Consider the following 70620-nt stretch of genomic DNA (forward strand, 5'->3'; position numbering starts at 1 on the left):
TGATTCTGGGCCTCTTGGGTGGGACTGTGGTGCAGAGCAACATCACACTGCTTGTGATTGGCCCTGGGCAACATGTTTGGAGCTATCAGCCATCCATAGTTTATGGCTGCCTCCACTGAGCCTAGGTACACGTGGGAAGGACCAAGCTGTTCCCCAAAGCTGGCTTTTACCAGCATTGGGCCCTGGGACAAGTCAGCAAACGTCCTGAAGCACCCCAAGATCCACCTCCACCTGCCTCTGCCTGCTGGCTGCCCGTTAGGCTCAATCACTGAGTCTCTGGCTGTATGCTTTAGCAGGACCTAAGCACCAGAGGCTGGGACGAGAGGGATTCTGGAGGGTGGGGCTATTGGTTTCCCCAGACTGATGCCTCATGGAGGGGAGTGCTCCTCTCAAGAAAGATGACGCCTGAGGTATGGGAAAATGACTCAGCATGGGTATCCTGGCAGCTGACCCTTCAGCTCTCTCCCCAGAGCCACAAACACTGAACTCTCCTCACACATCTCTAGTCCACTCTGCCCTCCCTCTGCCAGAGCCCAGGGTGAGTGACTGAACAAAATTTTGTGCATTGACCCTTTAAGAGGGTGCCTATTTCTCTAGATGTCTCTGCTTGGCAGACAGAAACCTTGCTGCTTTTTACAACCAGATGTTATGTGGGCATCTCCTCTGGCTCTGGAGCTTTATGCTGAAGAGCCTGGCTTGGGATTTAGACCCCATGTTACTCAGGGAGATCCCTCCCACAGCTGAGCTCTCTCTCCATGACCTCAGCTGCTGCCTGTGGGAGCCAGCCAACCCTTTCTGTGTCTCTGTCCTTCCTACCAGTCTCAGTGGGACTTTTCTGAAAACCCTTGCTTATAAGGCTCCTCTTCAGCTAGTCTTTAGTTGGTTATTCAGGATGACTGTTCTATAATTTTCCTGTAATTCCGATTTGGTCCTAGAAGGAGGTGAGTGTAGCTTCTACCTATTCCGCCACCATCTTGGATCTTCCTCTGTCATTGTTTTTTCAAATAGGTTTTCAACTTCTTCTCTTTCTTCTCCTTCTAACACCCCTGTGATGCAAATGTTGATACACTTTAGGTTATCTCCAAGGCTCCTTGTACTATCTTCATTTTTTGGATTCTATTTTTTTTTCCTCACTATACTGATTTGGTGGGGTTTTTTTGCTTCCTTACATTCTAAATCACTGATTTGATTCTTGGCTTTATCTATTCTACTGTGCATTCCTTGTATATTATCCTTCATTGCACTTAGTGTATCCTCCATTTGTAGCTGGTTCTTTTTTCACGGTTTTCGTACTCTTTTCCATGCGGTTGAAGTTCTCACTAAGCTCACCGAGCATCCTTAAAGCCAGTGTTTTGGACTCTGTAATCTACTCAGTCTAGTGGATTGCTTGTCTCCGTTTTATTTAGTTCTTTTTCTGGAGTTTTCTTCTGTATTTTTTTTTCTACTTGGGACAGGTTTCTTTGTCTCCTCATTTTGACAACCTGTGGTTTTTTTTTTTTTATATATATTATATAGAGCTACTATGTCTCCCTGGGTTGGTAGAGTGGCCTTATGTAGTAGGTGTTTTGTAGGGTCCAGTGGCACAGCCTCCCTAATCATCCAAGCTGGGCACTCCCAGTGCACCCCGCTCTGTGTGTGAGCTATGTATGCCTTTCTGTTGTAGGTGAGCCTTCATTGCTGTTGGGACATCAATGGCCTCCTGGGCCAATTGGCTACAAGGACTGCCTGTGATCATAGACCATTACGGAAAATCAGCTGTGGGGACCACTCCACAGAGCAGGACTTACTTCAGTGGAGCTCTGGTGCCCACTGAATCCTCCCCTTGAGTTGTGCCACTTGTGGGGTGGTAGGATAGTGCTTCAATGTGGTCTGAAACTGTCCACAGGGTGCACTGGCTCTGGGACCTCCCAGGGGGTGCAGGCCAAGACCAGCTGCCTCCTGTGTTCTGCCTGGGGCCACCTAGCATAAACTACAAAATGATCTGCAGATGGTTGCTGCTACTTGTGCTCAGCTTGGAGGTGCCCAGGCAAGGCTAAGCTGTGAACCAAGGCTGCCTGCTGGTATGGGGTATGCTGCCTGCAAGAGGTATGGGGTATACTGAGGCCCGATGTGGCTTGTTTGAGAGATTATAGGAAAGTCTGAAGCATGAGCCAAGGCAGGTAATTTATGTGGAAAAGCCACCAGGAACAGCATGGGTGGGCCCGCAAATTGGGTGGAGCAGGTTGTCAGGGAATCACCAGGGTGGGGCAAACAGTGTTAGCCAGGTTGATGGAAACTCAGATACGGTGCCCACCCACTGGCTGTGGTGGTGGTGGGTCTCAGGGAAGGAACAATGGCCTCTGGCAGTACTTCTCTGTGAGGAAGCTGCACCCCCACCAGCTTTTGCTCTGATGCTGGACAATTCAGCTCCTTCCCATATGTTCCTGGTGTTTTTTGAGTTGCTACCCCAGTGCTAGAGCTCAGAGGAAGTGAGTCCAAGTAAGTCCTTGTGCAGGCCCTTTAAAAGGAAAGCCTGGGACTCCAGAAGCCCTTCATCTCACTTGGCCACAATCTTGGTTTTTGTAGCCAGAAGTTTCAGCCAGGACTTCTCTTCCTGCCACTGGAACCCTGGGCTGGGGAACCTGGTGTGGGGTTGCGGCTCCTCAGTTCTCAGGGGGAACCCCTGCAACGAAGATATCCCTCTCAATTTCTATCTGCCACACTTGGGTGTGGGACCAGCATGCTCCACGTCTCTGGCCATCCTACCAGTATCATGTGGCTTTTTCTCTAAGTCCGTAGTTGTAGGACTTCTGTTCAGCTAGATTTCAGGAGGTTCTGAATGATGGTTCTGTAGTTTAGTTGTAATTTTGATGTGGTCGTGGAGTACTGCATTTAACTATGCCGCCATCCTGACTGAAAGCCCCGCACATGTAGTTTTTAAAAACCAAGAGGACAGTAGAGGCTTTATGAAGACCAGTCTTCTCTGCCTTCTCCTCACCCCCCGACTCTCACCCTAGAGTGTGTAACCTTCTCCTGGGGTCACCCCCCCAGCTTGAAAAAGCTCTTAGATTCCTTGTATTAGTTAGGAGGCTTTCACCAGTACCTAACAAAACACCTCTCAGTGGCTTAAACAGTAAGAACATTTATTTATTCCAAAGAGTGGTAAGTCTAGAAGTCAGTGGTTTCAGGTGTCCAGCTTCTGAGTCAGCAGAGAGCTGCACCTCCTGGCCTTCCCCTCCTGGTCACAAGATGGCTGTCAGAGCTCCAGGCATCACGTTTTCACCTACGCAGAAAGGAATGGGCAGGGCCAAGAAAACTCTCTGGGTTGTCTCCTTAATCAGTGAGGAAAGTGCTTCCTTGAAGCTGCCTGAAGATGTCCCCTCGTAAGACCCTCGTCAAAATGGGTTGCAGAAGCTCTCCGAACGGCATCTGCTACACCCTATCTTAAGTTCCTAAGACCCACTGATGTCCCATACGACAGATTACACTTTAGGTCACTCGAAAACTACTCCCCTCCATCCCGGCTTCTCCCAACACAGTTTAAAGTACCTCTACTGTCACCTTGTAAATGTTTAGAAATCTTCTTGCCCCTTCACTGCTGTCCCACTGTGTGTTCACAGAGGCTCTTGCCTCCCCACTCCCATTCCTGTTGGCCCTCCTCCCCACGCCCAGCACTGGTGTCTCCCAACTTCTGTATCATTGCTTTCATGTTGTAATGGATGATAATATTAACATTCTACGCTGTAATCAAACCCAGGTCAACACAAAAATCAAATACATCAAAGTTTGCCGTATATAATGCACACTTTTTTGCCCAAATTTTTGAGGGAAAAATAAGGATGCACATTATACATGAGTAGTACTAATCTATATTTATATAAATGTTTTTAATTCTTTTATTTATGCTTATGTGTTAAAAGTATCATTCTAGAAAGCAATAATGATATCTATATGCAAAATAATACCCTGAAATACAGTAATTGTTTTTTTAAAAGATTTTATTTATTTTTTTAGAAAGAGGGGAAGGGAGGGAAAAAGAGAGGAAGAGAAACTTCAGTGTGTGGCTGCCTCTTGCTTGCTCCCTACTGGGGACCTGGTCCACAACCCAGGCATGTGCCCTGACTGGGACTCAAACCAGCAACCCATTGGTTTGCAGGCTGGCGCTCAATCCACTGAACCACACCAGCCAGGGCATGATAATTAGTTTTGTTTCTAAATATAAATAAATAAATAAATAAATAATCAAATTAAAAATTAAAATGAAAGTTTTTTTTCCTGAAAGTTTGTGCTAGAAATAGGTGCACATTATAGACGGTGAAATATGGTAAATGAAAACTGGAAAGGAAAAGACAAAATTACCATTGTTTGAGACAACTATTCCATATATGCCCCATGGGCACCTATCCAGGTATGTACAAGTTTGTAGAAAGTCTAGAAAAGCAGACACTGAGCCCATTACGGTGGTTACCTCTGGGGAGAGGGAAGGAAACGGGACGGCGGTGGGTGGCCAGAAGGGACTCGAGCTTCATCTGCAATGTTCTAGTTTTTTAAAAAGGAAAATGCATTCATGTTTTGCTGGTGTCATTAAACTTTAATTTGAAAAAAATTCCCATTCATTTTTGGCCAATTATGCCAGCTCTGTGTGTTTGGCAGTAGTCGCATGTTTGTGCCCAGGGAGAAAGAACATTTACTTCGTGTGTGTGTCTGAATGAAGTACAGTGATTAGTAAGCAGACTTAGAAAAATTTAGCAAGCAAAAGCAAAACAAGAAAGGGGTGCGGAGGAGAGAACTCATTCACAGCCACAATGCAAACTATAGGGAGGAACCCACAGCTTCCTTATGGAGAACACTGTGATATGTGGCCGAAGGCTATCCAAGATGATCGGAATTAGGTAGGGCTCTACCATATCCACAGGCCAAAAGGCTGAGTGTTGTGTTAACGTCAGTTTTCCCCAGATTGATCTTTAAATTCACGGAACTTGACAGGCAGGCTTTAAAAGTCATGTGGAGGACTTAATGTGCAGTAACAGATTAGATCATTGGAAAGGAAGCTGAATGAAATGGGGCATTTTATTTAACGATATCAAAATGGTCTAAAGCTATAGCAGATAGACAGTCTGGCACAGACAGGAATATATGGACCAAAGAAACAGAACAGGGGCCTCGGGTCTCCCTGACACTGCGATGCAGGGCACGAGGGAGTCTCACTTCTGCTTGGTGGAGAAGGGACGTGCGGGTTGAGCTGTTGTGCTACAGCTTCATGTTTGGAGAAAGGTCTGGTCATAACGCATTTCAGTCATAAAAATAAACTCCACATGCATTAAAGACCCAAGTAAAAACAAAATTATTAAAAAAAAATACAGAATATATTTAAACCTTAGGGGTAAGGAAAGCCTGAAATATAATATTTAAATGAAAGAAATATAGAAAAAGATGGATACTTTTGATTATGTCAAAATTGACAGCTTGTCTAACAAAAGATCCTACAAAGAGTTAAAGGCAACAAGCTGGCAACAATGTTTCCCATATAAAAACAAAAGATTAATATCCAGATTATATTAGGAAATTCCACAAATCAATCGGATAAACAATCTAATTTTTAAATGAGGAAAAATAAACAGGTAATTCATAAAAGAGAAAATACAAATGCCAAACACCTATTAAAATCTTACTAGCTAGTAAACAGGTATATATGAATTTTTTAAATGATGCAATTTTTTCATCCATCAGATTGGCAAATATTTATAACAACTCTTTATGGGATGGGGCTCAGAGTCCTCTCGGACCTTCTGGTTGGAAATTTAAATGGGGCATAAACTGCTGCGGTCACTTTAGTAATATCGTTAAAACTAAAAATGTGAAAAGCTTGAGACCCCAAATTCCACTTCCCAATCACTACGGGGCAGGCCCGTGCGAGGCTGTTCTCTTGCAGCGCCGCTTACAGGGAAGGGAAAAGCAACCACACATCTAAAGATCTTGCTTCTGCAAAAGGAGTGGGCAAGAGCCATTTGTATCAATATGAATATATCTTAAAGTATAAGAAGTGAGAAAAACACGGTATAAGAAGTGAAGTTCCTACCAAGTGGAATGATTCATTCAAAATACCTGCATTAATAGTGTACGTTTCTATGGAAGAAGACACAAAACTGTAGATGAGGTGGAAAACTAAAACTTCAGAGGGTGGCCAAGGTAAACTTTAGCTATAATCATATTGTTCTACTTTTAATAAGGAGAATGCACTCATGCTTCACTTGTTTGATTAGAGTATAATTGGGGAAGATTCTAATTTGTTCCCAGCCAACTATGCCGGCTCTGTGTGTCTGGCTGCGCCCGAATGTTTACGCTCAGGGAGGAAGAACATTTACTTCGCGTGTGTGTCTGCAAATCAGGCACGGTGATTAGTGAATGGGTTGTGATGAAACAGGAAAGAGCGAGAAACAAGCAAACAGGAGGAGGAGGGTCCTATTCTCAGCTGACAGCAAAACCTATAATCAATCTGGGAATACATTTACCAGGAAATGTCAAGACTTGGATCACAGAAAATCGTAAACTGTCCCTGAAGGACATAAAAGATGACCAGAACTGAGAAATACAGCAATGTGCACTGGTAGGAAGACTCTGTATAATAAAGATGCCAATTTTCTTCAGATTTCTCCATAAACTTAATGTGATCCCAATTACAATCCCAGCGGAAATTTTTCGGAAACTTGACAGGCTGATTTGAAAATTCATGTGGTGGGACAGATGTGCAGGGATGACCCGGGCAATTTGCAAAAACAACAAAGAGAGTGGGATTTGTCTCATTTGTTAACAAAGCATATTATCAAGCTCAGGAGTGGACAAACAGATTAGAAGGCCAGAAAGAGCTCTGACATAGGGCTGCATCGGAATTTAGTGTTGGGCCAAGGTAGCAATTTGAGATCAGTGGAGAAATAACAGATTATCTAATAAGTGGTACTGAAAAATATTGCTTATCAATTTTGAAATTTATTAAAATTAAACACCAATATCACAGTGAAAATAAGCTTTACATGCAGTAAAGACTTAAATGTGAAAACTGTAAAATAATGCAAAATATAAATGCAACAAAGAGAACCATGAAAGCTTTAGAAAAAACATAGGAAAAATGGCTGTGATCTTAGTTGACAGAGGGCTTTTTTAAGGCAAGATCAAATTCTAAATTTGACGTAAAAATGAAAAGTTCTATAATAAAAGATACAATTCAGTGAAGAGACAAGGACCAGAATGGTAGAGTTGGGTTCAGTGCATAGAATGGACAGGGAATTAATATCAAGAAAATATAAAGAACTCCCATGAGTCAATTAAAAAAAAAAGACAACCCAAAAGAAAGGTGGACAAAGGACATGCACAGATGATCCCAACAGGAGGGAATATAAATGGCCAGAAACCTGTGAGGAGAGCAGATTATGACCAGTCACTCAGGAAAACATAAATCAAGAAGAACCCGTATTTTTATCCATTAGATCTGTACATTCTAGAAGCTGGTGATGATCTAGGAAAATATGCATTTACATTTACTTACGGAAGGAATTTAAACTGGCACAGCCACTTCAGGAGCCAGCCTGGGCCATGCCTGTTAAATCTGAGAACGCGGACCCCAGGGGGCTGGACTTTGCTCTCGGAACCCACCCCACAGAAACATCTGGGGAGCACATCCCTGGCAGCATGCTTTGCAACAGGGGGCAAACCCCCAGGGCCTGCGGGTGCTTGGAGAAGGGGAACGTGGCGCAGGCCTGTGAGGGGCGCGAACAGCTGCTGCCGGGGCCGGCAAGAGCTCTTTCTTTCTCAACCACCGTCAGTAGTCGACCTCGAAAATATAAGACTGAGTGGGAAGAAAGTAGGGAACAGCACAGTACTCATGATGTGGCATGACTTACTGAAAATGCTTCTGTCAACACTATACGGAGGGCAGGACATAAAACTGAACGGGCCACCTCTGTGGAAGGGGAAGGGGCCAGGATCTCCGGTGGCCAAAGGAAACAAGCTGTATTCGTACTGTTCTACTTTTAATAAGGAGAATGCACCCATGCTTCACTTGTTTGATTAGAGTATAATTGGGGAAGATTCTAATTTGTTCCCAGCCAACTATGCCGGCTCTGTGTGTCTGGCTGCGCCCGAATGTTTACGCTCAGGGAGGAAGAACATTTACTTCGCGTGTGTGTCTGCAAATCAGGCACCGTGATTAGTGAATGGGTTGTGATGAAACAGGAAAGAGCGAGAAACAAACAAACAGGAGGAGGAGGGTCCTATTCTCAGTTGACAGCAAAACCTATAATCAATCTGGGAATACATTTACCAGGAAATGTCAAGACTTGGATCACAGAAAATCGTAAAATGTCCCTGATGGACATAAAAGATGACCAGAACTGAGGAATACAGCAATGTGCACTGGTAGGAAGACTCTGTATAATAAAGATGCCAATTTTCTTCAGACTTCTCCATAAACTTAATGTGATCCCAATTACAATCCCAGCGGAAATTTTTCGGAAACTTGACAGGCTGATTTGAAAATTCATGTGGTGGGACAGACGTGCAGGGATGACCCGGGCAATTTGCAAAAACAACAACGAGGGTGGGATTTGTCTCATTTGTTAACAAAGCATATTATCAAGCTCAGGAGTGGACAAATAGATTAGAAGGCCAGAAAGAGCTCTGACATAGGGCTGCATCGGAATTTAGTGTTGGGCCAAGGTAGCAATTTGAAATCAGTGGAGAAATGATGTATTATTCCATAAATGGTGTTGAAACAATTACTAAATAATCCATTGGTGGTAAGGAGGGATTAAAGTTAGATTCTAAGATTCATGCACATAGAAATTTATTTTTTTGTATAATATAAAGACTTAAATATATACATATATGTAAGCTATAAATTTTAGAAAATAAAATACGGAAAGTGCTTTTGACCTTGATATAGGTCAAAAGGAAGGCTTTCTTGTATAAGACTGTAAAGAAGTCATAAAAGATTGATAAATTTGTATCAAAAAGTAAAATTTATCCAAGACAAAAGGTACAATTAAATGACAAGAATGTAGAAAACATTTGCAATATATAAAGCAAGGGATTAGTATTCAAAAGGCACAAAGAACTCCTAAAAGTCAATAGTAAAAAGACCAAAAAAAGAAACTTTAAAAATAGGCAAAGGGTATGAACAAGCAATCCAGAGGAGGAAATACAAATGGATAGTAAACACACGAAGACTTCAGCCTTGCAGGGAAATTCAGCGAAATACAAGCCAAAGCAAGATGCTCTTTTTCACTCATCAGACTGGCTAAAAATGTAGAACTTGGAGGCGGTCTGGGCACATGGATGCTCGCACACATCGCTGGCAGGAGATTCCATTAGTGTGGCGCTTTGCAGAACATGTTAGCAGTTTCTGTTAGAATTTAAGATGTGTGTACCCTACGACCCATAAATTCCTTTTCTAAGAATCTCTCAGAGAAACACTCGAATGTGTGCCACTGGGCAATGTCCAAGGAAGCTCTTACGACTTTGTCTTCATGGAGTGACACTGGGAACATTTTAATAGTCAATCAGTAGGAAACAAGGAGTCCAGACGTGGCGGAATCGGTCACGGCCGCCCACCGCCAGCTGTGAGGAGCCCTGGACTGTTCGGCAGGCTATCCCAAGAGTCCCGCAGCGTGCACTCAGCTAAGAGCAACACCTCCAGTGCTTACACACCATGTCTGTGTGAGCACACACACAAAAAGCATAAAAGATGTGTTTCAGTGGGAACAGGAAAACATTTTGGGCAAACAGCAAAAGCCTAAAAGCAACTTCTGAATGGGGGAAGGGGCCTGAGGAGGAGGTGTGGCGGGTTAGTAGAAACCTCTTTATCTGTAACCATCTAATTTTATTTAAAAGAAAATACATTCATGTTTTATTTGTGTAATTAAAATTTAATTCAAAAGTTCTAATTCATTTCCAGCCAATTAGCTCTACTTTACATGTGTACTGCGTTCTCACTTGTGTGCCCAGGGACAAAGCACATTTACTCCGAGTGTGTCTGTGAATACAGCATCGTGATGAATAAATTGATTAAAATTTGGAAAGAAAAAAAACAACTTTTTCTGCTCACAAAAGCAACAGAACTGATAAGGTACTCAGGATTAAACCTATTAAGAAGTGTGAAAAACCTTTATGACAAAAGCAACCAGCCTTTATTAAAAGTCATTAAAAACCAACCCAAACAAATAAGACTGATTAAATGGAGACAGACACCATGTTCACAGGTGGGAAGAACTGATATCCTAACGATGCTATTTCTCCCTACAATGCAGTCCCACTCCAAACTCCAACAGGACTTTTTTTCATGTAACTTTGACAATCTGATTCTAAAATGTATGTGAAAAAGTAAATGTGTAATAGGACCAAGGTAATTTTAAAAAAAGAATAAAGGGCCAGGAAGAAAGAGGTACTTACCATATCAGGTAGCCAGATAAAGCTTTGCTCATTAATATCTGGTATTGGCCTAGAAGTAGACAAATAGATCAACAGATTGGAACAGAGTCTAGACATAGGGAACCAGGAGAAAAGATGGCGTAGGCACAGTGAATAGTGCGTACCGATTATCCATTTGGAAAGAGATCAAGTTAGATCCGTGTCACACCTTACATGAAAAACCATTTCAGATAGGTTAAAGACTGAAACACTGTGTCGAAATCTCGGCATTTTTAGATGCAAATACAGAATATCTATATCATTCCCTTGGTGGGGAGGCTTCTGAACCAGAGCACTTCCTGCTCTAATGCCGGGACTGCCGATTCCATCACTGTAGATTGACAGGATGCTTGACTGTCTGGTGGGTCTCCAGCTGGACCGGACTGCCAACCTTCTGCAGGTGCCTGCGGAATATCCTCACCGGGGCCTGGCAGACCCTCTTCCCCTCAAGTCAGCCTGGTCCTGGGAAGGACCACGATACTGACCGAGGGCTGAACCCAGCTCCTGCCACTTGCGCTGTGTGTCAGCAAGGCACTTCCTCCTCTGGCTTCCGCTTCCTCCTCTGTGAAATGGGGTAATGCTCCGTGTCTGGTAGGGGGATGGGAAGTTCATCCAGACGGTGAATGTAAACAGAATGCAGAAATGGCACAGAACTTACACCCAAAAAATAGGAAGACACATCCCTGCCATGAGGCAGGGCGAAACCGGTGCTCATTAGCACTGCAGCGAGCACACAGGTCACAGGAAAGCTCCCAAAAGAACATGCAGATCAAGTTACTCTCTAAAAGGTAAATAATTCAATTTTGCCCCTTCCAGTCAAATCCACATTATTGCCCCAAACTAATTTATCCACCTCAACACTTGATCCCAGCCCTTGGGGAGCTCATTCCAGTAATTGTCTCCATCCTTAATCGCTTCATCACTCAGGCTCACTTCCCTTGGAATATTCATGGGCCAGCATTGCTCTTTCCTTTAAGATTAAAATTAAAATTAAAATTAAAAAGCCCTAGACTTTGCTCCTTTCTCTTTTGTCTCCTTAGTTAACATCCCCGCCCCCCAAACTGCCTTTGGTAAAAGTCCCCAGAGGGCTCTCATGGGCCCTGGGGCTATCCATCTGCACGGCCACCAGGCACTTAGTTCCAGGGCGCCATGTTGACTGCATGGTTGCACACTGGAGGGGCTCACGGGCCGCCCCTTGTCCCCTGACCTCTCTGCACATACCCTGGTCCCCTGACCTCTCTGGAGGAGCTGTCTGCTCCAGCTTTCTTCCGAAAGACCGCTCTGGCCCTTTCTTTACAGTCCCTGAATGTGGGTGCTTCCTGGGTTAGGTTTCTGGCTTCTGCAGTCCTCACAGCCCCAGAATGCTCCAGAAACCTGGTATCAGTTCAGTTCACATTCCGCCCAGGGTCCCTCAGGAGCTGTGAACCGGTCTCTGTCATTTCCCAGCCTGTACTCCGCCTCTGTGCGTTCGGCCACCTCCTCCTCACCTCCATTTGGGTGAGTCTCAGCTCATACCTCAAGACTTGGGAGCTGCCTCACAGGCCCAGGGCCTTTCTAGGCCCTGTTCTCCAGTCTGAGAACAGCACTGCCACATCACCGGCAAGGCGAGCCAGAAACCCAGGTCATCCTGAAAACCTCCTGCCCTCCCCGCTCCTCTTCATCCCACCCAACACCCAGTCTAACCAGAACATGTTGATGTGCCCAGATCCCGGCCACCATGACAGCAACAGCTTCTTAACCGGTTGCCGAGTCTACCCGTGCTGCCTCTAAGTTCCCCCACGGAACAGTCTCAGGCTATCGTGGCATACGAGGGCAGGTCTCACTCGGCTTCCCTTGTGTCTAGGGATGTACTCAGGAGCTCAGCCTCGGCTGCCGAAGCTCCACGGCGCCAGCACCGCCTGCCTCTCTGGTCTCGCCTCACCTCCTTGGCACAGGCTGTTCGGCCTGCCCAGAGTGCTTTTCCCCAACTCACTCTGTCCTATTAACTTCCTTCCCCTTTCTAATGGCCTGGTTCGAGTGTCACCTCCTCAGGGATGCCTCCTGGAGTCGGCCCAGGGCAGGTCCCCTTGTTGTACACCCTCCAGGACTGATCGCCTTTCCTTCAGAGCGCCTGTCAGTGCTGGGAGTTGTACGTTTGTGTGGTTATCTCAGGCATGTGTCTCCCCCTACCCCAGACAAGCGCCATGAGAACAGGGACTTTGTCTCCTTCAGTTCATCCACCCAAGTATCCATCGTGCTAGGCACACTGCCAGGCACACAGTAGGTGCTGGATTAGAAAATGTGGAGTGAGTGAACTTCTGTCACTAAAAAATGTGTATCACATTTGGGAGTTAATGTCTGCCTAGAAAATGCCTCCCGCCCCGACCCCTTACACCTAGAAGTCCTCCCTCCGGACTCTTCAAAGGGCTCTTAGTGATGGATTCACCGCCCCCTCACATCTTGACATTATTCCAGCTTATGGCCCTTGTCACTCCCCTAAAATGCACTTATGAAGGTCACCAAAGGCTTACTAATCATCAAATCCAAAGAAAAAAATTCTGTTTTTATCTTATTGGAATTCTCGGCTGCATTCAACAGTGTTGATTACTTTCTCCTTGAAAGTCTTCACTACCTTGGTTGTCATGGCAACCCACTCTCCTAGTTGTTTGTTGCATCTTTCAGGTCCTTGCTTCTCTTTCTTTCTTATTGCCTGCCCACACCTTGACTGGTTCCTCAAATGTCACTGTAACTCATGATTCTGCCCTGGGTCCTGTCCCATTCTCTCTGGTGAGCTCAACTCATTCTCAGGGTTCCCATTACTCTTCCAATGGCCATGGCTCTGGGCTGGTACTCCAGTCACATCTCTCCCTGACCCCCACATCTGGATCCAAGTGCCTGCTGGGTGCCACCTGGCTGTGACCCTGACCCCGCTGGCTGTATCTGAATCCACAGTTCTGCCCCTCATAGTGGCTCCCCAAGCGGTGTTCCCCACCCCAGGGGCCTCCCCACCATTCACCCTAACACCCAACTTCACCCAGTGGCTAATCTCGCACCCTAATGGCTAGTCATTCGCCAATTATTTCTGTCTTTTTTTCTACTACAAGTTTCTAACCTATTTCTCTCCATCTCCACTGGCCCGGGTCAGGCCTCTCACTTTTCCGGACGTGGCTTCCTCTCTGCCTCTCGTTATTTCTTGTAATGGATGTCTCTGGGTTTGGGCTTCCCAGCACCCCTCACTCTTCCCTAGTGCCTCTTGTTACATTTAGAGAAATTGCCTTCTCCCTAATTTTCCCCATTTTATGTGGTTGGTTGTGGTGGGACCCGGACTGCTTTCTCACACAGACGCCACAGAGGCCCCTCCTCCAGGTTCTCTCTCTCTCTCTCTCCTTTTTAAGATTTTATTTATTTACTTTTAGAGAGAGGGGAAGTAGGGACAGAGAGAGGGGGAGAAACATCAGTGTGTGATACATACCAGTTGCCTCACACCCCCCAACCGGGGACCTGGCCTGAAAGCCAGGCATGTGTCCTGACTGAGAATCAAACCAGTGACCTTTCAGTTCACAGGCTGATGCTCAATCCACTGAGCCACAGCAGCCAGGGCATCCTCCAGGTTCTGCCTTTCATCCTCCAGGTCCTGTTGGGGGGTGGCATGAGGCCTGAGCTCAGCCAGTCAGACAGAGGCTCTCTCTTGACCTTGACTGCTGTCCGAATGTGAAAGTAGAATTAATGGATGTCTAGGAGCCACTGCCAGGTAGTGGAGGTTAAGACATAGCATTTAAGACTGTGCCCCAAGTCCTCACCCACTTCACTGCCCATCACTGCCCCTCTGACCTGCTTCTCTGGGTCTCAGCTTCCTAACCTGTGAAATGGAGCTAAGGTGGCCCACTAAGGGTGGCCCTCCCATCTGAAGGGAGGACGGGGTTGGGATGACCAGAGGAGACAACGGTCATGACCCCACCACATAAACTAGAAAGAGTTATGTCCAAACTGGAATGCAGAGTGTATTTCCTGAGATCCAGATAGCTTCACACCCAGACAGACTCAACCTTGACCTTTTTCCCCCTTGTTCATTGATTACCTGGGAACTGTCACAAAATCTCCGTGGTAAAACAAATTCTGAGCCTCCATTGCAGACATTCGGTTTCCAGCAGAAAGTAATTATTCTGCCCCTACCTAGCTGGCTGCCTGTTGCTAGGTGCCTAAAGGTACGGAGAATGAATAAGACATGGCCCCAGACACAGGCAGGATGAAACTCCTGCTAATTAGAGCTCTAGTTAAGTACCCAGAGGGCAGAGGAAAAGCCTCCAGAAGAACATGAGGATCAGGTGACTTGGTAAAATGTACATAAATCAATTTTGTCCATTTCCGCCAACACAACTAATCCCTTCACCTCTGCACTTAATCCCCGCGCTCCAGGGCCCCTTTCATGACCTGTCCTTGCTCTTCAAACCCAGCTTACGTGGCCCTCCTCCCTTCAGATGGCAGTGTGTGAGAAACAGCGCCTTCCCTGACCCACTGTCCCCCCAAAGGTTTTCCCCTTTGCCCTGCTTTCTTAACCAGATCATTCACCACTCGGGTGGGCTTCTCCCTCCCTCAAAGTTGCCATGGGAAAGGTCCCCAAAGACCAGACCCAGGAGAAGCCCTCACCTCCCTGACTCCTGTGCATCTGACTCACCAGTGTCCACTCTGACCTCTGGAAATGCTCTCTTCCCTGAGTTTTTCATCTTTTCCTCTGGCCCCTCCTCCTCAGTAGGATCTTCTTCCTGTATCCATCCCTAAAAATGCCAGTGACAGCTCCGTGTCTGGCCCTACTCCAGGAACTCTGCACCTTCTCTTTTAAGCGTATCCCTAGTTCTCCATCTATCCTCCTTGGGATAGGCCCACACTTCCTCGGCGAGCGCCAAACTGGTGTATATACTTTCCAACTTGACAACAGCTCTGGTCAAGGTCACCTGTGAACATTTTCCCTCCTTACCACCCTTGTCCTCTGGTCTTGCCTCTGACTTATGCAGACAGGACGACTTCATGTGACAGCTCTGTCACCTTCTCTTCTATCATGTCTCTCCCTATTTCCTTTCAAGCCAGCTTAGAAATGCTCCCTGACCCAAATCGTAACTCTAGCAGATTCTCCCCAGGATCCCAAACTCCCAGGACAGGCGGCCATGCTGCCTGCTTTCCCTTCCCCTCTCATTCTCCTCTGCCCACCTTGTGTTCTATGACGATTCAAGTTCCATGATGATTCAGGGCCCCCCTAATTGCTCCATCCAGTGGGCTCTCAGTCTTTATCTAACTGGTTTTTCTCTTTTGTCTGCCTATTATTCTTTCCTGGAAATGCTCTACATCCCTGGGGTTTCCATGCCAACACAGGCTCCAGGTGCTTTCCCATCTCAAGCTTCCTTTTCTGCCTCATGGGCTCTTTCTTTCTATCCACCCCTTAAACAGGGGAATAGGTCCTCTGCCCTGACCCCCTTTCTCTTCTCCGCTGCCATGTTCTCCTAGGGCCACCTCACCAAAGCTCATGGCTATAATTGCCATTAACCACACCCCAATCTTTTGTTCAAATTTCCTGTTGGCTCCAAACCCTCTACTTACCTCCACCTGGACACCCATGTTCTACTCAACTTGTCCAAAACCGAGTTGAACAGTCTTCCTCCAGCCAGTCCCCAAAGTCTGTTCTTTCCCCTGGGTATTCTCCCAGCTACCCCGTAACCCAAGACAGAAACATAGAAGGCACTCTTGGTCTGCAGGTTCTCCTGATTTTACCTTCTTGCCATCCTCTTGGCCTCCACCCTCATTCAGGCCTTACCCTCTCTACCTGGATCAGGGCAATCCTTTCCTCATTGGCCTTTTTGCACTTCCAAATGTCTTCAAGCAACCAGAATGATCAAGCTAAAACAGAAATCTCACCACAACACCTGCCTGCTCAAAATGCTCCCATGCTTCCCTTGTCAAGAGAAAAAAGACCCCATTCTTCCTTCAGTCGGACAGAGCCGGCACTATGTGATCTGGTCCTGCCTTCTCCGTCCCCGCCTCTTATTTCATGCTTTGGCAAGCCCGAACTATCTACAAGCTCGTCCATGATGCTTCTTACTTTTGTCTCTGCTCTGTACCTGGAAACGACTCATCCAGGTGCCTCTTCTGGGAATGCCCCTGGATGCTCCCACAAAACTTCACACTGGCACCACCCACCCCAGTGGCTCCATGCTTTGCCCACGTCCCAAGCACACTTCCGGCTGTCTTCTTACTACGTATCATTTTAGTATCTGTGTCTTTCTTAGCTCTTTGACTGAGCGGGCACCACATCTTACCTTCCGATTTTAATACCCAGCACCATGCCTGACACCAAGTAGACATTCAATAAATGTTGTATAAATACACAGACCATTTGCCCTTTGTGAAACTGTCATCTCTCCATCTCTTCGACCATCACATTACTTTCCAAAAAGTTTCCACCCATTCACATTTGCCTTAGCGCTGAGTAATAGTGCCCGTTCCACTGTATCCTCATCAGCATCAGCAATGGGTATTCTTAAACTTTTTTTCCTAGTTTGTTGGTAAAAACTTTTATTTCCTTAATGTTCTTCATTGTTGATCTTCAGTTATTAATAAAATTAAATATTTTTTTGAAAAAATTTTAGTCAATTCTATTTCTTCTGTGGACTGTGTAGGTGAATTACATACTTATCTGTTGCATTTTTACTATTAATGTTTTTGCGTGTGTCCTTCCATACATTATGGATCTGCAAATAGTTTACCCTCTCTGCTTTTTGGTTCTGCTGGTGATGTTGTTGACTTTGGAAATATTTAGTTTTGACGTAGTCAGATTGGTTGGTCTTCACTCTCTTGATGTCACTTTGTTGCTTTTCAGCTTAGTGGGTACCCCCCATTCAGACACTTGTTAAATATCTAATTCCTTCCCTCCCTGGTTTTTAGTGGATACATAGCTCCTTACTGGTCTTTTAAAACAGTTTTTGAATCTGGGTACGTGTTCTCAGGTGAGATTGGAAATAAATTATTATTTTTCCTTCAATAGTGAGGGCCCCAATATTGGACAAGGCTTCCCCTTGTGGCTCTGACTCTGAGCTAAGCTACTTCTTGCTGATATGGCATCAGGGCCACGGCCTTCCCAGAGAACACACCGCCTGGACAGGCAACTGCAAGGCTGTGGGAAGGTATGCTTTCAGGAGGCGTTCAAGAGGCAGGAGAAGAAAGCCTTTCTGGAAGCCCTGCCAGGACAGTGTATGAGGAGATGGTTCACTACTTTGCCAGTATTAATGGCTGAATCTAGTTGGTAGCGACCAGTCTTGAGGCTTCTGATTTTGCAAGGAAATATTACTTAGGGATTATAAGAGGAGAGCCCATACCCGTTCCTCACCTGTGTCAACCTACCTGTACAGACTCTGCCAGGACATTTCACCATCGGCAGAAAAACCTCTCCACCAGTTACTGCCAAGTTCATCTTCAACGGTGCTGCAACCATCACCATGATTCCTCCATGCTCTAAGAGGTGGACTTGACCCAGATCCTGGGGCCATCATGCCCCCTGTCCAATTGCTGCCCTAGGTTACCAAGGCATCTGAGGGCGATGCTAGAGCTAGAAAGGAACTCGAGAATTACCTAGTCCAACCACCTCATCTGACAAGTGGGGAAACTGAGATCCAGTGAGGGGAGGGGACTCACAGCCCGCTGTTGTCACAGGGAGGACGCCAGGCTGTGGAGCCTTTTACGGGGTCCTTCTCATGTAGTTTTGGGAGATATTAGTGTCCGTGATATCTGTGTGTAAAATATTAGTCTGCAGACTGGAAAATACTTCCACTTCGGAGATGTCAAGAGGAGACTTGGGAGACAAACCCAAAGGAAAGAATGAGGTACTTAATTCCTTGGGGAGTCTAGACATGGATTGAGCCATCTGTCCATCTACCCCTGCACCCCCACCAGCCAGACAACCAACAGGTTCCGTGCCAGGCCTGGTCAGGCAGGTACTGTGCCTGGTCAAGGGACAAAGGCTACGCCATACCCTCGAGGGCTGTGCAGGGTCTTGATGGCCACGCTAAGAAGTTGGGACCACAGGTAACAGGGAACCACTGAAGGGCTATCTGTCTTCCTCCCTCAGAGATCCTTTCAAGTCTGCCTTGATGTTAAGCTGAGATTCTTGACAGTTCTGCACCCAAGAGATTTAAAGTTGATTCTTTAACACAAAAGGTCTTTTGATTAAACACTTGCTTGTCTTAACACACTTTCTTTTACACAGTATCTCCAAGATCGAAGTAACAAGGGTAAAGTTCACTCATGTTTTACAGAAAATGGCTTTAGAAATGTTAGGCTTCCTGGTCCAGCACCCTGAAGAAGGGTGGGCAGAGCAGAGCAGAGCAAGGCTGCAGGGGCAGTGAGTGAGGATCGGGCCCAGGGCCTAAGCTCCCTGTTTCTCCCCACCCACTCCCACCCCTGGGGCAGCCACTATCAGTGCAGGGGCTGGGCATCGGCAGAGGGCTTACGTTTGGAAGACGTGGTGAGCTATATAAGTGCTGACTTCCCACAAACTGCCAAACTGCCTAAGAAAAGTGGTGAGAGGCTAGAACCACTCAAAGGATTAGTCTTTGGAGAAGGGTCATGTGCAACCCACATCTGACAGCACCCAAACACATCCGGCACTGGTTCCTCATGAGGAAGAGGCTGGACAGGCAGTGATTTCTCTCCAAGAGTGGGGAAAATCCATGAAGGTCCTGAGCAAGCTGGCGGCCAAGCAGAGATGCAAAGCCGGGATTTTGGCCTCTCGGGAAAGAGCTATGCCTTGATATCCTCTCCCTTTTAGGATACTGTCATTTGGGGGCTTGTAAAAAATAAGGAAATTCATGCTGAGACATATGGTCTCTCAAACAATTTCTCCCAGCTAACTCTGCCACAGCCTGAATGACACGGCATTGTAATTATCTGCTTACAGGACTTTCCGCTGCCCTCCCTCCTGCTGAGTTGAGCCCCTCCAGGAGGGACTGGACTCATTCTGCATCAGGCTCAATGCTCCTTACATGAATGAATGAATGGGAAAGCTGGTGATCAGATCACATCTGTGCCCGAGTTCAAGAATGGTTGGTGGTGGGGGGCCACTGAAGAGAGGAAGTAACATTGTGAAGACTTCACCTTGAGCAAGGCTATGGTGCATGTTATGATACCCATGTTACAGGTAAGGAAACTGAGGCTTAGCGGGGCCTAGGCACAAAGGCAAGGGCATAGGGCCCGGGACTCCCAGAGGCCTCTCCTCTCAAGGTTCATTAGTCCTAAACTGTTTCCAAGTTCACCCCGACCCACTGTTTGAGCCCTGATAACCCAAAAGGAGATCAAGGACTTCTCTCTGAAGTCTCTCTAGCTGCTGCTTAGGCAGCTTCTTCCCTTCACCTTGAGCCCACTCCCTAATTGAAGTTTTTCTCAAGATAGGGAATTCTCTGTTAGAAGCCTGGTAGACCAAGTCCTACCCCCACTCTGGCTTTCAGGAAGGCACTGGGAAGGGGGGGCTGTCCTGGGCTGAGATCAGATAAGCCCCTCACGGTCAGAATCAGCTTCCATCACTTGCTGAGGTGAGCACCCCTTAGTTTCCCCTCTTTTCAGAGCAGTGACCTTTTCACTAGTATGGGAGGGGGCGGGACGGTGGGAGTGAGGGGTGAGCTCTGCACTGGGTGCCCGAGGCGAGGTTCCCACAGTCCTCCTCTGGCCTCCTTTCCTGCAGCTATTCCATGGGAGTCAGCTTTCCTTCTCTCATCTTTCTCTGTCCTCCTCCCTCCCCAGCCTGTCTTCTGCCTTCCCCACATCTCCCCATTCCCAAGGACTTAGGAAGGGCAATGACCTTCCTGATGGTCACCCACCACAATACATATATATTTATTTATTTACACATACACACACATCCAGACGATTCCTTGATGTCACGGACTATCCACCTTGTCCACTATGTGGCCCAAAGTCCTGCATTCCTACATGGGAGTCTGATAAGGACCTGCTGATTGAATACTAACAACTCAGGCCCCCTTGGAAGATAAGAGGAGCCCAATCATTACAAAAGAAAGTTGCGTAGCCCTGACACCAGCATTAAACAGAGGGCTAAGTAAAGTGCTTTAGGCAAGCGGATCTCCAGGGTGAGGGAAGAAATCCAGGAAGGCTTCCTGACAGAGGCATAGCAGGGCACACTGGCTAAAGCATAAAGCATATGCAGGCTGCCCTGCAAGGGCACTGCCACCTTCCCAGAGCTTAGTCACCTTCCTCAAATGTATCCAGGAGGATCCTAAGATCCTAGGAAAAAAGATTCCCTGTATATTAGGGCTAGGAAGGTTGTGTTTGCTCCAAAGACTACACTTTACCTATAAGGACACGAAGGCCCAGAGCAGGACACAGACTAGCTCCTAAAGAAGCCCAGACCTAGGCCCCATGGGGTCCAGCAGGTACCATGTCACACTAGGAGCCCAGAGACCAGCAGAACTGGAGAGCATGCTCCTGCTGTGTTCCAGAAGAGGCATCTACTTTTCCTTTTCCTGAAAGGTGTTTCAGGAAGAGAGGGCAGGGTGCTGCCGGTGCTGCCTTGGTAAGGTGGCGAGTGCTGTTGGGCAGAGAATGCTGATTTGGCAGTCACCTTGGGAGGGGTTGGGCTACAGGCTCCCTGCTGGGAAGGGTCAGAGATCTTTCAGAGGGAGGCCTATTTGTGACTTTTAAGCAAGCTTGACCTATGACAGAAAGCTGGTTTCTAAGGGAGAGCAAAATAAGCAATAATCTTGGCTTCATTTATCATCCAGGTGCCTCCACAGGAGAGTAGGGCCACAAAAGCCTTTTTTGTTTGTTTGTTTTGTTTTGTTTTTGGAATTTGCAATTGTCTATTTTCTTAGTCTTCCCACTAGGCTAGAATCATGTGGTCCTGTGGAGTCAGGCCCCGGTCTTGCCCCTGAAATCCCCAGCAAGCATAATACAGGGACTCAATGTTTGCTGAACAAACGTTCCTTTCCACACGTGTGCTCCTCGGCTTAAGACTTTTCTGAACCAAGAAATATATCCTGAAACCCAGAAAAGAATTCAGACAGAAAAGCACTGGAAAATCAGTCAGGAAAACCACTCAGCAGATATAATCAATAAAAGTTTGGTTCTTTGAGAATACCTTTAAAATGGACAAATCTTTTCAAGTTTTTTTTTAATTTATAATCCTTACCTGAGGACATTTTTTAAAAATTGCTTTTAGAGAGAGAAGAGTATCGATTGGTTGCCTCTGTGCCCAGACCCACTATCTCTTGCACCTGGACCGGGGATCAAACCTGCACCCTATGTACATGGTTTGACAGAGAGTCGAACCCACAACCTTTCAGTTACGGGATGACACTCCAACCAAATGAGTCACACGAGCCACAGCTTTGGCAAGTTTTGATCAAGAGAAAACACTGACAAGCAACAGTAGGAATGAAAAAAGGAAAACTGACAATATGGAGATTTAAAAGGGCAGGAGAAAACTACACAGAACTACAGCAAGAAACTAAAAACCTAGGTAAAACAGGCGAACTATGAAATTACCAAAGACCTTTCGCAACTGTTATCTCAGCAAACCCTCACAACAGTTGTGTCTTGGACACATAGTGCTCCTGCTAGGTCTTCTAGAAGACACCGAGAAGTGGACACCTAGCACAGGGCCCTGGCAAGCTATCCTGCTTCGTCTCAAAGGTCACAGCCACAGGAGTACATGCACGTCGACGACACCAACCCACACCTCTGTTGCGCTTCTACCCATTGGTTTAAGCCTAAGGCCCCTGGTTGGACGGCCAGCCTTATTTGTTTTTCCAGTTCAGATGCCATAAGGGGTTTCACTTTATTTTTACTTCAAAAGCAGCACCATAAAAATCCTTGATGATTGGGGTTCCAGCTGTCTTAAGTTGTCAGGGGATCGGTTACTCAAATCTCCTATGGAGGGAAACAGTTTCAGGCGAGAAGCCATGGGAGCTGAGAAACGCAAGTGTCTCATCTCTGAAAACTTTCAGACTCCCTCCTGTTCACCGCCAGGCCCGCCCCCTGCTCCCCCCCCCCACACCCCCCAACCCCACCATCTGCTCTCCAGAGAGCAGATCAAATTTTTGGGCTAAGGTACTCTGGCGCCAAGGACTCAGCCCCTCCATGCTACCCTTGGCCCCCACCAACTCAGAAATCCAACACCACGACCCAAATGGACTACAGCCACATAAAACCACAAAGTAAAGTTTATAAAGCTTTATTAAACATTTCAAACAGCTGTGCAACGAACACACCAGAAGTAAAAGCTCCAGAATGCAGTCCAAATGTTCCACAAGTGTGGCCTTGCGGTCCCATTCCCCAGATGGATTGCATCCAGTTCTGTCCTCTGCCTGGCCCACCTCCCTCCCTGCTCAGGCAAGAGAAAGATGGTGCAGACTGGAGGGACAACCATGCTGATCCCCAGTGGGCAAGGGCCAGGAGAAAGTCTTGTTGCCAACACTTGTTACAGAAGTGCAGAAACAGAAAAAAAGCAAGTGACAGTCACAAAGTCTTCCTGTGTATTCTTCAAAATATACAGTCTCTGTGTGCAGGACTGAAGGAGCTCCAGGCACGAGGACGATGGCCACTGCTCCTCTCTGTCTTGTTTGAACCACCTCGGAGTCCAGTGTGCTGGTCACTCTGCAATACCCATGCTAAATAAACACTGTAGCGGCACCCACTATAGCTAGCTATTGCTAAATCTCAAAATCAGAACACGTTCAATAAAGCTTCTTGAAAAGGAATATACACATGTATTTGTACACGTACACACACACACGTACAGCACACCAAAAAATATCCAAACACCTATCAAGGGGATCGTGGCTGTTACGAAACACACAGTATTCTTCCATTCACTCGGCTGGGGACTGCTAGGTCTAGATCTACACGAACACGCTACACCTCAATCCTGCGGAGCATGCACAGGAGACACAATGAGGCACCCCCGCCCCCTCCTGGGGACAGCTGAGGAAGGCAGGAGAAAGGGCAAAGGAAGTGAGGCTGGGCATGAGCTCAAACCCCCCGGTGAAAGAGTAACGTGTATTTGTTACTTCTTTCTTAAAAATGAAGTTGAAAAAATACTGGAGATTTTGTGAATGAACAGTCAAGACATTTTTCTGTCTAGCCTGCTGACCAGGGAAAGAAGGGCGAAAAAGCGAGGCTCTCGGGCGTCAGCAATCTCTTTAAATTCGAGATAAGTGCAAAAATGAGCGCTGTCTTGGACAGATGCTCCCCCCAAAAAGGAAAGGGGTAGAAGATAACTAAAGGGAGGGACTGAGTAGTTGGGAACATACTGGAAAAGGAGGAGACCCTGATGAGGGGTCACAGAGGTGACAATGAGACTTGGCATTTTATCAGCCCAGGTCATGCTGGGGTGGTTAATCAGGATGGGTGCAGACTCCTCGCAGGAATGAGGCGAGGGGGGTGGCCATCCTGCCAGCTGGGACCAAGATGGGGACAGAACACACAACCACAAGACCACTCACGACTATAGGATTCTACAATAAAAGCACCGGTCAGTGCCATTATTCACATTGTAAGGATAAAACATCACAGGCCAAAAAGGCGCCGTCAGGAATGTGGAACCCGCGGGCTGCGGGATTTGAAACTCCAATGCTTTATGACCTATGTCAATGCCTCCCCTCCCGTCTTCTGCTTCCTTGGAAAGCTAAACAGGCAGGCTGTTAGGTACCCACAACGCTGGGGTCGTGGGCCGATTCTGGAAGCGGGGAATCGGAGCAGTGGTACAGGAAACAATTTCCCCAGCAGCTATAGCAGATGAGGAAGAGGGCTGCCAGGAAAACCAAGGCACAAATTGTGCAAGGTTTCCGCTCCAGGAGGAAGCTGAGCAGGTAGAAGCCCATGAACATGGAGTGGCTGAACCACAGGGCGGGGTTGAGGGGCTTGGGGATGAGGAGGACAGGCAGCAGCCACTGGAGGCAATACATGATCTCTGCCAGGCAGGGCCTTCGCCAAGGCCGCTGGGCACCGCTGCAGGAACCGACCTAATGGGAGCCAGCGGGCGTGGGCGGCTGCCCTCCGCTTTCTTCAACCCTCACTCTCCAGGAGCTGAGCCGCTGTGCTCTCTGGCTGTCAGCCTGGGATCACCAAGGCAGCAGGGATCCTGAAGAGAAAAGTCAACATAACAGACAAACAGACAAAAAACAGACAGACAGACAAAAAAAAAAAAAAAAACAGGAACAGAATGTATACTTATTTGGGAAAATGGATCATGGTTAACAACAATAAATGTGAATGCCCTTGCCTCCCTGCCCACCCGTGGAAGTCTATTCATCTCCGAGTCACCATTTCTGGAAGCCTCCTGGGGTGTCTCCCCTGGGCTGCTTCGGGGCTCTTCCCGCAGGTCCCGAACAGTGGACTGGCTTTGCCTGGGCCCTGCCCAGCAGAGATCATGTATCGCCTCCTGGGGCTGCGGCCCGTCCTCAAGGGGTCCAGACCTCACAATACCGCCCTGTGGTTGCCACCGGAGGGTCACGCCCCACAGGATTAGCACAGGGTTCTCTCTCACAGCAGGTGCTGAGTAGAGTTAAAGCAGTTGGCGGCGCACGCACTGCCGACGGAGGAGATCGCAAGCAATGGATCCTCGCAAGCTTCGGGAAGCTGCAGCGGCGGCGGCGGCATCATCAAATATTTTGTTTTAAGATGGCAGCCTGGGACGAGCTTGCCTTTTTCAAACAGCCTGGCATCATTTTGCCAAAACCAGCCAACTTCTTCGAAAGTCAATATAGAAAAAAAAAAAAATCATGCTACTTCATCCAAACTGACCTCGCTTGGATGATTTACACTCTCCAACTGCTGCTGGCACGGTATAGAGCCTGACCTCTGAGTTTTTAATCAAAATTATTTTCTGTCCACATAGGGACAAATGACAGTTGGCCCCTGTGCCAGGCAGCGTGCTGGAGAGAGGTGCTTTTCAGAGGTGGGCCACTGGTGCGCTGTGACTGCGCTCGCAGACCGCGGTCAGCAAGGTCTAACTGCTGCGCCTGGAAACGGAGCTGCAGTAGCCACAACCCTCTGGTGGCGATAGCAAAACCTCGCTCCAGCCGCCCAGCGCAACGGGTACAAAGAACCTTGCTGGCTGAGGAAGAACTACCGGGGTCTGGGGGGAGGAGAGCAGAAAACAGAGGTTGAAATGACCTGTGCAAAAGCAAACTATCCCAGGGCGCATTTGACCACACCACGGGAGAGCTCATCCTATCCCTTCCGTGCGTACAAAGGCGCCAATCCCTCCCGTAAAGGAAAGATACCTGATAACTACCACTTTCCCGCCTAGAGTTTTGTGCACTGTAGGATTCCTACAATCGCCACCGCCGTAGGTCTGGCAACCGTAAGACCCAAGGATCACAGAAAGATTACACGCTCCCACTCTTGTGAAACAGGGGACCCTGGCTCACAACACATCAAATACTAGAAAAAGAGTCCTGAACAGGGGCCTGTGAAGCTAAAACTCCGGGGAGGGGCATCCTTTTTACTCCGTGGGGTAGATGATCCCTCTCTAAATTAGGATTCCATCTGTGCCGAAGGTGGGTTCTCGTACGGCACGGGACACTGGGCTCGAAGAGAGGAGGTCCGCACCAAGAGACACACACCCCCTACCCTTGCGCTATGTGCTACTAAGAGTTGCAGTTCCCCTCCATTTTACACTAAAATTCAAAAGCGGGGATGGCGGAATCTTCTGGAAAGGGGCTAAAATGAAACTCGGGAGGCGGGGGTCGGTGTGGAAAAAGCAGATGGATTATTTTTTCCTCTCTCGTAGCGAATGAGGAGCGCCTCCGGCTTACCCCCCCTATTAGACCCCTGAAAACGCACATGCGCACTTGGGTGGCGGGCGGATACTTAAGGCGCGGCCACCGCGGCTGCGGCAGTGCGCCCAACAGCGGACTCCGAGAGACCATCGGCCCTCGGCGAACCCTCAGCCTTCGGCACACTCTCGACGCCCCAGTCTCGGAACCATGGCGGCAGTGGCAGTAGCATCGGCTGAACTGCTCATCATCGGCTGGTACATTTTTCGCGTGCTGCTGCAGGTAAATGGGCCCCGGTTCTGGGTGGGAGAGGGGTCCTGATACGCGCCCCCAAACCGGCAAGCCCACGTTGTAATTGCCGCCTCCCCGACCCGTCCTATCCTGATTGCCGCGATCCCTGCCTGCCCGAGTGCCGCGGCCGGCACCACGCGCCCCCACCCGTTCCCTGCGCCCTCCTCCTAGCGCAGACCCTTCTCAGTGCGCCCGCGCCCGGCCGGGAACAAAGAGTTGGGGCGCGGCGGGCGCCAGCCGCCACGGAACGCCGAGGCTCTTAGCGACCAACGTGGTAAGAAAAACCCGCTATACCCAGACTCGACCCCAGGAGGGAGGCGGGGCACGTCTGTTTCGCGAAAACAGACTTTACAACTCGCGGAGCAAAAATTTTCTGCCTTAAAGAATTGCGCATTGCGGGGAAATTGCATTAAAAAAAATAAAGTGATTGCGGGGTTGGGACAAAAAATAAGTTGGAAAAAGGCACTTCTCAAAAACAAATGCAAAGCACTTAGCGAAAACCAACCCACAACAAATTAGAAAAAAAGGAATTCACGGGAAAAAATGAATTTGAGAAAATGCGCATTGCAGGAAAAATAGACAAGAACACTTAGAAAAATTACATTAGATAAGAAGCGCATTGCAGAAAAAAATTAGACAAAGGAGCAAACAAGAAAGTGAATCAGATAAAAGCGCTTTGAGGAAAATAGAAGAAAAGGCTCTTTGCAGAAAAATGGAAGAAAAAAGCGCTTCCTAAAAATCCAATTTCGCTTTATTAAAAAAATCAAATTAAGGCAAAGCGATTTGTTTAAAAAGAAAAAAATCAGAAGAAAGCACTTTGCCATAAAATCATTTACTCTAAAAACACCCTTTGTAGGAAGAATTCCCTGCTAAGGAATTCTTTGCCAAAGGAATTGCATATTTCCTTCAAGGTGTTCCTGGAATGCTGCATTTACTGGGTAGGATTCCCTTTTCGAAATCATCCAGGGACCCAGCCCATTGCAAGAAGTGAGGTATACATAAGTTGTAGGTCCAATCAGCTTGCCGCCATGCAGCCTTCAGCACAGCTGGAAAAGCTCCAGCTGCCCTGACTTGTGGGCAGGCTGCGCCCCTGCCGCCTTTCCCAGTAGGGCAGGCGGGCGGGGCAGTGAGGGGGGGGTGGGGGCGGGCACAGCAGCGCTGCAGATAGGCTGCGGGTGCCGGCCACTAAGGGCAGGTCCTGGGTCTCTCACTACAGGTGTTCAGGTACTCCCTGCAGAAGCTGGCGTACACCGTGTCGAGGACCGGGCGGCAGGTGCTGGGAGAGCGCCGGCGGGCCCCCAACTGAGGCCCCAGCCCCCAGCCCTGGGCGGCCTTGTCACCAGGTGCTCCTGTGCATCTCACCCAGCATGGGAGCCAGTGCTGCCCGGGAATGGGGGGTCCCCTGTGCTCTCTCGCCAGAGGAGCACTTGCCAAGGTCAGTGAGGGGCTGGCAGGCCTCCGGAGAAGCAGTACCGCTATGACGACAATACCAGATCCCTTCCCAGCCCCCTTTGCACCCGTCCCACTGCGGGGCGGGGGAGAGGGAGGAGGGGGGATGGAGGGAGCAGACCTCCGAGATTTGGGCACAGGCATTCTGATCTGGACCAAGCTGGAACAGCGATATCCAGCCCCACAGCCATGGCCATGCCAGCAGGCCCACCACAGAGATCCAGACAACCACGCCGGCCAGCAGAATGGACCTTCCAACACCACCAGCTGAAGCCCTGAATCTCTGAGCAGCAGACAAGGAGCCAACTACATGCCTGTGTGGCGGGACTGGAGGGTGTGGGTGAGGGAGGACGACGGTTAAGAAACAGAGTGGGGCACTCTCACTGTCCCTTGCCTATGGCATGTGCATTCCAGCCCTGCTGCCTTTGCTCCCTCAATTCTCCCTCACTGCCTCCCAAGCCCACCCCACCCTAAAAAAATGTGTCACTCAATTCGGACCTATTCAACCAGTAAAAGAATCCCAACTTTACTAAAACACCTTCTCCGAGCCCCCAGCCTATCACTGATCTTTTCCCTGGTCTCACGCAATTGTGGTCAATATTGTGGTAATTGCTAATTGTAATGATTGTGTAAGTGTGCATTAGTTGTGTTTCCCCAGCTAGATTGTAAGCTCCTGGAGGACAGGGACCACCTCTACAAAAAATAAAAAAGTACCTCCCCCATCTCGCACAGTGTCCTCGGACCCTGCGGGGCGGTGCAGGTGCACCAAAAAGTTCTCTCTTGTGGTTTCTTTTGCGGCTGCGATATATATGTCTTAAGACTGGGTTTAGGTGCCCATTGTGGAGTGAGCAGGATCCTTCAGAGAGGGAGGGCAGGAGGGGGAGGCAACAAGACAGTAACAAATTGGGACCCTCACACAGCCAGTTCCATCTCAACACTGTCCTGAGATGAAGGATCATATCCCCTTCCCCTAAGAGAAGTCCTCACTAGTGGTCTCAGAATAAGAGATCACTACCTGCTTCCCGAGGGGTGGGTGCCTTCACCTGTCCTGGGAAAGGGGCCTTGGCAAGTAATCACTGGGAAAGATGGGCAGAGGCAAATGGTGGGAGTGGCCTTCAAAATGGGGCACTAGTGACCAATGGGAGGGTATCAGAACTTGGTTTTGGCAGGTGATCACTGGGAAAGATGGGTGGAGGCAAATGGTGGGAGTGGCCTTCAAAATGGGGTACTAGTGACCAATGGGAGGGTATCAGAACTTGGTTTTGGCAGGTGATCACTGTGAAAGATGGGTGGAGGCAAATGGTGGGAGTGGCCTTCAATGGGGTACTAGTGACCAATGGGAGGGTGATCAGAACTTGGTTTTGGCAGGTGATCCCTGGGAAAGATGGGCGGAGGCAAATGATGGGAGTGGCCCTTAAAATGGGGCACTAGTAACCAGTGGGGAGATGGGGGGGGGGGGGTGATCAGAACTTCAGAACACAAAGCCCTATCTCCATCCAGGAGCCCCAAGGAAATGAGACTTGGGCAGGGTGGGCACTGGCTCAGGCAATGGGTACACGATAAGCAGTGTGCTGAGGTGCCTCCCTGACTCAGCTCACCCCTGCAAGCTTACAACCTCTACCAGGACCACTACAAAGGTATCCTGCCTGGTCTTGCTACTCTCCAGGGTCTCTTCCGCTACCCCTTGCAACCTGTCTCCAGCTCACTCTCCCCAGTACTGGGTTCTATGCTTCTAGCAGTAGCCTCCATATTTTTAGGGGTGCTTACCAGGTCCCTGGTCCTGGGCCCTCCCCTGCCATCAAGTCAGGGTGGGTGGGTGGGTGGGCTGCTGAGCTCGACTTCTCTCCCCTCTCCCACTCCTCAGTGAATCAGGACTCCTTCCACATGAGGTCAGCTGACTGCCTCACCAACTGGCCCTGCTGTCTGTTCCGCTTTGTCTGTAGCTTTACATGTCCCTGTCACCGCACACCTGTTCCTGGGTCAACACCAAAGGGAGGGAGTTGGAGGGCCATAAGTCTCTCTCTCTGCCACTTCCTCAAATCGCTTAGTCAGAGTTGTCACACACACTGTGGAACAGAAAGCACTCTGCTCTCTTGAGCCTAATGTTTCCCTCCTCTCAGCAAGTACCTTGTGTTTCTCAGCCCAACTACCAGCACCTCTCACTCCAGCCCAGCATCACAGGATTATGGGGGTGGAGGATGCAGACCTCAGTTCTGATATTGGCTTTGCCATCAATCAGCCCAGGGAACCTGGCCAGGTCACTTCTTCACCTTCATCTTTAGTTCCTGTCTGTAAAAGGGCTGCTAAGATCCCAGTGAACTCACACACTAGAGACATTCTGTTATCAAAATAGCAATCAGGACTCACGGGACTGGAATGGGGACGTGCAATCTGAGACTCCATCTTCCTTAGGCTGGGTGGCTCCAGCTCTTACCATAGCCTGAAGGTAAAACAGGTCTCCTCTTGCCTCATGAGTAGGCAATGCCCACACCTCCCTTCTGAAGCCCATCCCTTGGCAAGTCTGAAGACTGGAGTTTCTGCGATTTTCCACACTAAACCCCCAGAACCATGAACATATTTCAACATGTGTTCTCAATGAAGGGTGCCCCTCCCCTCAGAGCCTTCAAGGGGTGTGCCCACTGCCCCAGATACTCTAACCTCAGCCCAGTTTTAGGGTAGCTGGGTTCAGGGAGACAGGCTGCAGCAGCAAGGAAGGGTCTGGCTGCTCTGGACACAGCAGGTCTCTCTTAAGTCGCCTGCGCTATCTTTAAAAGGCAGGAGGCTGCTGGGAGCCCCAGGGCTTCCCAGAGGATCTTGGCAAAGCCCATTGTGGGGCTTCCTCCACCCATACATCATCAGCAGGGCTCAGAGCATGGTGAGATGACAGACTTCCAGACAGGGGCTGCCGTGATGACCTATACCCGCGTGGGTGGGCTTGAATGTACATGTCCACGCCCTCCTTTGGTCCCCCATTCCCAAACCCTCGTGCTTTGACAGCAAACACAACCCAACAGAGAAGACAGGAGGAGTGTGTTCACTTTCTATTCCGGTGCTAGGCCTAGAGGTCTGATCCAAACACATCTTATTTATAATTCCCCCCCCAGCAGTGATACCATTAAAACACTGTATTCTGATAGAGAGCAATGGGAGGAATTGAAAATGACTACAGAGTTTTATTGCAAATTCCTTAGTCCACATGGCTAAAAGTCCACAGACCTCCCCTTTCCCTAAACTATCTGTTACCCCCACAAGGCCAAGGATAGAGGAGATGAGTCGGGAGAGAACTGGGATGGCTGTGTGGAGCTGCAGCAACAGGTGAGACTGCCCCAAGAAGAATGTCAGTTTCTTAGCCCAATCAATTTCAGTTAAGTTGCAGGGGAGTTCGGGTACCCTGACTCTCAGGGGCCTTATGTGACACTGTTACCTCTATCTGTGGAGTATTTGGATTGTGACTGAAGGAAGGGGCAGGGAGGGCAAGTTTCTTGAGCTTCCGCTGTGGAACAGCAACAGTTTATTACATGTGTGTTGGATGAGGGAGAAGGTCTGCTGTGAGCCGTTTGCTAGACATCTACTTTCAAACGTGTACCTGCTCAGGAGCCAGCACCCTAAAGTGAGAGTCTATATTTGCAGTTAGTTTCCCCCCCCAGGGACTTAAATATGCACAAGTGCGTACATGCACACACAGGCAAGGTTAATCTGACAAGTCTCTTTTTTCCCCTGGTGACCTTTTACTTCTATATGCCCCAGAGACATGTCACCCTCCCTTCATCCCCTTGTCCTTCCCACAGGGTCCACACCCCAGCAGGACCCAGATTCCTGAGCATTCCCAGACAGAAGTCAGAGAGGCAGGCAACACGTGGTCCTTGGTATATCACACAGCACAGGTTTAAATGGAAGGCATATGTTTCAATGTTTCAAATATTCGAGAACAACAACAAAAAAGGTGGCCAAACCCAGACTTCCAGATTCCTCCTCAAAACAACATATTACACATAAAAGGTTAAATTATTTTTGGCAGGAATTATAACAAGACCAGTTTCAGATACAGAATTGATATGGTCACTGGAAATCAGCAAGGGCTCTGAATCTTTTAACACATTTGCTTGACATTAATTAGTCTCTTATTTAAAACAAATAAACACGATCTAACACTTGGCATTAGCACTTAAGCTGGAACTTTTTTTGGTCCTGGCTTTGGTGTTGCTGTCCAGAAGGCTGAGGGGATGGTTGGACCTTGTCAGGCAGGGCAAACAGAAGCTGTCCCCAACACACCAGTTCCCTGAAAGGGATAAAACACGATCCAAACCTATAAATAAGAAAGACCATTTCTTTCCTAGGACAGACCCCAATCTGTCCCAACATTTAGCACTGAAAAGGGACACGGAGGCCTGGAAGAAAATCAAAGATTTGGAAGAGGTAAGGAAAAAGCAACTGTCCCCCATCCCCCATTCTTCTTTCCAGGCTATAAGTGTGCCAGGCATTCCGTTCCTTCGGCTGCCCTTGAGGGCCACTCCCCATATATAATGGAGGAAAGGGAACGGCTGTCCAGACGACGTAAAGCTAAAGAGCGGCGTAAAAAAAGGACCCGAAACTCAAAGTTGAGTCAACCTCTCACCCCAGACACTGAAGCAGGGGCCCAGGGCAGGAGACCCTTTTATCCTCTACCCCACAACCCTTCTGGCATAAAAATGCAACTGAACTGGCGGGGACAGAGTGACAGGCCTCCCAGATGTCAGGTCCCCTGCCATGGGACCCGGGGTTGAAGAGGGGTGGTCGCGCCCCCAACCCTGTGCTCCCTCCGTTCTGCCTGCCCCATCCCGGGAGCGGACAGGCAAGTGCTGACCTTGGAGGCCACAGCGAGAACCCAGGAGTCCCGTCACCCGCCCTGGGGCAGGGAAAGGACCTCCCAAGGCCCCGGCTGGGGCCAGACAGGCAATCACGTGACACCGGACATAGGTGGCTAAAGGGTGCGCGGAAAGAAAACCCCAAAGAGGGACAGGAGACGCCTAAGGTGACCCCGAAGGGGCAACATGGCGGCGCGGACACATTGGGGGCCTCTCACCCCTCCCCCAGGAGGCCGACACCACGGTACCTGAGAGCCCTGCCATTAGCCGCCGCCGCCACTGTCGCCTGCGCGGTCGCAGCCCGCTTCCACCTCAGCTCGCCACAGACGTCTCAGGAAGCAGAGGAGACGCCCCCTTCGTCTTCTAGTCCAGCCGGCCGAGGACCCCTTCTGGGATTTGGCTGTCTATAAAAGATGCCTGATCATAAGATCCAAATTGAGGACGCCCTTGCCCGATATCCCCCAAATATCCACCCCAAATGACCTTTTGAGGAGTTTTTGCGTACGTGTGCGGAACTCTGGAGGCTCTAAAGTCTTCAAGCCAGAAGAATTTTTAGTCAGGCGCATTCTGGGCAGTCCAGAATCACGGACCCATGGTCCCCTCATGCATATGCAGCAGATTATGATTTTTACTCGTGAGATCAGCGGAGGCGTAACTCTGTCTCTGTAAGTGAGCCCCTGTCTCCTCTGGTCCACGTGGATGACCAGGGCTCAAAGTCCGCTCGGTTCCTGGCCCTTTCTCTAATGAGCCAAGGCTCGGGAGCGGAAAAATCCGGGCTCCGGACTTAGCACCGGACTTGACGTCAAGACCTGACTCCTCCCCTTGCCCTGTTCTTTGGGCAAACCACTTGCCCAGACTCTCAGCTTCCCCTTGTCTGATGAAATACCTACCTCACAGGGTTGTTATGGGGGTTGAATGAGTCAGTGTATTCAATTATTAGGTAATTAAGCACATTTCTTAAGTACTTACTATGTGTAAGTGCAGTGCTAAAGGCAAAGAGATAGAATGGAGGGTAGGATAGGCGCTGATCTAACCTCAAAGCCTTGCCAATCTAGTGAGGAAGACTTGGGGGAAGGGAGAAGAAGGACAATCATCATATACTGTATGTTAATAATTGTAATTGAACCAATGCATCACGGGAAGTACTGTGGGGGATAGAATAAAAAATTAATGGAGTCCTAATGTGAGGTGTTGGGAAGCTGGCATTTAGGCTGAGAGACCAAGGACAATTAGGAGTTGTACAGCACCAAAGTGAGAGGGGAAATGTTTGGAGCAGAAAGAACCAGTTGTCCTAGAGGTGAAGGAGGGAGGAAGCAGGGGGAGAGGTGAGCAAGGAGTAGTGCAGGCAGAGCTCCCTAATGAATTTGGGTTTTATCTAGAGAGTAATGAGAGGCCATTTTCTTCAGGGGAATGATACCAAGTTTGGGTTTCTAAAGGCGCCTGGAAGTGGGCGTGTGGAGACCAGTTAGAAGGCTGTTGTGCAGCTATCCAGGTGCAAAGTAATGGTGACTCAGACTGGGCGGTGGCTTGGGAAGGTAGAGATGTAAAGGATGTAAAATGGGATGTGGTTGGGTACTGAGGTATTGGCAGTAACACCTGGGTTTTTGTTTTGAGTATGAAGGAGTGAAAGAGCCCTTGACTAAAGTGGTGAAGCCTGAAGAAGGATCAGAGTGAGGGGGAAGGTCAAGAGTTTGGCTTTGAGAAGGTAAGTTTGAAGTGCCTGTGTGGCATCTAGGTGGAGAGGGGCAGTTTTGTATGAGATTGGGGCTGGCTCAGAAGAGAGACCCGGACTGGAAATACATATGTGGGTAACATCTGCTCACAAGTGATACATCGTGGTGCTGCGTGAGATCCGAAGGGAGGGAAGGTAGATGGGATGGTAGGCAGAAGAGGAGGAGTCAAGAAAGGAGGTGGAGAATAGTGACCAGTGGAGGAGGAGGAGGAAGACCAGGGGAGCATGGGGTCCCAGGGAGAAGGTTTCAAGAAAGAGAGTGCTCAGTGAGGCTGACTATGTGGGGACAGAAATGGCACCACTGGGTTTGGTTACAAGGAAGGTTTATGGACTTGACAATTGAAAGTTCCTTTATATTACAAGTCCCTAAGAGAAAAAAAAAAGATCCTAGCTGAACTGGCCTAAAAAACAGTAGCCTACCACTCAATGGCAGGTTAATTGAGTGGCTCCGCAAAGTCATCTCAGGTCCATTCCATCTCTGTTCTACCGTCTTCGTGTTGTTTTCATGTTCACGGTCACAAGGTGGCCATCGCAGTTCCTAGGGTTACATCCATGTCAAGAAGATGCCCATTTCTTCTCTAGCAGAGACTCAAACAAACTGTATGTGGCCTCTCACTATCTTGATGCTTATGGGCTGAGGGGTCAGTGTACCTACGCTGCGCACACCTGATATTCAACTCTGGAGGAGAACAGGGGTCTTCGAGTGAAAACTCTTGTTTAGAAAAAGAGAAGGGGCTAAGTGTTGGCGTGGAAGTGGAACAACTGAAATTCTTGCACACTGCTAGTGAGAGAGAAAATTGGTTCAACCAGTACCAATTTTCAGAAAATTTTTGCACACTGCTAGTGAGAGAGAAAATTGGTACAACCAGTACCAATTTTCAGTTTTCTTACCAGAAAACTGGCAGTTTGTACTAAATCTAAACATACACCTATGCTATAACCTAGAATTCCCACTCCTAGGAATTCATTCCAAGAGAAATGAGTGCCTATGTCTACAAAATGACTTGCGCAAGAATTTTCACAGCAGATGTTTTCATAGCTCGAACTGGAAATAGCTCCATGTTCACCAACAGGGGAATTAATAAACAAACTATGGCATTTTTATTCAACGGGATACTATACTTTGCATCTAAAAGTACAAAATACTGACACACGTGATACCGCAGATTAATTGCATGTACAGTATGTGGACTAAAAGAGTCCAAACATGAAAATAGTACTTATTGTATGATTTCATTCATATAAAGCTCAAGGGCGTGCAAAACTGATTTCTGATGATAGACATCAGAATAGTTATCTGGGTTGGAGGCGGAGTAGAAATGGGAAAGGAGCAAGAGGAACTTTTCTGGGGTGCCGGAAAAGGTCTGTATCTTAATCTGTTTGGAGATTAATGGGCAGAAATTCATCAAGCTCTACCATAAGCTGAGAGACTTTATGTATGTTCTACCCCTAAGAAAAATAAAATGTAAGAAAAGCAAGAAAGGGATTCTGCCAGCCTATGCCCCGTGACGTTGGCTGTTGAGCAAGAATCAGAAGGTCCGTTTCGGAGGGACTTGGCCTTCCTGTAACCTTAAAGCCAGGTGTGGACGCTGACAAGGCCTCAGTGGCCAACCCTCTCCTCTTCGGGGCCCCAGAAAACTGGAAAAGATGACACAGGGCCTTTTTTTTTTTTTAAGATTTTATTTACTTATTTTTAGAAAGGGAAGGGAAGGAGAAAGAGAGAGAGAGGGAAACATCAATGTGCGGTTGCTGGGGGTCATGGCCTACAACCCAGGCATGTACCCTGACTGGGAATCGAACCTGCGACACTTTGGTTTGCAGCCCGAGCTCAATCCACTGAGCTATGCCAGCCAGGGCTGAGACAGGGCCTTTTAACATGAGGCTGACTCTTGCCCTGGTGGTTCCCTTCCTCTGTACCCTCAAGACCGCTTCACCCTGCAAGCCCACTTTTAGGTGGTAGAAATGACACCAAAGCTGGGCTCTGACTTCAGGGACCTGGAAGGTCTTTCTGCCCTAAAATTTTGCTCAGCCGATCTCGACTTCCTGCCAAGGCCTCTCCCGCCTGCCATCTGAACTTAGCTAGGATCCTGCTCTCTCCCGCTCCTCACGTTCCTCGTCTTGTCCATCCCTTCTAAATCCCCCTCAGGACTTTTCTGTCCCCTCTGTGTCGTCGAACAAGTTACTTAACTCCCCTGTGCCTTGCTTTTCCCATTTGTAAAATGAGGAAGACATGAGGATCGACCCCGTATGGTTGTTTCTGGGAAGTTAGTGAGTCCCTATTTCACAGGGCTTCAAACAGCACCCATCACATAGTTGGCACTCACAGCTACTTATTACCACGAGTGAGTAAAATAGCCTAGCCCAGAGCCTCCCGACCATGGCTTTGGAGTTTGCTATCCTTAAGGAGGCAGGACAAGTGGGTTCAGATCTTTTTTGACTTTGTAAGGTCTCTACCCTAATCTGTCTTCAATTTCTCCAGCGCCAGGGCCCTTTTGTTCCAGGGTTCTTAGGGCTTGTAGACTCATTTTAACTAAGTCTGTGCCGACACCTAGTGGGAATATGAAGAAATGCCTAAAATTCTTACAAAACTGTCATCAACCTATTATGGACATGGACAATAATGGTATATTAAGGTCTTCCTGTGTGCCAAGCACTGAGTGTTACATGGATGCTGTTAGTTAACTTTCCATTTCACTCTATGAAGAACAGATTCTGTTGAAGATTCAGGAAGACAAGTCAGTTGCTTGGGTGAGAGAGCTGGGTTTGAATCCCCAGAAGTCTGCATTTTTAACCCCTCTATGCCAGGTTTCTGGATGAATACTGGGGAAACACAAAGATTAAATTCCAGCCTCATACATACCTATAATTAATAGCTATTTTAGAATAAATAAGGATTAGAGCCCATGCTTGGATAAACTATAGAATGACTCCACAGTATCTCAGAAAATTTAGGACCTAGGGAGCTTTTCCTTCCAAGGGCCAAGTCCCTAGAGAAGATTATGGGATCCTGCCAAGGACTCGTGATGAAGCTCAATTCCAGAATCCCAGCTGTCACTCATTCATCATCTCCATAGCGGACGCTTCCTGAGTGCCAAATATAAGCCGGCCATTGTGTCAGGCTCTGGGAATACAGTGGTGAGCAAGAAAGAGAGCGATTTCACTGAGCTCACAGACTGATGGCAGAGGAGCCAGGCGTGAAACACAAGACTATAAGCATGTCACTGTATGGCCAAGAAGAACTATAAAGAAGGGGACCTAAGTTAGTCTGGGGGTGGTCAAGGAAGGCTTCCTGAAGGTGGTGACATTTAACCTGAACCCTGAAAAGGAAGAAGGAAGTTTCTGGATCATGAGAATGGGTGGCAGCATTATAGGCAGAGAATAGAATTTGAGACAGCTCAGAGGTGAGAGACCAGGGCTGTTCCAGAGACCACAGGCAGGGCAGTGTGACTGGGTCTGAGGGTGAGAGAGGAGTGGCCCCTGTCGTGAACATATCACACGGGGTCTTATTGGCCAAATTGAGGAGTTTGGAGAATGGGGAAGGCTTTAAGCAGAAGATTTGAATTTTTAAAAGATTTTTCTAGCTGAAGTAAATGCACTGAAGAGCAGGACAAGGAAGTGGGGAGACAGGAGGCCAAGGCAAGTGTCTGGGTGGTAGTGGCTTGGTAGAGAGGGTGGAGGCAGCGATGATGGAGGTGGGCTAGTGCGTCACGTGTGGTGGAGGTAGGGCTGTCAGGACTCCCCGACTGCTTAAATGTGACGGGCTAAGGAAAGAAATCAAGGATGATTCTTGGGATATTGGCTTGGAAAATGGATGCATTTACTGAAATGGATTAAAATGAGGGAAGAGCAAACTTGGGGAGATTATCTTGAGTTCAGATCTACCTCCGAGGGCAGAGAGTCTTTTTGTTTTGTTTTGTTTTGTTTTGTTTGGCATAGATGATGCTGCGAGATTACTGCTGTCACAGGGAGGGGAGGAGGTGATGAGTGAGTGCCAGAAGTGTTGCTGAGAGAGAGTGCTGGGCTTTGCTGCCCTGGCAGTGGATAGAATAGTGCCAATGACTCATTCTGAAGAACCAACAAAAGGAAAAAAGGAAACCAGATTGCTTTTCAATACTTAGTTGTACAAAAGGATACTCTTTACTTTTCCTTAGAGAAACCAGATGGGTCCACTTATACATTAGCACAGAAACTTCTTTCTAGCCAACGAGTCCCCTGAGGTAGAAATTTATTTGAGAGATTCAGGTTAACGTGACCCTGAGAAAAGAGTGCAGACTGTGGCCAAAAATCCCTGTCTAAAATGCAAAGAGTATATCCCATTGGTAGAAGCAGTGGAATTTCATCTAATTTAAGTGTAAAAGGAAATGTATCTTCAGGATCTTGGGGCACACAGAATTGAGAGGCTATAGAAGAAGCAAGCTTGACAAGTGCAGGAACCTAGGAGGCTCTCTTTCTGCCCCTGGGCCTTTGTACCTTCTGTTTCCACTGCCGGAAGACCTCACCTGGCTGACTAAAACTCATTCTTAAAAGAACTAACACCTATCCCCAGACTATTCCAAAAGATTCAAGAGGAGGGAAGACTCTCAAACTCATTTTACAAGGCTAGCAATATCCTAATTCCAAAACCAGATGAAGACTACAAAGAAAGAAACTTATAGGTCAATATCCCTGATGAACATAGGTGCTAAAATCCTCAACAAAATATTAGCAAACTGGACCCAGCAATACATTAAAAAGATCATACACCATGAACAAGTAGGATTTATTCCAGAGATGCAAGCTTGGTACAATATCCACAAATCAATAATTATGATGCACCACATAAACATAATGAAGGATAAAAAGCATAGTCATATGAACAGATGCAGGAAAGGCATTTGATAAAATCCAGCACCTATTTATAATAAGATAAAAACTCTCAGCAAAGTGGCAATGGAAGGAACATACCTCAACATAATTAAGGCCACATTATGACAAATCCACAGCTAACATCATACTCAATGGGCAAAAAGTGCTTCCCTTAAGACTGGGAACAAGACAGGGATGTCCAGTCTCACCACTCTTGTTCAACATAGTATTGGAAGTTCTATCCACAGCAATCAGACAAGAAGAAGAAATAAAAGTCATTCAAATTAGAAAAGAAGAAGTAAAACTGTCATTATTTGCATATGACATGATACTGTATATAGAGAGCCCTAAAAAATCCACCAAGAAACTATTAGAACTGACAACTGAATTTAGTAAAGTAGCAGGATATAAAATAAATATTCAGAAATCAGTTGCATTTTTATACACCAATACTGAACTATCAGGAAGGGAAACTAAGAAAACAATTCCACGTACAATTGCATCAAAAAAAAAACAAACCCAAAACTAGGAATACATTTAACCAAGGATATAAAAGACCCATACTCAGAAAATTAGAAAACACGAAAGAAATTGAAGAAGATACAAATAAGTGGAAGCATATATCATGTTCATGGCTAGGGAAAATTACCATCATTAAAATGTTCATACTACCCAAAGCAATCTATAGAGTCAATGCATTTCCCATCAAGATACCAATGACATTTCACAGAACTAGAACAACTATTCCAAAAATGTATATGGAAACATAAAAGGCCCTGAATAGGCACATCAATCTTGAGAAATAAGAACAAATTTGGAGGAATCATGCTACCTAATATCAAACTATACTATGCGGCCATAGTAATCACAAAAGAGCATGGTACTGGCATAAAAACACATACAGATCAATGGAACAGATAGAGAGCCCAAAAATAAACCCATGCCTTATGGTCAATTTTGACAAGGGACACAAAAACATACAATAGGGTAAAGATAGTCTATTCAATAAATGGTGTTGAGAATATTGGGCAGATACATGCAAAGAAAAAAATGACCACCTTCTTACATCATACACAAGAATAAACTCAAAATGGATTAAAGGCTTACATGTAAGGCTCAAAACCATAAAAATCCCAGAAGAAAGCATAGACAGTAATATCTTGAACATTTCTTGTAGCAATACTTTTTACGCTATATCTCAGAAAAGGGAAACAAAAGAAAAAAAATAAATGAGACTACATCAAACAAAAGTTTTTGCACAGCAAAGGAAAACATCAACAAAATGAAAAGACAAGACACTGAGTGGGAGATCATATTTGCCAATGATACATGTAAAGACTTTATAAAACTCAATACCAAAAAGAAAAAAACAAACAAACACACCACAATTAAAAACTGGGCAAAGGTCTTCAGACACTTCTCCAAACAGGACATACAGATAGCCAATAGACAGGAAAAGATGCTCAGTGTCACTAATTATCAGAGAAATGCAAATTAAAACCACAATGAGATATCACCTCACACCTGTTAGAATGGCTATCATTAATAAATCAGTGTCAGCAAGGGTGTGGAGAAAAGGGAATCCTTGTGCACTCTTGGTGTGAATACAGATTGGTACAGCCACTGTGGGCAGCAGTATGGAGTTACCTCAAAAAATTTAAAAATAAAACTGCTTTATGATTCTGCAATTTCACTTCTGGGAATTTATCTGAAGAAATCCAAAACACTAATTCAAAAGAATATATATTCCCCTGTGTTTGTTGCAGCATTATTCATAATAGGCATGATTTGGATGCAGCCCAAGTGTTCATCAGTAAATGAGTTGATACGTTTACTGTGGTGCATTTACACAATGGAGTACTACTCAGTAGTAAAAAAATTAAAAAAAAAAATCTTACCCTTTGCTGTGGCATGAATGGACCTGGAGAGCATTATGCTAAGTGAAATCAGCCAGTCAGAGAAAGACAAGTGTTGTATGATTTTCCTCACACGTAGAATCTAATTAACAAAATAGACTAATAAAATAGAAACAGACTCATAGATAGAGAAAAGACTGTCAGAGGGCAGGGGGGTTGGTTGTGAAGCTGGGTGAAAAAGGTGAAGGAATTAAGCAAACAAAAGAAAAACTCATAGACACCGACAACACTAAGGTGATTGCCAGAGGGAAAGGGGGCGGGGGGAGGTAAAGAGGGTATGGGGGGATAAATGGTGATGGACAGAGACTTGACTCAGAGTGGTGAACACACAATACAATATAAAGATGAAGTACTTTAGACTTGTACAACTGAAACCTATATAATTATATTAACTAATGTCACAACAATAAATTCAATAGTTTTTTAAAAGTAATAAAAGTTTTTAAAAAGTTTTTAAAAGTAAATCGAGAGGTTGGACATGATACTTACAAAGAAAAGGTATGAATATTTTGTGAAATTTCCTGTCAATTAAGTAGTCTGTTTTGCATAAGAAATGAATTTTTCCCCCTAGAAATATATCTTGTGCTTAGACTGCTGAGGCAAAGGGTCTAAACTTTTCTACAATTTTGAAACTGAAAATGAACTTTAGAAGCTAAACTTTGACTAGGGATTTTGCTGAATTAAAAAAAAATACATTAGATTTCAACAATGTGAAATTTCAAACATCCAAGATGGTGGCAGAGTAGGTAGAAGCTGCTCTCACATTTTCCCAGGATCAAACTGCAATTACAACTAAATTATAAAACAGTCATCTGAAATAATCAAATGAAGACTTGCTAAAGAAAAGTCTTAGGAGTTGCAGCCAAGATGGAGGAGTAGGGAGAAACCCTTTGCTTCCTTGCACGACTAAAAGGAGGATAACAACCAATCTAAAACAACCAGCAGTGCCAGAAAAATCAAACTGCATGGAACTCCAACAACCAAGGAATTAAAGAAACAGTCAACAGGACCAACCAGACCAGTAAGACAGGTGGATGGAGAGAACCCAAGGCAAGGCAGCTGACCATGTGGGTGGGGCTGGATGAGAGAACTCCCATGCAGGCAGGGCAGGCTGCAGGGAGGCCTCAGACCCCACCAGCAGGGCTGATTGAACGGGAAGCTGAGACTCAGAGCTGATTGTGGACTATGGTGGGGGTTGCCACAGTGGGAGAAGCTCCCAGTCTCACACAAGCGTTCATTGGAAAGTGGGGCTAGAACCCAGCAGGCCAGCTACATTGTTCCATCTCTGGCCCCTCCCCCACAGGCAGTGCCGCAGCACAGCAAGGAGGGTTGCCCTGCCCTGATGAATACCTAAGGCTCTGCCCCCTTAGAACTTAACAGGGGTGCCAAGACAAAGAAATAGGGCCCAAATGAAAGAACTGACCAACACTCCAGAAGGAGAGCTAAGCAATAAAGAGAGTGCCAACCTCTTTGATGGAGAGCTTAAAGGCCTGCTAATCAAATGTTCACGGAACTGATTGAGCTTGGTCAAAAATGAAAGAACAAATAAAAGATACCCAATGTGAAATCAAGCAAAATATTCAGGGAACCAACAGTGACAGGAAGGAAACCAGGACTCAAATCAATGATTTGGAACAAAGAGAAAAACATTCAACTGGAACAGAATGAAGAAACAATTAAAAAAAAATGAAGAGAGGCTGAGGAACCTCTGGGACAACTTTAAATGTTCCAATATCCAAATTATAGGGGTGCCAGAAGGAGAAGAACGAGAGCAAGAAGTTGAAAGCTTATTTGAATAAATAATGAAGGAAAACTTCCCCAATCTGGTAAGGGAAATAGAGTTCCAGGAAGTCCAGGAAGCCCAGAGACTCTCAAGGAAGTTGGACCCAAAGAGGAACACACCAAGGCACATCATCGTTAAGTTACCCAAGATTAAAGAGAAGGAAGAATCCCTCCCTGGCTGGTGTAGCTCAGTGGATTGAGCACAGGCTGCAAACCAAAGCATCGCAGGTTCAATTCCTAGTCAGGGCACATGCCTGGGTTGCAGGCCATGGCCCCTCGCAACCACACACTGATGTTTCTCTCCCTCTCTCTCTCTCTCTCTCTCTCTCTGTCTCTCTTTCTTCCTCTCTTCCCTCTCTAAAAATAAAAAAATAAATAAATAAAATCTTAAAAAATAAAAGATAAAGAAGAATTCTAAAAGCAACAAGAGAATAGGAGACAGTTACCTACAAAGGAGTGCCCATAAGGCTATCAGCTAATTTCTCAAAAGAAATCTTGCAGGCAAGAAGGGACTGTAAAGAAGTATTTGAAGTCATGAAAGGCAAGGACCTACATCTAAGATTCCTCTATCCAGCAAAGCTTTTATTTAGAATGGAAGGGCAGGTAAAGTGCTTTCCAGATAAGGTCAAGTTAAAGGAGTTCATCATCACCAAGCCCTAATTATATGAAATGTTAAAAGGATTTATCTAAGAAATGCAAGAAGACCAAAACCTATGAACAGTAAAATGACTACAAACTCACAGCTATCAACAAATGAACCTAAAAGATAAAGAAAAATAATGAAAACAAAACCTAAGCAAACAACTAGAATAGGAACAGAATCAGAGAAATGGAGATCACATGGAGGGTTTTCAGTGGGGAGGGGGAGGGGAGGAAAGGAGGGAAGGTACAGGGAAGAAGAAGCATAATCGATAGGCATAGAATAGATGGGTAGAAGTCAAAAATGGTGTAGGAAACAGAATTCAAAGACCTTATATGTACAACCCATGGACACGAACTAAGGGGTTGGGGGAGGAATGCTAGAGAGTTGCGGAGTGCAGGGGGGATAAAGAGGGAAAATTGGGAAAACTGTAATGGCATAATCAATAACAAAATGAAAAAATGTCTTATAACAAAGGATTTACAGAAGAAGCCACATGGCAACTGGTAGGAAGAGTGGAGATGTGAAAAGGACTGGCCCCACTCCTGTGGGTAGCGGCTGAGGTTCTGGAGGGATATCTCAGCTGTAGATGGAGGGGCTTCCCTCCGAGAACCATGGGGTCTAAACTTCAAGCCAGGTTCCCCAGTCCACAGCACCAGAGCTAGGAAGAGGTGCTCACATAACATCTGGCTGTGAAAAGCAGCGAGGTTTCTGTCTGCCTGGGAGAGGTAGGAGTTTACTAGAGACAAAGACACCCTATTAAAAAAGAGCCACTGCACAAAATTTTATTCCCAGCCACTCACTCTGGGCTCTGCCAGAGGGATGGTGGAGCACACTGGAGTCACGTGAAGAGATTCTGGGGTTTATGGCTCTGGGGATGGAACTGAAAGGACAGCTGCCAGCAACCGTGTGCTGAGTCACTCTATTGCACTGCAGACTCCATCATTCGTGGGTGGAGCAAGCCCCTCTGTGGGGCATCAGCCTGGGGGAAAGCCATAGCCCCAGGCTCTGGTATCCTCTCCAACCTGTGGTGCTTATGCTCTGCTGAGGAGTATAGCCAGAGGCTCTTTCAGTGACTGAGCCTAACATGCAGCTGGGAGGCAGAAGCAGGTGGAGGTAGATCTCGAGATGGGTTGGGACTTTTGCTGGCCTGCCCCAGGACCTGGTGCTGGTAAAAGCTGGCCTTGGAGCACAGCTTGGTCCTTCCCATTTGCACTCAAGCCCAGCAGAGGCATCCACAAACTGTGGATCACTGATAGCTCCAAAGAGGTTGCCCAGGGCCTGTGACAAACAGGTCTGATACTGGTCTGCACCAGAGTCCCTTCCACGAGGCCCAGAACCAATGTACCCAGTGGTCAGCTTTAGTCAACAAAGTGGGATCCAATAAGCTTCACAAGCAGCATATCCAAAGGGAGTCCTTGGCAGGCACCGAACCCTGCTGAGGTGATGTGCACTCCGGCCTGTGCGGTCCATGTGTTGCGGCTGTGATGAACAAATTCACATGGACTACAGAAGACCTGTGGAGGAAAAGGGACAGCATGGCCACTCTGTAAGAGGGGCCCCTGACCCCTGCCTGGACAGGCTTTTATTGATTTTTTGGGTACATTACTTGAAGGATGGTCTTCATTCACTATGCACAGGTTTGCTTTAGGTGATTACCTTTTACAGATAACAAAGAAAAGAATGTTGCTCATTACTTCAAAGAAAAGAATGTGGCAGATGCAAGGGGAAAAGTGGTTGAACACTCCATACTTGGGAGGTTTAGCACAGACTTTAGGAATTTACTTTAAAGATATGCAGTAAACATTTGCTGCCTCAATTCAGGGTGAGGAAATTTTAGCAAAAAGCCTCATAGCAGCCTAAGTACAATGCAGGCCTGATTCCCAACGGGAAAACTGATCCATGGGCCCGGGTCCTGTGTGCCAACTTGCTCCCCAGCCAGTTTCCCGAGTCAGAGGCTGGGCTACATTCTCCACTGGCAGGCAGACCGGTTCCCTATACTGAGGCATATTCCACTTTGTGTGGTCCGCACCTGCACAGCAGCTCACTCACTGTGGTCGAGGTTGAGCCTTACAGTCAGCCAGCCTGGGGGTTGATCCTACACATGAACATTGAGTGCCCATAGCAATCAATTCTCAATTACAACAGGAGGGCCCACATAACCCACACAAAGGACATTCCTGGAGCACACACCTCAGGTGACCAAGGAGACTGCAAAACTAGACCCCACAGGATATCTACTACATGAGACCACCCCATGAAGACTGGGAGTCATAGTAGATCTATCTGATGATACACAGAAACAAACACAAAGAGGCAGCCAAAATGGAGAGACAAAGAAACAGGCCCCAAACAAAAGAACTGGAGAAATCTCCAGAAAAAGAGCTAAAGTAAGTTTATCAGATTGAGTTCAAAGCAATGGTTGTAAGGATGCTCAGGAGCATGAAAAAGGACATAGAAACCATGAAAAAGGACCAGTCAGGAATGAAGAATACATTGGAAGGAATAAACCATAGATTAGATGAAGCAGAGGATGGAATCAGTGATTTAGAAAATAAAGTAGAAAAAAAAAGAAACAATCAGAACAGCATAAAGAAAAAAGGCATTTTAAAAAATGAGGACACTTTTTTCTTATTTTATTTATTTTTAGAGAGGGGTAAGGGAGGGAGGAAGAGAGGGAGAGAAACATCAATGTGTGGTTGCCTCACACATGCCCCCCTACTGGGGACCTGGCCCACAACTGAAGCATGTGCCCTGACTGGGAATTGAACGTGCAACCCTTTGATTTGCAGGACAGCCACTCAATCCGTTGAGTCACACCAACCAGGGGAATAAATGAGGACACTTTAGGGGAGCAGTTCCCAACCTACTTTGCACCAGAGACTGGTTTTGTGGAAGACAGTTTTTCCATGGACGATGGGGTGAAGGTTGGAGAGGGGGTAAAAGAGGAGGCAGTGCTCAGGAGGTAATGTAAGTGATGCTTCACTTGCTTGCCCCATGCTCACCTCCTGCTGTGTGGCCTGGTTCCTAACAGGTCATGGTCTGGAACCGGTCCATGGCCCCGGTGTTGGGGACAACATGAAGCATAACAACATGCATGTCATGGGGATACCAGGAGAAGAAGAGATAGTGCAAGAGACAGAACCTATTTAAAGAAATAATGACTAAGCCCTGGTTGAGGGATGTACAGGCGCAACTGATCAATGTTTCTTACACCAATGCCTCTCTCTCTCCCTCCACCTTCCCCTTCATCTCTGAAGTCAATAAACATATCTTCAGCTGAGGATTAAAAGAAAGAGGAAGGAAGGGAGGGAGGGAGGGAGGAAGGAAGGGGAGAGAGAGAGACAGACACAAATACAGGAAGTGCAGAGAGTCCCAAACCAGATGAACCCAAGGAAGCTCACACCAAGGCATATCATAATTAAAATGGCAAAGGTTAAAGACAAAGAGAGAATGTTAAAAGCTGCAAGAGAAAGATAGTTAGTTACCTACAAAGGGTGCTTTCATAAGATCATCAGCTGATTTCTCAACAGAACATTTCAGGCCTGAAGGGATTGGTATGAAATATTCTAAATGAAGAAAAGCAAGTACCTACAACCAAGACTCCTTTGCCTAGCAGGGCTGTCATTTAAATTAAAGGAGAAATAGAGAGTTTCCTAGACAAGAAAAAGCTAAATGAGTTTTTACTACCAAACCAGTATTGCAGGAAATGTTGAAGGGCCTGCTAGAAGAAGGAGAAAAACAAACACAAAACAGGAGCACAATGAAAGGAATAAAATGGCAATAAATACATACCTATCGGTAATCACTTTCAATGTAAATAGCTTAAATGCTTCAATGAAAAGATATAGGGTAGTGAATGGATTTAAAAAAAAAAAAACAAGACCCATATAGATGAGGCTTTTCCAGAAAGTATCCAGCCAGTGATGCACTATGACAGAGACATTTATTGAAGAATACACAAGGCACATTGTATGTAGGACAATGACACCTCATTCCCCTTCAAAGTAGGCACCTTTGGGACCTCATACAGTTCTCCCAGCATCTCTTCCACTGTTCAAAACACTGCAATATCCTTTGTTAGAATTGCCATAAGCTGTCCTGTTGTATTTTCCTGAATCTCATCAACAGTCTGAAATCTCTTCCCTTTCAAAGGTGATTTTAGTTTTGGGAAAATCCGGGAGTCTTTGTTGATTGCAGACCCTACACATTCAACATTCTAAGGGGTTCTGCTTGTTGCATATCTTCCAGAAAGTGGATCACTTTCAACAGATTCTCAACCACCTTTGGAGTGTTTGTGCCACACTTTGATTGTGCTGCACTCATGGCATCATCCCTGAGAGCCTTCTGAATCATCTGAAGAGTTTCTGTAGCGGAATGTTCAAGCTTAATGCAAAATTTGATGCAGATTTTTTGCTGTACTGAGTCATTTTGAATAGGACGGCCACATGGTTCATGTGCTCACTCAATGGCATCTGCCTCCCCCACTGACTAGAACAGTGAAGTCGTCATTGCTCTGGCATGTGCATTCCAGTCCACGCTCCTTGGCTGCCAGATTACATTCATGTCATGCAAACCATTCCTGTTATATTACCAATGGCTGGGCTTTTTCCCAACAGACCTTGATGCTGTCTATAAGAGATCCACCTCAGGACAAGATACACACAGACTAAAAGTAAAGTAATGGGAGTAGATATTTCATGAAAATGGAAATTTAAAAAAAGCTGGGGCAGCAATGATTATATCTGACAAAATAGACTTTAAAAACAAAGGCTATAATAAGAGACAAAGAAGGACACTACATAATGATAAAGGGAGCAATCCAACAAGAGGATGTAACCCTTGTAAACATTTATGTACCTGGTATAAGAGCACCTAAATGTGTAAAGCAAATCCTGCCGGACACAAAGGGAGACACTGACAGTAATGCAGTCATAGTTGGGGACTTTAACACCCTATTGACATCAATGGATAAATCTTGCAGACAGAAAATCAGTAAGAAAATGGCAGCCTTAGATGACATGCTAGATCAGATGGATTTAATTAATGTCTTCAGAGCATTTCACTCCAAAGCAGCAGAATGTACATTCTCTTCAAGTGCACATGGAACATTTTCTAGGTTAGCTCACATGGTAGGATACAAAACAAGTCTCAATAAATTTAAGAAGATTGAACTCATATCAGGCATCTTCTCTGGCCATAATGGTATGAAACTAGAAATCAGTCACAAGGAAATGAACTGAAAAATACACAATGACAGGGAGACTCAAGAACATGTTACTAAACAATGAATAGGTTCACAATGAGATCAAGGCAGAAATCAGAAGATACCTCGAAACAAATGAAAAGGAGAACACAACACACATGACCCATGGACATGAACAATGACTTTCAGAAAATTTACTTCACCTGATGAATACGATTTCAAAGAGGAAAAATTCTTGAGGTCAAATAACTAATCTTTGGAGGCATAGGTAGAAACCCTTCACTTCTTGGCACAATTAAAAGGAGGATAAGACCAATACAAAATAAATAAACAACTAAAAGTGTCAAACTGCATGGAACTCTGACAACCAAGGAATTAAAGGAAAGTCAACCAGACCAGTTAGACAGGCAGATGGAGAGAACCCACAGCAAGGCGGCCAACCATGAGAGTGGGGCTGACTGAAGGGGAAACAGACTCAGAGCTGGCTGTGGTCTATGGCGGTTGCTGCAGTGGGAGAGACTCCCAGTCTCACACAGAGTTAATTGGAAAGTGGGGCTAGAGCCCAGCAGGCCAGCTGCATTGTTCCATCTCTGGCCCCTCCCCCACAGGCAGTGCCGCAGCGCTGCAAGGAGGGTTGCCCTGCCCTAAGGCTCCGCCCCTTGACAACTTAACAGATGTGTGGAGGCAAAGAAATATGGCCCAAATGAAAGAACAGAGCAAACTCCAGAAAGAGAGCTAAGTAATGAGGAGATAGTCAACTTCTCTGATGGAGAGTTTAAAGCCCTGGTAATCAAAATGTTCACGGAACTGATTGAGCTTGGTCAAAAAAATGAAAGAACAAATGAAAGATACCCAAAGTGAAATAAAGCAAAATATTCAGGGAACCAACAGTGACAGGAAGGAAACCAGGACTCAAATCAATGATTTGGAACGAAAGGAAGAAATAAACATTCAACTGGAACAGAATGAAGAAACAAGAATTTAAAAAAATGAAGAGAGGCTGAGGAACCTCTGGGACAACTTTAAATGTTCCAATGTCCGAATTATAGGGGTGCCAGAAGGAGAAGAACAAGAGCAAGAAGTTGAAAGCTTATTTGAACAAATAAGGAAGGAAAACTTCCCCAATCTGGTAAGGGAAATAGACTTCCAGGAAGTCCAGAAAGCCCAGAGAGTCTCAAAGAAGTTGGACCCAAAGAGGAACACACCAAGGCACATCATCATTAAGTTACTCAAGATTAAAGATAAGGAGAGAATCTTAAAAGCAGCAAGAGAATTGGAGACAGTTACCTACAAAGGAGTGCCCACAAGGCTATTAGCTGATTTCTCAAAAGAAATCTTGCAGGCAAGAAGGGACTGGAAAGAAGTATTTTTTGAAGTCATGAAAGGCAAGGACCTACATCCAAGGTTCCTCTATCCGGCAAAGTTTTCATTTACAATGGAAGGGCAGATAAAGTGCTCCCCAGATAAGGTCAGCTTAAAGGAGTTCATCATCACCAATCCCTCATTATATGAAATGTTAAAGGGACTTATCTAAGAAGCGGAAGAAAATAAACTATGAACAAATGAACCTAAAAAAAAAGCAACGAAAACAAAAACTAAGCAAACGACTAGAACAGGAATAGAATCAGAGAAATGGAGATCACATGGAGGGTTTTAAGTGGGGAGGGGGAAGGAAGAATAGGAGGGAAAAGGTACAGGGAAGAAGAAGCTTAATTGGTAGGCATAATATAGACAAGGAGAGGTAAAAAATGGTATAGGAAACAGAATTCAAAGAACTTCTATGTACAGCCCAGGGACATGAACTAAGGGTGGGGGGAGTGATGGAGGGTTGTGGGGTGCAGGACAGAGGGGGTTAAAGGGGGACAATTGGGAAAACTGTAATACCATAATCAATAAAATATACTTAAAAAACAAAACAAAACAACAAATAACCAATCTTTGGTCTCTGGAGAATGACAGTGAAAATATCATTTCACCCTATTTTTATATGAGAAAAGTTGTTTTAAAAACAGTGTATGGTTTCTTGACCGGCAACCTGAAGTTGTGCTTGGGGACTCATTCTTACCTGTTTTAACTCATTCATTGATTAAAATACACATGCGTGTGCATACACACACACACACACACACGCACTCATACACACACACCAACCCCAAATCTGTGGGACACAGGGAAAGAAGTCTAAGTGGGGAATTCTCAGCATTACAGGCCTATCCCAAAAATAAGAAAAATCTCAAATAAACAATTTAACTCCACACTTAAAGGAACTTGAAAAGGAAGAACAAACAACCCACAGTGAGTAGAAGGAAGGAAATAATAAAGACCAGAAAAGAAATAAATGAAATAGAATCTAAATAAATACAAAAGATCAATGAAACCAAGAGCTGGTTCTTCTAAAAGATTAACAAGATTGACAAACCTTCAACCAGACTCATCGAGAAAGAAAAAGAGGACTCAAATAAAAGCAGACACGAAAGAGGAAAAGCGGCAACTGACACCAAAGAAATACAAAGGACTGTAACAAAATATTGTGAACAACTATATGCCAACAAATTGGACCATCTGGACAAAATGGATAAACACATGATCTTCCAAAACTATTTCAGGAAGAATCAGAGAATTTGAATAGACACATTACAAGTAGTAAAATTGAAGCAGTAATTTTTAAAAGATTTTATTTATTTTTAGACAGACGAGAAGGGAGAGAGGAGAGGGGGAGAGAAACATCAATGTGTGGTTGCATCTCCCGTGCCCCACACTGGGGGCCTGGCCTGCAACCCAGGCATGTACCCTGACTGGGAATTGAACCAGCAATCCCTGGGTTCCTGGGCCAGCGCTCAATCCACTGAGCCACACCAGCCAGGGCTGAAGCAGTAATTTTTTCAAAAACTCCAACAAACAAAAGTCCTGGACCTTTCACAGGTGGCTTCACAGGTGCATTTTACCAAACATTCAAAGAACTAACACCTATCTTTCCCAGATGATTACAAAAAATTCAAAAGGAGGCAAGACTCCCAAGCTCATTTTCTGAGGCCAGCATTATCCTAATTCCAAAACCAGATAAAGACACTGCCAAGAAAGAAAATTACAGGCCGATATCCCTAATGAACATAGATGCTAAATTCCTCAACAATATATTAGCAAACTGGATCCCACAATACATTACAAAGGCCATACACTGGGATCAAGTGGGATTTATTCTGAGGATGCAAGGTTGGCACAATCTCTGCAAATCAATAATTGTGGTCACCACATAAACAAAATGAAAGGTGATAACCACATGATCATATCAACAGATGCAGAAAAGCATTTGATAAAACCCAGCAGGATTGAAGAAGAAGGGACACTTCAAACTCATTCCATACATTATCTTGATACCAAAGCCAGATGAGGACACAACAAAAGAAAACTAAAGACCACCCTTCCCTATGAACACTGACGTAAAAACCTTCAACAAAATACTAGCAAATCAAGTATTAAAAGCAGCATTTTAAATGATTATACACTGTGCCCAGGTAGTACAAGGATGGTTCGACATAAAATCGATCAATGTAATGTTGGGAACCGCCCTGACTGGTATCAGAAGCTGAAATCCCCGTCTAGGCTAAGGCTGAGGGAATGCCCTTGGAACCGTAAGCCAGCAAGGAGACAAGGGCTTGTCTCCCTGGCAGGAATGCTGCTTCTGCTGCTTTATTCATAACTGAACCCCAAAAAGCTTGGTCGGTTAGCCAAAGACGGGTAAGATTCCCCATGGGGGGAACGACCTAAGCCAGGCACGATCACTTTGGGAGGCCCCCCAAAAGAAGGACTTGGGGGGCTGCAGCAAAAGGGGGTGATGGACCCTCGCTCCTCGGCTTGGACATAGCCTGAGTTCTCATCCTCTGGGAGAAAATCTCCTTATTGCCTTAGTTCCCGTGCTAAGCCTGAAACAATGACAGGGTGGTGCAGCTCTGTGCTGAAAAGGGCGGATTCCCCGGGTGATCAGGCCTAAGAAAGAATATGTAAATTACTGTGAAACCTTCTTTGTTTAGAATGCTCTCAGTTGAATGAGAGGGTTCCAAGGAGGAAGTTTGTTCCTCAAAGTCTTACAGCTCTTTGACCCCGACTCAATAGACCAGCAGAGTTCCTTGTTTTCTATAGTTCCTTACTTCCCCCTGATAAGTACTGTACTTTACCTGAATTATTATGCAAAATGAGCCCAATAAAAGCAGGTATGGACAGTAAATTGGGGCGCTCCTCACTAGAAGGGGTGGCCTTTTTGTCCCTACTTCCCCACAGAAACTAGTTTGTCTCTGTGCATGTTTTTTCTCTCGCGTGTTTTTCGTCGAGCCATCCGCAACGTTCTGTGATCACTGCTGGCCGGTGACCCACGCAACAATGTAATATCCGAGCCCTGGCTGGCGTAGCTCAGTGGATTGAGCGCGGGCTGGGAACCAAAGTGTCCCAGGTTCGATTCCCAGCCAGGGTACATTCCTGGGTTGCAGGCCATAACCCCCAGCAACCGCACATTGATGTTTCTCTCTCTCTCTCTCTCTCTCTCTCTCTCCCCCTTCCCTCTCTAAAAATAAATAAATAAAACATTAAAAAAAAAAGTTCTAAAAAAAAACCAATGTAATATCCACCACATTAGCAAAATATAAATATATGTTTTGCACAAGCCCTAGAACAGTAAAACAATTATAATCAGAAAAATAAAGTGGGAGGAATTGCTCTACCTGATAATGAAATTTACTATATAGCTACAGAAATTTAGGCTTGTTTGGTACTGTCAGAAGGGTAGATACATAGGTCGATGTAGGGGAATAGAGAAACCAAAACCTGACCTACATAAATGTGCCCAAATGATCTTTGACAAAGGTGCAAAAGCAATTCAATGGGGGAAAGGTAACTCGGTTGCTGGAACGGTTGGAAATCCACAGGCAAACGCGCACGCAAACATGCCCATCAATTTAAATCCCACATACTACACAAAAATTAACTCAAAATGTGTTGTGGACTTAAATGGAAAACTGTAAAATTTTTAGGAAAAAAATAGAAAATATTTAGGATCTAGAGAGATCTTAGATTGGGCAGCAAAAGCATGACCCATGGAGGAAAATCCAGCCTCATCCGTTTGGCCCCCATCACAAACTGCACTCCATGAAAGACCATCTGAAAAGATGGGAAGACAAGCCCTGTCCCCCTCCAACCTTACCCTTCACCCTGACCCTCCCCTGTCCTGAGACTTCAAGTGCATACACCTGCTCCTGCCTCATTTTCCGTTACCTAAGGTCTGTCTGGTAATTGCAACTTCCAAGAAGTTTCCAGGAAGCAGGGACTCCCCATCCTGACCATTTCAGTTTGCCTCTTCCTGCTCCCCCCAGGCCCCCAAGGATCTGGACAAACCCACGTCCTTTCTTTCCTTTTGGAATCCTTCCCCAGGGTGTTCGCTCACCCTTTGCCCTCCCGCTGGGTGCCACTCTGTCTCTTGAGATCTCACCATACTGTCAAATTCTGTCCCAGGGGCCACCATGACCCAGAGGTTTTCCCACCCCTTCTCAGTTCCATGTGGTCCCACAAGCAGCTCACAAACACCGGGTCCTTGTCTCGGAGGCTATGCTGGCCCATTCGCTCCTTTCTGCCCTGTTCGGTCCAGCCAGGCCATGGCAATGGCGCCTCCCTGCTCCCCTCTCCTGCTCCCTGTGCCCCACAGCTTGTTCCCGAGGGGAAGCTGGCATGATCTCCTAGAAGAGAAATTGTTGCATTCAATGTCTGCGAGGAATGAGCATCGGAGACTTTCAGGGGTTCAAAGGTGTTATTTTATTGGCCAAGTTTAACCTGTGCAGGGGCGAACTCTCAAAGTGTCCAGTGACACAGTGCCCACAAGGAGCTGCAAACGAGAGCTGCCCCGAGCGCATACAACTACGTTCTTATATAGGGGCAGGCAAGCAAGCGTTATACAGAAGCAGACGTGGCAGTTAGCAATTCGCTTACAAAGACCGCGTGTGGGAATTTCAAACCAAGCATTCTTGCATAAGGTGGGAAGGCAGGCTGTTTGTTCATTAACCTAGTAATCTCCTGGCTCTAGCTAGCTAGTTTTCTATTTTCTCCTTAAAAACTACAAAGCACTGCTTATCTAGCCTATCCAGGGGAGAGCGTCTGCTAGACACGGGATGTTTGCTTAACTGCCCTGTGTCTCCCTTATCATTTCCTTTTAGCTACAATGTGGTTCTTGTCTGTTAAGGTTAAATTTAGTTCTTAATTTCCTTGTTCCCAACAAGATCAGGCTCCATCACCCTCCTCTCAAAACTCTTCAAGCCCCTCTCGTGGCTCCTAGAAGAGTTTCTTAATTCCACACCGTGACCCTTCAGGCAATGTGCCTTAGCTTGGGTTCCCGAGACCAGGATTTGGTATAGAAAGTGATCACAGGAAGCATGTGTGGGAGCTGGGAAGTGAGACGGGGGAGCGAGAGCCAACACGGGGGCTGGTGGGGGCGTCACCGCCACGGGCCCCACGGAACCCTCAGAGGAATTAGGTGGAGACGCGTCAAAAAGGCCCCACAACGGGCTGAGGCAGCCAGAGCCAGGACGAGGGGGAGGCGAGTGTGCTGCCCAGGGTGGCGAAGCCAAGGAGAAACCACAACGAGATACCACTTTGCACCTTCTGGGTGGCTGTAATCAAAAAGACAGAGAATGCCAAGTGCTGGCGAGGATGTGGAGAAACTGAAGCCTTCGTAGATCGTCAGCGGCGGCTGTGAAGACAGTTTGGCGGTTCCTCCAGAAGTTAAACGTTGACTTGCCACGTGACCCAGTAATCCGCTCCTAGGTACACACCCAAGAGAAATGAACATACTTCTTCACCAGATTGTACAGAAATGTTCATGGCAACATTTCACAACTGGCAAAACGTGGAAACACCCCACATGCCCATGAACTGATGAACGGATAAACAAAAATGTGCCTTTTCCATACAATGGAGTATTTCTTACTCAGCTGTATTAAGGGACGAGGCGCTGATACAGGCTACACATGCCAAGTGAAAGAAGCCAGACACGGAAGACCACAAAGTGTGTGATTCTATTTTCGTGGAATGTCTGACAGACCTGGCCCGAGAGGCATGGAAAATCACCAGACAGGCAAACTGTGCCGTGGGAAACTGTAGCCTGGGACACTGCCTGCCGACCCTGCCCAGGACAAACAGATGCCCGGCTAAGCCTGGGGCCTGAGGCTGGCCGATCCGGCACAACAGTATGCAGCTTTAACCCGAGCCTGACAAGATGTATCGAGAACAGTGGTCAGCAGAAATGGCACCCAGCAACCAGCTCTAGCAGCCAGATTCTGACACCCCAACCAGTTACCCTTCACGGGATTCTGCGCCTAAAAACCCTGCCCTAAGAACTGAGTGAGTCCCATCCTCCCTTGGTTGGCTCCCCAACCTCCCTAGGTTGGCTCCACTTTCCCTGTTGTTCCCTGCTAATAAACCCTGCTCCTTAGCTCACTGTGTCCGCCTGGTTTCTTGAGCGACCCCGGCCTAACAATGTCTGGACTGGGCAAGTCCATAGAGACAGGAAGTGGGTTAGTGGTTATCTAGGGCTGGGGGCAGGGGTGGGGTGGAATGTGAGATTGTAGCTGGTTAAGGAAGGGGTACAGGGCTTACTTGGGGGGTGATGAAAATGTTCTGGAATTAGCGGTGATGGTTGCACAATTTTATGAATATACTGAAAACCATTGAATTGTATACTTTAAGAGGGCGAACTTGATGATGTGTGAATTATATCTCAATAAAGCTGTTACAAAAACATTTAAGAAGGCCTCCACTCTCAGGTGCTGATTCTACGTTTGCACAACCCTGAGAGTGAGGATCTCAAATTTTGAGCTCTTGGCACCTCCCTTCTACACCGCCACCCTGGCCCTGGAGGAAGATGGGGTATTTACCCTCTAAATTCGGGTCCTCATTGATTGAGGGTCACCCCTGAGGTGGAACACTCCTGGCTTGTCCTCTGCATCCAGCCAAGCTCAGGGCTGTGGGAAGGTGGCTCCCTTAGGCGGAAAGACTCGGGAAGCCACCGTGGTGTGTGGGGGCTGATGACCGTGGCACTACCAGTGTCTGCCACACCCTGAGTCCTCTGACCACTAAAAGGCTCAGCTGGAGAGCTCCCGCCCTGCCCCAGGCATTCACTGGTCTGCTTGCTGTCACTGCAGCTTAGCTTTTCCTCTCCTAGAATTGCACACCATGGGATAATTAATTTGGCATGTACTCTTTGGTGTTTGATTTTTTTTGCTCAGCATCGTGTTTCCGAGAATCATACATGTCGTCGGGGGTATTGGTTATCATGCAGCCTCATTGCTGAGCTGTGTTCTACCGTGTGGGAGGTACCTTGAATTGTTTCTTCACTCTGCTGTCTGGGCACCTGAGCCGTTCCCAGTTTTCAGCTGTGAGGACTAAAGCTGCTGTGAACGTCCATGGGCAAGGCTTTCTGTGGACAGATGGACACGCCTCCACTTCTCTCGAGTACACCCAGCAGTGGAGTTGCTAGATTATCAACTGGCATCATATTTCCTATTTGCCTTTTTTTTTTTTATTAATGTTCTGTCTTTCCCACCAAGCTTCAAGAGGGGGGGACTTTGCTCCCCACTAGAGGCTCAGGTCCCAGCAAGCACCTGGCCTGTAGGCGGCGCTCCGCAAGTCCACACTGAGTGAGTGAAATGCCAGCAAGGCTGACTTCCAAAGGGTGGAGCTCCAAGCCAGGGGTCTGAGACCCCCGGGTGCTCCTCCCCAGCCTCAAGTTTCCGCTGTGGCTCCTATAGGACTGGATGCTCTCTGAACCTTGAAGGAAATAATCCACAGGAGAGGGATTTCCTGTGGCGCTGACATGTGACAGGGCAGTCGGCCTCCTCTCCTCTCCCTTAGGACATGACCTGTCCCTTTTGAGTGGCACTTTTCCCGCCGCTGGGTGACTGGGTGTGCCTTTCCCTCCCGGAGTGTTTATGCAGGCCTGTCTCTTACCGCTCCGCCCCACACCACGAGGGTCCCCATCCTCGGATCCAAAGTCTGCCCAGGTCTTCCACCACCAGCCACCCCTTCCATGCCCTTCCGGGCTCCTGACAAGGGCCCAGGTGGTATTGTGTCCATGTTTTAGGGTGGGCCTGGAGCGTCTGAGGCTGGCGGGTATTTGTGTGTCTGTCAATCTCTCGCCATCTGTGGCTCCAGTTCCGTGGTACAGCCAACCCCATCCGAAGACAGCACCCGCCTCGGCGAGAACCAGGGCTGCTCTCCCGCTATTGTCCAGCAGGTGGCGCCAGTGCTCCATGGAGGAGCGCCGCACTCTCGATCTGTGCGGGCGGAGGGCTGACCCGGACTGCAAGAGAGCACGCTCAACCGGTTCTGAGACTCTCGTAGCCTCAAGATCCCTGGGTTGTTCAGAAAGGGTTAGGAATGCTACTGAGATCTCCGTCCCAACCCAGCGTGCCACGCCACCTCCAGTTTTAATGGAGGGGTCTGTAGGAAAGAGGGTGGGAGTAGTGTTCTCTAACTGGGCTGCTCAGACGTGCTTCTAGGCCGGAGGGACGGACTCCGTCGCCTCTCAGTCCCTTCAAAGACTTCCGTCGGCTGCTGGGAAGTCTGAGAGCGCTGGGCTGAGGTCTGGAGGGCAACGCTGGGGACTTGGCCCCTCCGGAGGTTTCCCAGTGTGAGGAGGGGGCTCTGAAGGAATGTTTATTCATCTGTAAAACGGGTATGTAGGGAAGGGACACCTCTGGTTCTTTCTCTTCCTTTCTGCTCCATCCTAGTTCAGGCTGGAGGCTTAAGAGGTGGCTGGGCCAGTGTCCTCAGGACTCCCTTCTTGCACCACCCAGGCTCGACTGCTTCCAGAAGAGACCCCCACTCGTTCCTGGACACCGCTCGCTTGGATAATGGCATGGCCATCTAACCAAAGAGTGTGCACTTTCATTACCTAAGCAGACTGAGTCAAATGGTGAGTCCCCTCCACCAAACAGCACCCTCCCGCCCTTCTGGAAGCTTCCGGCGCGCACCAGCTGGGTGCCAGGCTTCACCTTGAGTGGTGGGGGTGAGCAGTAAGCAGAAAAATGAAGCCTGCCCCCACGGACCTCACCATCCAGAGGGGGGAGACAGCTTGTTGGACAAGTAAACAACAAACAAACAAACAATTTCGGATTGCAATGGTGCTGTGAAGGACGCCCAGACAGTGCAGGGATGACGAATAACTGAGGAGGGGAGGCGCTCCCAGCAGGAGCTGCAGGAGCTGTGGGGGGAGGGCCCTCTGATAAGGCCACACTGAAACCGGGCGCTGAAAGATGAGCTGGAGCCAGCCATGCAGAGGCCAGGCAAATGGAGAGGGTGAAACAGGGCAAGGAAAATGATCGGATTTATATTTTTAAAAGATCCTTCTGGCTGCTGGGTGGAGAATGGGCCGGCGCGGGGCATGGAGGGGAGTCAGACAACCAGACAATAGTAATTGTTGCAATAATTCAGGGGAAAGATGCTGGTAGCTCAGACCAGGGTGGTAGCTGTGGATGTGAAGGGTTCTGAATATGTTTTAAAGTGAGGGTGATGGGTTGCGCTGGTAGATGAGAGGGAGGAGACAGGGAGGAGTCTGGGATGATGCCTTAAAAAACTCGATGGTTGGAAGCGTCCTTTACCGAGATGGGGAAAGTGTGAGGAAGGCAGGCCACGGAACTGAGCTCCTGGCAGAAGTTTAGGGATCCCACAACAGGGCCCGGCCTCCCCCCTCTGTATTCACCTTCCTTTGCTGGTGGGTCGTGGTTCTGAGCTCCAGGATCAAGGCCTCTGAACCCAGCCTTGTCTCAGCCTCGCCCTGGAGCTTGGGAAATAGGATTCCCCAGCCCCAACTCTGCTGACTCAGAAGCTCCTGGTGGTGCTGATTCAGGAGGACCCTGCACAGGCCCTGCTGCCCCAGAGGAGGGTTTCTGTCTCGACCAGGTCCCTGGTGACCGCTGTCCTCCTCTTCCAGGTGGCCAGGCCCACGTGAGGGAGGAGCCCGGGTTAGGAGGGTCAGGAGGGAGCCGGAGAGAGACAAATGAGCAGAGGCTGCTGGAGAGTCAGAGATGCTGAGAAATGCCAGGGAGAAAACAAGCCACCTTTTCCTTTTGACCTCATTTATCAGTAAGCCTCGCTACCAAGGAAGACATGATGTCCTTCCCGGGAGGTTGCTGGGGGGAGCACCCTAGAGCAACTGGCATACAAGGCGGGGCCCCAAGGCTGCAGTCCTGGCACCGTGCACTTGCCGAGGTGAGGGCCGGCAGGGCTGAGGCCTTTGAGGGCCACTGGGACCCTCGGCTCACTTTAAGCTGTGCCTGCCAGCTGGGGGCAGCCCAGTTCACTCTGGACCCATCCCTTGCTTTAGCAGGCGTGAGCAGCGGTACACGGAACACCCTCCCTCCCTGACCCTCTCCATCTGGGGTCATCCTTCCCGTCTCAGCACAGGTGTCCCTTCTCCAGGGGCATGTAACTGGGTCACTTCCCCCGTCGTGAGCACCCGCGTGACACTCCCTTTCCGTATGCACACGCACAATCCGCTTTCCCTCTGCGAGGCAGGCCCGCTCTCTCCTTCCGCCAACGAAGGCACTAAGGTTCAGACAGTCGAAGCAGCTTGCCCAGGACCACACAGCCGGCGCACAGCCTCCAGCTTCCCAGGCCGCCACGGACCGGTGAACGTTGCCCCTCACCCTTTGTTATAGCCGAAGACCACTTCACAGCGGAAAGCCGCGGATAACCAAACGGATCAGATGAACCGCTCTCAAAGGACCAAACAAATGCCAGTGCCGGGCCCAGGCTCGGGGCGGGGATTGCGCCTCAGACCCCTTGCCCTGCGGGCGGGCGCCGAGACCGACCTCGGCCGAGCCCGAGCGGAGCCCGAGCGGAGCCTTGCCCTTCCCCGAAGTCGGCCGTTCCCCCGTCTCCGTTCCCCCGTCTCCGGATTCGCCTCGGAAATGTCGGCCTGGGCCACCCGCCCGCCCTCCCCTGCTGCGAGTCATGCAGCAGCTCAAATATATTATACATATTAAAAGAATATATTCTCTGGCAGCCCTGAAGGGGATAATGAAACCTATATATATATATCTATATATTTATACACAATGGATTGGCTCGAAGTGCTCTGAATACCCCTCCAGCTGTGGCAACCCTTTGAAATATGGCACTCAAGCAACGCCTCCCCCACTGGCGGCTGGCGGGAGACATTAAAGATTTAAAAAAAGGGAAGGAAGGAAAAAGAGGAAGGAGAAGAAAAAGGAGGCAGCTGCTTTCGCCTTTGGCTGTGCAGCGGCAAACTGTGTTTAAATATTAAAACCACCCATCACCCAGCCCAGCTGTCCGCCCCCTCAGTGGCCTGGGTAAGCACCTCGGCAGGGGGTTGCTGGGAAGATCTAACAACTTCCAACCCCGGTGCTGGGGGTGGGGCCGGCCTGGAAGGATGGATGGGGTGGGGGCGGGGGGGCTCTGCCTCAGGTCTCACACTCTGCGCGTGTTTAGGTTCTAGGCTTCGCTGGGACAAAGGGCCTGACGTGGGAGTCGGGTGGGGGAGTTCGCGGGATCTGAGGCAGAAAATGTAGGTTTGCATCCTGACCCTGTCTGTTTGGTCCTGCGTGACCTTGATCTTGGGAAGTCTCTTCTGTCCCCTGGCTCCAAAGTTGTCATCTATACTGTAACAGATTTGGCCTAGATCATGGGACTTTAGGGGGGTCCACGAGTACCTAGAAATTATGTGCAAAATTGGGCTGTGGTCCGTGGGGTCGTTAGGTCCGTTAGTGACTGGTCCTTCTCCAAATGTCCAGAGCACGATTTCCGTCTCAGCGCTGCCGCTCTAGGGCTCCCCAGCCGGGCAATGCCCGAATTCCTCCACGTCCCAGCTCCTGCGGGGGCAGGGCTCCGAAGTGTTTGCTGACGGTCGGAGGGGAAGCGAAGGGACGGGAAGGGACATCCTCTTCCCGCAGTCTAGTTAAAAGGTCATCAGGAGTGATCCAGCCTGTGTTGTAAGGTGGTGAGCTCCCTGCCACTGAAGGAATTCAAACAGACTGCATGACCTTTTTCTGCGGCGGGGGGGGGGGGGGGGGGGGGGGGGGGGCGGTTGGGGAAGATGCCACAAAGGGCCACAAAGGAGATTTCAGCATCTGAAAGGCCCTGGCTGGGAGGTCTCGTCCAACCTCAAGTTTCTATGATTTTAATTCACTACGATCAAAGGCTATACACAACTTCAGCTATGATTGAGGGTGGGGGGTGGGGAGAGAGGTCTGTGGTTTCTGTATCTACCATGAGACTACGAAATGGTATTGGCCTTGCCCTCTAGGTACCGTTCACAGTGGCGTGGGTATTATCTCGCCACCTTGAGTAAAATTCCAGGGTTAAAGATACGTATTTTACTAATTACATACTTAGTAATTCATATATTTACATCCTGTAACTATAAGGTATATATTTAAATAATTTATAATAGTGTACACACACACTGTTATGCAATTACTCATTTATATAACCGGTCTTCCTCTCCATTGAAAAGGCAGAGATGCGTCTAGTCCCTGGACTCGCTGGGTGATGGCGGGCGGTCTCTTGGAAGGATTACGAGGGGAGGTTTGCACCAGGTCGAATATCTGCTCCCCACTAAGTCTGGAATCAAACCCCCGAATAAGACGCGACTCCACTGACTGGGGTGTCCCAAGTCTAACGTCTAGGGGTGAGAGGTTTTGGGGTTCCAGAATCCAGACCTTGAAGTTTCAGGGATTCTGCATTTCTAAGATCCTATGAATCTAGGAATTTTTAAAAAAGATTTTGTTTATTTATTTTTGAAGAGGGGAAGGGAGGGGGAAAGTGAGGGAGAGAAACATCAGTGTCTGGGTACCTCTCGTGAACCCCCAACTGGGGACCTGGCCGGCAACCCAGCATGTGCCCCGACCGGGAATCAAATCATCGACCCTTTGGTTCACAGGCCAGCGCTCAACCCCCTGAGCCACACCAGCCAGGGCTATCTAGACGTTTTTTAAAGGAGAGCCAAGATGGGCCTTTGTATGGAGGAGTTTGGGGTAGAGGTGCTAAGGGGTGGATGTGAAATCATTTTTTGTTGCTGTTCCTAAGGTGACTACCCACAGAAAAGAACTCTTTGAAAAGACCATGTTTAGAAAACAAAGTAATTTTCCTTTTTAAATTTAATTATACATGTTAAAAGAATATATTCTCCGGCAGTCCTGGAGGGGATAATGAAATATACATATATAAATTCTCCGAGCCCAGCCTGCCCGGGCCCAGGCAGGCGCCCAGTGAAGAGACGCAGTCAGCCATGTGCTGGTGAGCCAGCTCTGTGAAGAAAAGCCTCCTTGGTAGCATCTGCCCGTTTCCACGGCGTCAGTTATTTCCACTAGAGCGGCTTTCCAGTTGCCGACTGTTTGACAACCAGGGGCTTCAAATTCCTGAAAATTTAACAGTTGCCTCTTAGGACACAGTGAGCACTGGGGCCAGCACACCCTGGGTGGGGTGGGGCAGGGCGCCGGCCCAGGCCTCAGAGGGGAACCCGGACAGGTTGCAGGGGCTGGGGCTGGGAGGGCCTTTGCTGGAGTTGGAAGAGAGCTGTGCTGACGTCAACGTCCAAGTCAACGTTGGTGTCTGGAGCCTAAGGGCTGCCCTCGCTCCTCTGGGCCAGAGGAGGAGCGTGGAGGGGGCAGAGGTGGGGACTCACAGCTGCTGAGACTGGGAGGGCAGCTGGATGTGGGGAGGGTGAGGAAGGGCAGAAACTGTCCTTTCACCCAGGGGCACCCCTCAGCTAGGGTGGGGCATTTGCTTATTTCTTCACTCCATTATTCAGTGAAGGTACATGCAGAGCAAGTCTCATTGTGCCCATTTTACAGATGAGGACGTCGAGACCTAGAAAGGCACAGGTTGTTTTCAGTTGCCCAGAAATAAAGCAGTAGTAGCTAATGTGAAGTGAGCCTTTACTCTGAGCCAGGCTCATGGTAAATATCTTGACTTGTTGGTTAGGTTGGGGTCCCCAGAAGCAGACCTGGAGATCAAGATTCCTGAGCAGGAGGTGTACTAAGGTGTGCCCAGGTAAGGGCACTGCTAAACGAGGCAGATAATGCCACGGGGCTCCGAGTTTGTCCTACCTGGAAGCAAATGAGCTGGACTCCCACATGCCTGCACCTGTCAGTCATTGGCTATGGGTGACTCCAGGGCACAGAAGCTTCCAGGCACTTCAGGTGCACTGTAGGCCTCTGAACTAGGATTGCTTATTAGCAACAACCCAAAGGCAGTGGGGCCGGAACACACATAAGGAGTTAAAAGGGTCTGGGGTGGGCCTCGACAGTGTCTACTCTGCTTGGATTAGCTTCGCTATCCCGTACAACAACCCTAGGGCGTGGTACGATCGCCCCCACTTTGCAGATGGCAAACGAGGCCCCCAGCGTCACGCAGCCAGTGAACGGCAGAGCGGGGCAGAGCCCGGGCCTGTAGCCAGCTCCCTGGGTCCTCTTTTGGAGGAAGGGAAGATGGCAGCTGGTGGGGGACAAGAAGTGACCAGAAGTGGGAGACACTGCCAGCAACAGGGGCAGCAGCTGTAGGAAGGTTTCAAGAGAGGAGGTTTCAAGAGATCTGTTTGGACAGAGAGGAAGAGATGAGAGAGAGAGCGCGTGTGCAAAGCAGGTACGGGCGTAGGGCTGAAGAAAAGGGGCTCCTACAGGGCCCTCGTCCTTTCCCCCCAGACATCCTAGGCCACTCCTCTGCCCCTCAGTCTTTTTCTCTGTAAAATGGGGTGAGTGGAGGAACCTGGTTCCCCATGGCGCTGTTGAGAGAGTTAAATAAGAGCATTTGGTCCAGGAGGCCCACTGTGCGGACTGACAGCCACAGCTGTTCTCTCTGCCCGGCCGAGAGGCGCCAGCTGGGGTGCCAGATGTGAGCTCTGCTTCCGGCCTGGGGACCCGAGGCCACGCTGGGGCCGAGCGCGTGTGCGTGCGCATGCGCGTGCGGGACGGCGGGCGTCTCCGTTTCCGGACCAGCTCTGGGGGCGCTGCCCAGTCACTAGCTCATTTCCTTTTCGTCTTTAGTCCAGGGTTTATCTGTGTATCCAAATCTTACACATGGGAAAACCGAGACTCAGGGCGGTCAAGTTACTTCTCTGTGTCAGCTTGGCAGAGGCAGCAAGCGGGATTTGACTCCCGGTGTCTTGGGTCCGAGCCCTGTGTGGTGGTTTGCGTGTTTCTCCCTTTTTCTCTCTGGAAGTGTGCATAAGAACCCTCGACATCACTCATTCACTCCTTTACCCATTCACCCACGGAATCATTCGTTGCATAACTGCTTCCAAAGTGCCCCCTGTGCCAGGCACTGGGGTGTGAAGGTGTCAGGGAGCTTGCCGTGATCTGACAGGTATCCTTACCAGAAGAGGAGATTAGCATAGAGACACACCAGGGTCACACATGCACAGAGGATGGCCATGTGAAGAGGAGTCCAGAGGAGGTGAGAGAGGAAAACATCACACACCTGACCAGTCACTGCAGCTCTCTGCCCGGTGCTTCCAAAGGGCGCACAGAGCAGTGAGATCTCGCTGGACCGGAGCTCGGGGGCCTTCCAGAGAACAGGCGTTTGAACTGAGTAGGAGGCCAGAAACAGGCAAAGAGGAGGATGGGAAGGGCATGTGCCAAGGCCCAGGGGCTGGAGAAGTTTGGGCATCAAGAGGCTCTCCGAGGAGGCTGGCGTGGCTGGAGAGTGGGGCCTGGGGTAGCTGGGCTAGGGCAGTGGGAGTGGCCTGTTGGGGTTTGGTCTTTGCCCAGAGAGCTGTGGAGTGTGTTTGCAAACGTCTGTGAGTGTGTGTCTGGCCCAAACCCAGAAGGCTGGGGATAGAAGGGCTGGAGGTTCTAGGCAGTGGCCTGGTGGGGCAGCCTTGGGGTCCCCTCCAGCCCTCACTCACTCCTTTTGGTCATCACCACTGCCTTGGGGGTGGGGGAGGCTCTCGGGGTCTGGGAGGGGCCTGGACAGAAGAGATGGTTTTTTCATTGCTTCTAGAGAGAGGAAGGGAGAGGTGGAGAGAAATATTGATGTAAGAGAGAATCATTGATTGGTTGCCTCCCGTACGTGCCCAGGTGAGGGATCATAGGCACCCTGACCAGGAATTGAACCCGCAACCTTTTGGTGGCTGGATGGCGCTCCAACCAACTGAGCCACACTGGCCAGGGAAAATGTGTTCATATCTTTAAAATGGGCTTTGATGAGCAGCCCCGAAAGCTGAAGCTGGCCGGACCCTCCACCATCCGCTGGTTCAAATCCCGATTTACACCTGAGGCGCAGGGAGGGTGATGACTTGATGACTGTTGCCCAGCGGGGCAGTGACTGCTCGGAGGTCTGCCCCCAGGCTCCTCTGGTCACCCAGGGCAGGGTGCTCTCAGGAATCCTAGACCACCAGCACTGGGGCTCCCATCCTCCAGGTGTTCCCCCAAAGAACCCTTCAGCCTGGAAAGACAAGACCGATAGATGATGCCCCTGGCATCTTGGCAGGTCCCCAGGTGTGCCTGCACAGCATGAAAGGACATGGGAACCCCACTGTGGCAGCCGCAGCCTGTCCATTCTGCAGGGTCACAGGGCCCCGGGAAGCAGGTTCGCAGGGCCCCGGGAAGCAGGTTCTCCCCCACCTGGCTCCCACCGCCATCGAGTCAGCGTGTGGCTGTGCGCATACTCCAGATGTTCCTTTTTAAAAATGAAGGTCTTTTCGGGAGGTGTCCTACTCTCCATCTTCCCAAGATGAGGACCAGGGAGTTCGGTGGGACCATCTGTTGGAGCCAGTTCCAGGTGTGGCAGGGGGTGATCTGAGGTCAGGCCAGGTGCTTGTGCTTTGACCGGGAAGCCACAGCGGGGAGGAAAGAGGCTCTCCAGGGGATCAGGTGGTGAGAAGGCACTCAGAGGGATAAGTAAACTGAGGCACTGAAGCAGGGGGTGGGGGGTGTGAGGAGGTGGGGGGATGGGGGTCCCAAAGCAAGCACCCTATTAACAAACATCGTAGTGGCTGTTAAGCACCCTAGTCGGGGAAGGGGGGAGGGTTGGGTGGGTGGGCTGGAATGGGAGTAGGGGGGAGAAAACTGTACTTGAACAATGATTAAAAAAAATAAATAATAAATAAATAAATAAATAAAATGGAAAAAAAAAAAAAAGCACCCTAGTCAATACCCTGCACCTTTGTTAACGGTTAATACCCTGGTTATCTGCAAACTCCCTACTTAACAAAAACCTCGGTTGCTGAGCACCTTGGTTGACAGCGAGCACTCTAATGAACAGTGAATGCATCGTTAACGCATCCTAGTTAATGGTCAACGCCTTCATCAACCGTTAACTCTTAACAGAGTGCCTTAGTTGACAGCTGATTCTTTGTCAGGAAGTCAGTCCCAGCTGAAAATCGGGATGAGGTCTTCACTGAGGGTGTGGGGAGAGGGAGGAGCCTCAGGCCTGGGTCTGCCCTGCGGGCCTGGCCAGCCAGTCCCAGCCCTGCCCCCCCCCCCCCCCCCCCCCCGCCCCCGCAGCAGCACCCCCTGCCCACCACACACCCCCACTGACTGCAGCCACACTGCACTTCAGAATCCAAGTTCACAAAGGGAAAGATGAAACAGTCCTCGAATGTGAAATGCATTATTCAGCTCCAGCCCGGACGCCCCACACTTCCCTCCAGGGGAACTCAAGTTCCTCACAAATCAGAGATGAAAGTCGGGGCGGCAGGGGGTGGGGAGCTTGGAGCCATTGGCCCTCTCTTTCCCCTCACCCTCCCTTTCTCCCTGGCTCTCTGTCACTCTGATAAGCCCCATCTTCCCCCAGCCTTCTCTCTCGGTCGGCCTGTCCTGCTGGCTGAGCCTGGCTTGCCTGTCTCCACATTGCTCTCCAACTGTCCCTCCCGGTTCTGGCTCCTTGTCTTCGCCCGCCCCCTTCTCTCAGACTCTCTTCTTCCGATTCTGCCTTTCCACCCGCTGTCTTTCCTCCTCTCTCCCCCTCCTTCGGTCTCTGCATCTCCCTCTCCTGCCTTCCCTTCCTCTCTCTTTCCCTCCTTCCTTTTCCTTCTCTCACTCTCCAGCTCTCAATCCAACCACCACCACCTCCAGAAAGCCCTCCCTGATCCTCCAGGCCCAGTTTATGTCCTTACATCAAACACTCACGTCCTTCAAGGCCCTGTTTGTAATGAACGATTACAAATCAGGATGATTGTTTTTGTTGTTGTTCTCCCCACCAGAGTGTAAGATCCGTGTCTGCTTTTGTCTCGCTTACTATCTCCTCAGTGCCTGGTACACAGTAGGTACTTATACGATGTGTCTGGTGCAATTGCCTTTCTTTCTGCCCCTTCTCTCTCTGCTGTGTCTTGGCTCCCCGTGGCCCCAGCCAGAGGCTCCTGCTCTTCCATTCTGATGTTCCGTTCCGGTCCCCTCAGTTCCTGGCGGCCCCGGTGGGCCTTGGCCCTCTGCCTGCCGACCAGGGACCCTTGCAGCTCTCAGAGCGGAGACCGGGGCCTGAATGAGGCCTGAAAGTCCTCGGCCTGACCCAGCCAGCAGGTGCCCATTGTGCTTTTGTTGAAGGAATGAGTGACACAAAGGGAGAGGGGTGAGGCATTCCAATCCCTGCGGTCCCTGTTTGACGCCAGGACCCTGGGGAAATCACTTCCATCACCAGAGTTCCTCTTTCTGTGTCTGTGAAGTCGATGGGGGTGGGGGGAGGCAAAGGACCAAGCCAGGCCTGGAACCAAGCTCTGCAAACCATAACGTGCCTGGCTGGTGTCCCTGACGGTCAGGTGTCACTGCCACATTCTCCTCTGCTCGCTGGGCGCTGAGGGAACAAAATGTCAGTCTGCAGCACCCAGGGCGCCCCGCTGGGGGACTGGGGTGTTGGGGGATTCCCTTCTTCAGTGAGGGGAACTGGGGAGAGGAGGAAGTTGAAGTCAATATGACCCCCTCGTTGTTATCATGTCAGTTGTTAACTATCCTGTACCCACCAGCGTGAAAGAATACGTGTCTCTCTGTTCTACTTTTTATCCATCTCGGAGATCCCCAGCTTCGCCTTCTCCCGCCTCCCTGAACTATCACCGGTGGATCTCACATAACCCTGTTACGGCTTCCCCTTTGGTTCTGAAGTATAAAATAAGTGGTAAAACTGCCATTTCCCGCAGCATTTTCTCAATCCATTGAGAGTTTGCTTCCCGGCAATTGTCATCAGTTTGGCTCGAATTAATGCATATAAATTCATACATGTTTGTGCATTCCTTACCTTGACCCTGGGCACCCTCCCTCACTCAGTGTGGCCTTCAGTCCCCCCACCTGAACTGTGAGGAGGGCCTTCTCCCCATGGCTGGTGACCTGACTGAGGATCAGGCCCAAGGTCATATGTGCCAGAAAGTGGAGGAGACAGATCAAACCCAGGTCCGTCCAACTAGGGCCCTAATTATCTGTCCTGTCTTTCCAAGCCTCCGTTTCCCTGCCCACACGCCGAGGAGCTGGACTGGGTGACCTTGGAGGTCATCAGCAATGTGGGTCAGTGGAGGAGAGCTAGGGCCGGGGAAGGTGGGTGGGGGGGTGCTCAGTCTAACACCCCTCTGGGCCAGGCCAGCTCAGCCTCCCTGGGACTTTCCTGGCTGGAGTCCAGAGGTGATTCGTATTACTGGCTCCAAATGACTTTTGCATCTATTTATGTGCTGCATTTTGATTTTGCATTCAATTTCCGGTCCATTCACGGTGTCTGCGCTGCTTGGGGGATGCGAGATGGAGGCAGCCAGGAGCGCAGTTCGGACACGCCTGACAGCTCCGCTGCTCGTCGTGGGGAGCCACGCTGGAGCAGTCCACCCAGAAAGGGCCAGGCTGTGGGGGATGGTCCTGGCCCTGCCCTACTAGGCCCCCAGCCCCAAGGGCCTCCCCCTTGAAGCTGGGTTCCTCCCTTCCCCCCACCCCAACACACATCTGAAATGGGAACCCAGCCAGTACCTGGGGACTTCGGGAAAATCCAGCTCTGGTTTATTAAGGATTTGAAATCCTGCTGAAAACGTGCAAGAGCATTGGAGAGGAGAGGCCAGGGTTTGCATCCCAGCTCGACCCCTCCGACCTCCCTTCCCCAGTCACTATCCGTGGAGTCTTTCTAGCACTCCATCTGACCTTGCCACCCTCCCGTTCAAAACTGTCCATGGCTCCCCATTGCCCCCGGGGTGGGGTAGAAGTCTCTGGCCTTCCAAGTCTCCTGGGCCAGCACTTCCTGCCACTCACACCAAGCTCTGGCCTCTCCCAGCAGCTCAGGTTTCCCAGTGTCCACAACTGTGTATTGGCTGTTCCCTGTGCCCAGACCACTCACCCCACCCTGTCCTCTAGGCCGACTCCCAGTATTCTTCACAACCCTTAGCACTTTACATGCCCTAGTCACTTTGGCTCTCACAGCTTTTCTCTTCTTCCCCCGCCCACCCCTGCCCAATTCCCATTACTAGCTTTCCAAACGTCAGGGGAGGCTCAGAGAAGCCAAGCACATTGCCCACAGTCACACAGCAGGGTGTCAATACAAGCAATGCAACTCCAGAGCCCATGCCCCCACCTGCAGAGCCTCAGAGCTCAGCTGCTCAGACACACACACACACACACACACACACACCCCACTCTCTACCCTCCCCCCATAGTTAGCAGAGGGACCCCCTTCCTCATCTCAGGCACCTCCACCTGCAGGAAGTTCATCATTGTATTTCAACTTTGGGGTGGTGCTTTTGTTTTTGTGTGTGTCTGGCTC

At 48.3% G+C, this 70620-nt stretch overlaps 2 protein-coding genes and 2 long non-coding RNA genes across 7 annotated transcripts; 1 reads left to right on the forward strand and 3 right to left on the reverse strand.

Moving 5' to 3' along the window:
- Positions 1 to 9942: 9942 nt before the first annotated feature.
- LOC118496833 lies at positions 9943 to 21600 on the reverse strand. The gene is made up of 3 exons (XR_004899393.1): positions 20305 to 21600; positions 16327 to 16334; positions 9943 to 9954 (listed from the first exon to the last, which is right to left on the reverse strand). It is a non-coding gene; the product is annotated as an uncharacterized LOC118496833 (long non-coding RNA).
- Positions 21601 to 22632: 1032 nt separating this feature from the next.
- Positions 22633 to 24556, reverse strand: LOC114506216 (BLCAP apoptosis inducing factor). Its single transcript, XM_028523733.2, has one exon. The coding sequence runs from the start codon at positions 24378 to 24380 to the stop codon at positions 24117 to 24119; it is 264 nt and encodes an 87-aa protein (XP_028379534.1). The 5' UTR covers positions 24381 to 24556; the 3' UTR covers positions 22633 to 24116.
- Positions 24557 to 26265: 1709 nt separating this feature from the next.
- On the forward strand, positions 26266 to 28494 carry NNAT (neuronatin). Of its 4 annotated transcripts, none has more exons than XM_036009811.1 (3): positions 26266 to 26477; positions 26658 to 26760; positions 27703 to 28494. In XM_036009811.1, the coding sequence occupies exons 1-3, from the start codon at positions 26406 to 26408 to the stop codon at positions 27927 to 27929; spliced, it is 402 nt and encodes a 133-aa protein (XP_035865704.1). In that variant the 5' UTR covers positions 26266 to 26405; the 3' UTR covers positions 27930 to 28494. The 4 variants fall into 4 exon arrangements, with proteins under 4 accessions (XP_035865704.1, XP_028379531.1, XP_028379530.1 ...); XM_028523730.2 differs by lacking the exon at positions 26658 to 26760 and adding an exon at positions 27398 to 27478 and having other exon boundaries at positions 26269 to 26477; XM_028523729.2 differs by lacking the exon at positions 26658 to 26760 and adding an exon at positions 27398 to 27473 and having other exon boundaries at positions 26270 to 26477.
- Positions 28495 to 31826: 3332 nt separating this feature from the next.
- LOC118496834 lies at positions 31827 to 33865 on the reverse strand. Its single transcript, XR_004899394.1, has 2 exons — positions 33028 to 33865; positions 31827 to 32214 (listed from the first exon to the last, which is right to left on the reverse strand). It is a non-coding gene; the product is annotated as an uncharacterized LOC118496834 (long non-coding RNA).
- Between the last annotated feature and the right edge of the window lie 36755 nt (positions 33866 to 70620).

This window comes from Phyllostomus discolor, chromosome 9 (assembly GCF_004126475.2).
Source record: "Phyllostomus discolor isolate MPI-MPIP mPhyDis1 chromosome 9, mPhyDis1.pri.v3, whole genome shotgun sequence".
Taxonomy (NCBI): domain Eukaryota; kingdom Metazoa; phylum Chordata; class Mammalia; order Chiroptera; family Phyllostomidae; genus Phyllostomus; species Phyllostomus discolor.

Coding starts and splice junctions, on each gene's coding strand:
- LOC114506216 (XM_028523733.2), bottom strand. CDS start 24,380: ATGTATTGCCTCCAGTGGCTGCTGCCTGTCCTCCTCATCCCCAAGCCC.
- NNAT (XM_036009811.1), top strand. CDS start 26,406: ATGGCGGCAGTGGCAGTAGCATCGGCTGAACTGCTCATCATCGGCTGG. Junction 26,478..26,657: donor TTTTTCGCGTGCTGCTGCAG/GTAAATGGGCCC, acceptor CCCTCCTCCTAG/CGCAGACCCTTCTCAGTGCG. Junction 26,761..27,702: donor GGCTCTTAGCGACCAACGTG/GTAAGAAAAACC, acceptor CTCTCACTACAG/GTGTTCAGGTACTCCCTGCA.